This window comes from Schistocerca nitens, chromosome 1 (genome assembly GCF_023898315.1).
Source record: "Schistocerca nitens isolate TAMUIC-IGC-003100 chromosome 1, iqSchNite1.1, whole genome shotgun sequence".
Classification (NCBI taxonomy): domain Eukaryota; kingdom Metazoa; phylum Arthropoda; class Insecta; order Orthoptera; family Acrididae; genus Schistocerca; species Schistocerca nitens.
In genome coordinates this window covers 1,039,538,732-1,039,610,820 of record NC_064614.1, presented here as the reverse complement: position 1 = coordinate 1,039,610,820, position 72,089 = coordinate 1,039,538,732, and positions in this window count along the sequence as shown.

The following is a 72,089-nucleotide window of genomic DNA, read 5'->3' as shown; positions in this document are numbered from 1 at the left end:
GTATTTTTCTTAATTTAATGTATCATAAACTATTTTTATCAACTGGTTGCAATTGTGTCACACATTATTTAATTAAACAGATACTGCACCAGTTTTTTCACGCGTACCGCGAAAGTATTTCAGAATTTATTCGGATTTCAAGTGCTGCAGAGTTAGTATTTGTATTGTATGGTGTGTGTGTGTGTGTGTGTGTGTGTGTGTGTGTGAGCGCGCGCGCGCGTGTGTGTGTGCGCGTGTGTGCGTGCGCGCGTGCACATCTTGCTGGGCTTGAAAATAGGAATGGATTCCTGAAACGTGTCGTGCAACGCGAGAAAAAAAAAACTCAACTAGTGCAGTATTTTATTATTTTAATCACTTTCTCTGCGTGCCACAGGCGATCATTACTAATTCGTTAAGAAAGGTAAATGAATAATTTTTTTCTCATCAGTCCTCCGACTGGTTTGATGCGGCCTCCCACTAATTCCTCTCCTGTGCCAACCTCTTCATCTCAGAGTAGCACTTGAGCAACCAACGTCCTCAATTATTTGCTGGATGTATTCCAATCTCTGTCTTCCTCTTCAGTTTTTGCCCTCTACAGCTCCCTCTAGTACCGCAGAAGTCATTCCTTCATGTCTTAACAGATGTCCTATCATCCTGTCCCTTCTCCGTATCAGTGTTTTCCACATATTCCTTTCACCTCAGATTCTGCGTAGAACCTCCTCATTCTTACCTTATCAGTCCACCTAATCTTCAACATTCGTCTGTAGAACCACATCTCAAATGCTTCGATTCTCTTCTGTTTCACTTTTCCCACCGTCCATGTTTCACACCCATACAATGCTGTACTCCAGACGTACATTCTCAGAAACTTCTTCCTCAAATTAAGGCCGATATTTGATATTAGTAGACTTATCTTGGCCAGGAATACCTCTTTTTGCCATAGCTAGTCTGTTTTTAATGTCCACCTTGCTCCGTCCGTCATTTGTTATTTTACTGCCTAGGTAGCAGAATTCCTTAACTTCATCTACTTCGTGATCATCAATCCTATGTTAAGTTTCTCGCTGTTCTCATTTCTACTACTTCTCATTACCTTCGTCTTTCTTCAATTTACTCTCAATCCATACTGTGTACTCATTAGACTGTTCATTCCGTTCAGCAGATCATTTAATTCTTCTTCACTTTCACTCAGGATAGCAATATCAGCGAATCGTATCATTGGTATCCTTTCACCTTGAATTTTAATTACACTCCTGAACCTTTCTTTTATTTCCATAATTGCTTCCTCAATGTACAGATTTAACAGTAGGGGCGAAAGGCTCCATCCTTGTCTTGCAACCTTTTTAATACGAGCACTTCGTTCTTGGTCGTCCACTCATTGTTTCCTCTTAGCTGTTGCACATCTTGTATATGATCCGTTTCTCCCCATAACTGATCCGTTTCTCCCCATAGCTCACCCCTACGTTTCTCAGAATTTCGAACATCTTGCACCATTTTACATTGTCCAACGCTTTTTCCATGTCGACAAATCCTGTGAACGTGTCTTGATTTTTCTTTAGTCTTGCTTCCATTATTAATCGCAACTTCGGAATTGCCACTCTCGTGCCTTTACCTTTCCTAAAGCCAAACTAATCGTCATCTAGCGCATCCTCAATTTTCTTTTCTATTCTTCTGTATATTATTCTCGTAAGCAGCTTCGATGCATGAGCTGTTAAGCTGATTGTGCGATAATTCTCGCACTTGTCAGCTCTTGCCGTCTTCCGATTTGTGTGGATGATGGTTTTCCGAATATCAGGTGGTATGTCGCCAGACGCATACATTCTACACACCAACGTGAGTAGTCGTTTTGTTGCCAATTCCCCCCATGATTTTAGAAATCCTGATGGAATGTTATCTATCCCTTCTGCCTTATTTGATCTTCAGTCCTCCAAAGCTCTTTTAAATTCTGATTCTAATACTGGATCCCCCGTCTCCTCTAAATCGACTCCTGTTTCTTCTTCTATCACGTCAGACAAATCTTCCCCCTCATAGAGGCTTTCAATGTATTCTTTCCACCTATCCGCTCTCTCCTCTGCATTTAACAGTAGAATTCCCGTTGCACTCTAAATGTTATCACCCCTGCTTTTAATGTCACCGAAGGTTGTTGTGACTTTCCTGTATGCTGTGTCTGTCCTTCCGACAATGATTTCTTTTTCGATGCCTTCACATTCTTCATGCAGCCGTTTCGTCTTAGCTTCCCTGCCCTTCCTGCTTATTTCATTCCTCAGCGACATGTTTTTTTCTTTATTCCTTAGTTTCCCGGAGCATTTTTGTAGTTCCTCCTTTCATCGAGCAACTGAAGTATTTCTTCTGTTACTCACGGTTTCTTCACAGTTACCTTCGTTGTACCTATGGTTTTCTTTCCAGCTTCTGTCACGGCCCTTTTTAGGAATGTCCATTCTTCTTCAACTGTACTGTCAACCGAGCTATTCGTTATTGTTGTATCTATAGCCTTGGAGAACTTCCACCGTATCTCGTCATTCCTTAGTACTTCCGTATCGCACTTCTTTGCGCACTGATTCTTCCTGACTAATCTCTTGGACTCCATCACTAATATGTTGTGATCTTAGTCTATATCTGCTCCTAATTACGCCTTACAATCCAGTATCTGATTTCAGAATCTCTGTCTGACCATGATGTAATGTAACTGAAATCTTCCCGTATCAACCAGCCGTTTCCAAGTATACCTCCTCCTCTTGTCGTTCTTGAACAGTGTATTTGCTATTGCTAGCTGAAATTTATTACAGAACTCAATTAGCCTTTCTCCTCTCTCATTCCTTGTCCTAAGCCCATATTCTCCTGTAACATTTTCTTCTACTCCTTCCCCTACAACTGCATTCCAGTCCCCCCTAACTATTAGATTTTCATAGCCCATTACATACTGTATTACCCTTTCAATATCCTCATACACTTTCTCTATCTCATCTTCAGATTGCGACGTCGGCATGTATAACTGAACTATCGTTGTCGGTGTCGGTTCTGGGAAGAACAACCCTGTCACTGAACTGTTCACAGTAACACACTCTCTGTCCTACCTTTCTATTCACTCGGATGAATTGCTTCTTCCCGTTTCTAATGCCTTTTTAAGGAGTGCTTAAAAGACTACCGAGAAGAATTCTGGAAGAATACTGCCGCGTCCCTTGCACGGCACTAGGTGAGTGGTGAGGCCTGCATTTCAGAAAGTGCCCGAATTTAGAAATGAAACTGTAGTAGTGTGTTTCGTTCTGCATTATCAATCAGGACTGAAAGTTAGCGGTCATTGGGACGAAGCAAGATTTCAATCCATTAAGTAACGAGAGAAATGTTGTTAGTAGTTTGAAGCTGCCGAAATAAACTATGACCAATGAGTACAAACAGGAGTGTCACTTAAATGAACACTTTATTTTTGGTGTACCATGAAACTTAAACATGCAGTTCCAGATAATTTTGTAAATTTTCATTAATGTTCCCCAGATTTAGATAAAGAAGAAAGACTAAGATAGCATAGCGAGTACACATCAAGTAGAGTACGCTATGCTCTCATATAAAACTTTTTTGCTCTTATATAAAACTAAATATTGCGCTCGCTCTGTATTAATACTTACGTCACGAAACGACGAAGCCGAATGTTTCTATGTCGCAGCTGGTGAAATGTTTCTTACCTGCAACAAAACAATCGAAACAGAAAATTAGTTCATTTCATTTAACAAGTGCGATTTATAGTTTCTTACAGTACTACAGGTTCATTTCAAGTGCAACTGGGCGATTAAAACCAAGCTTTCAAATCTGATAGAATCTGTATACAATAAAACTTCATTTGCATTGCGTATTAATATCTGCAGTTACATTCTAACTGCAGTAGAAAAATCTAGTATCTATTCTAAAGAGTTTTGATTCCTAAATATATACCTTACTTCTCTGCTCTGAGTTTCAGAATGAATAACAATTATTACGTACGATTTTCATTCAGACTGGAAGAATAACAAGAGCTCGTGTAAGAGCCACAATTTGTAAGAGACTGTACACGCATTCGCGCAGAGCAGGGCTGAGATCCCTTTGCCATCATTCAGATTTAGTATTTCTGCAGTTTCAGTAATCAAATACAAGCGAATGCAAATTTTGTTCCAGTACCACAGCCAACTACATCACTACTCCAACTCTACTGCTCTCCATGTCGACGAAATATTCAACTCCACACTTGCTCCTTGTTACCGTTCCCTTGAGTCTCTAAACAAGCCTATTGCTTTCTTTTCCTGCAATTTCACATCACCTTAGTTTTTCCCTGTTTCTTCGGAAATCTTATTCTAACATTTCACATTTGTTTCGGATACAATATTACCTACATTAATCTTTCTCAATAATTTCAGTTTTCTCTGCATGATGATGGACGCAGTACGTTGTTAACTTTTACTTTACCTTTTATGCTTTGTCGGATGCGTTCATTCGTCATGAAAGATAACTGACGCAATTTCCTATTAGATCGCAACTGCAATTTCTCTCTCGGTGTAGGGCTACGCAAAATATTACCCTATTACCACATGATGCCAGAACCGCACGGAGCAGTTAGGCGTATTATATTGGATGCAACTACCACTTCACGAAGTCACGCGTTCATCGCTGAAAACTGGTTTTTGAAACTAGTTTTTCGTTTATTTCCCCATCTCACTACTACTTTTTTGTTTTGTTACACTTTTAAGTCTCATCCACAACGAGCGTATTACCAACCGATTAGTGCCTTAATGGACGCACACTGAATTTACTGTTAACAACCGCAGATATGTTCGTCGCATTATTCGATGCTTGCGAAACACAGCTCAAATGAGGAAGAGACATAATTAGCAAATTAGTGTTAACGCGTCTTCAGTGTGCAGCTCCACTGAAAGTAAATCGTATTATCATTTGCTGGAACGTTCTCTATCGTAATCATACATTAATAGTGTTCAGTGCGGAAAGCATTTCACCTGTACAACCTCGTGACTAATAATATCTCACGATGGTATACGGTAAGTACCATTTATGCAGGGAAACTAAGTTTGAGAAGGTGCTTCAAAAAGTAACTTGCCAGATCTACAGGTAGATACTGACATCTGCTCATTGCCTTATAGCAAAATTCAAGAACTTGTTCAACATCTTTATAAGGTCCGAGTTTGTAAGAAGCCTTTGGAGACATGGAGGAACATATCACTTATACACATATAAAAAACAATGGGACAGAGCGAAAAGGCCCAGTGGTAAGGTATTGGGCTTTATTTGGGAGAAGATCGATTCAAATCTCCGAAAGACAATTTAAAATAGGGTTTTCCGTGATTTCCCGAAAATAGCGGAAGGTGAATGCTGTAATGGTTCCTTTGAAAGGGCTCCGATCCATTCTCTTTACTTTCACAATCCGAGACCAACTTATGTCCTCGTAGTAGATGAGACATGACACTCTAAGATTCCTTCCCTTCCTTAAAAAAATGAAAAATGGAAGTTTACAATATCGTCGATGACGTCATAAGAAAGGAAGTACTTGTACAGGAGAAATTCTGATCTTATCTAAAATTATTATTCAGATACTCATGGGCGAGGCAGGAACTATATAAATCAGGTAGCAAAGCAAAAGGAGACGTGCTTCACTCTGTTTTGGAATGTTCCTTTACAAAATAAAACCCCAAAGTGTTGCACTAGTTTAGTTCTCGAAACACTGAAAACATGAGGGAAATATATATTAGTGTCTGTGGTACTGATAATCAGCTGAAATCGTTAAAATTGAACAAAACTACAGAATTTGATGGACTCCCTATCAGATTCTATACCGAATTTGCGGCTGAGTTAGCCCCTTTTTTGTAACCATATACACGGAAGATCCCTCGATCAAAAATTTGTGGCAGACGGGATCCACAAGACTATCCTCCACTTTCCTTGGCATAACCAGTGTGGATTCGGGAAACATCGATCATGTCAAAACAACTCGTGCTTTTCTCGTATGGCGTCCTGAAAGCCATGGATCACGGCAGTCAGGTAGATACAGTGTTCTTGCATTCCGAAAGGCAGTTGACTTAATATGACACATTCTCTTACTATTCAAAGTATGATGATATGGGATATCAAGCGAGATTTGTGACTGGATGGAGGGTCACCGACATACTATAAATTCTGGTGCGCCCCAGTAAAATGTGTTGGGACCAGCCTTGCTCATGTTGTGTATTAACGATATTACAGAGACCCTCAGACTCTCTCCAGATGATAAGCAAAACAAATATTCGGTCAGATCTCGGTAACGTTTGAAAATGGCGCGAAGGTAGGTCGAAAACTCACTTTAAATGCTCAAAAGCGTAAAATTGTTCATTTTTCAAAATGAAAAAACATGCTATGCCATGGCTACAATTCAATGAGTAACAACTGGAATTCATAGAAATACATGGATGTGACGGTTTGAGGATTAAAACTGGGATGAACACATAGGCTCAGTCATAGGTAAAGCAAGTGGCAGATTTCGTTTTATGCAATCATTCTTTAAAAGAGACGACTTACAAAACACTCGTGTCACCCACCCTTGAATATTAATCAAGTACGTGCGACCCACACCGTACGCAACTAACGGGAGATACTCTACGTGTACAGAAGGGCAACAGAGATACTTACAGGTTTGTTTTACGTATGGAAGGCGTCATTAAACAATAATACACCTGAAGATAAACCCAAACGACCCCGCAAAAGCCAGAGACCAGATTAGACCGATTACAGCGCACACACACACACACACACACACACACACACACACACACACAAAGGCAGTCATTCTTTCCGCCTCCATATATGTCCGCCCCTGGTAACTGAGTGGTCAGCGCGACGGAATGTCATACCTAACGGCCCGGGTTCGATTCCCGGCTGGGTCGAAGATTTTCTCCGCTCAGGGTCTAGGTGTTGTCTTGTCCTTATCATCATTTCATCCCCACCGACACGCAAGAGGCCGAAGTGGCGTCAACTCGAAAGACTTGCACCAGGCGAACGGTCTACCCGACGGCAGGCCCTAGCCACACGGCATTTCCATTTTACCTCCATATGTGAACTGAATGGGAAGAAGCCACAATAACTGGTACCCTCTGCCATGTACTTAACAGAGTTTAGCATAGTGTAAATACAGACGTAAGGGCGCTGATGACCTCGATGTTGAGCGCCCATAAACCCCAACACACACACACACACACAATACAGACGTAGAACGAAGGACTGCAGCTGTTTACATCGAATGAGTCATTCCAGGAAGCACACACTACGATCCACTGAAATCGCTGTCTACTTGCGAGCCTGGCTGCACAGAACTTCAAGCACTGATGCTTTTGGTTATCAGTCCTACATACACAGAAAAACTGGAACATTTCCACAATCCAATTAAACTAGAAGCGATCAAGGAAAGAAATTGCATTCATAGTAATTGAAATCTTACAACTTTGCCATTTACGAAACATTGGTGGCATTTTTCAAAAATTACGTCCTTTAGAAGGCCCCCTCCTTTAAGAATTCATCCGTGAAATCTGCTGTTGAGATTCCTCATTGACCGTTGCAACATCTCAGCTGGATTACTGTGAATTGCATCCAGAATTCTCGGTTTTAACACATCCGGAGTTCTTGGTCGAGTAGTATAGACTTTGCTATTGACGTAGCCCCACAAAAAAAGGGATAAATCAGGCTATCTAGCGGGCCAGGGAATGTTTAGCGAATCGTGAGATCACACGATTGCCAAACAATTCTGGCACATATGCCATTGATTGCCGTGCAGTGTGTGATGCCGCTCCGTCCTGTTGGAACCAGGCTTCTTGAACGTTTGGAAAGTTGTTCAATGCAGATGTATCGAAAGTTCGTAACATCTCCAAGTAACGATCGTCACTGACAGTTATTGTATTTTCCTGTTCGTTTGCGAGGGAACAGAGACCGATAATCCCATGCGATGAAACACCACACCATACTATCACGTTACTACGGTATACAGGGCGCCCATGAACTTGATTAGGATTTGTATTTGCCCAGTAACGGTAGTTCAGTTTATTCATATAACCTGTGAGACGAAAATGTGCCTCATCTAACATCCACAACTTGTTTAGAAATTCATCGTCACTGTTTATTTTTATCATCATTTGTTGACAGAATCCTAATCGTAACCTGTAATCGTTGTCCTTCAATTGTCGCACCATTTGTAGTTTGTACGAATGAAATTTTAAATCAAGATGATGAATTCTGCAAACACTCTCCCGGGACATTCCAACCACTGCAGCTTGCTTACGAATTGAACGTCGTGGGCTCCGTAAGACAGACTCGCGTACATCAATGGTCGCTGGAGAACGCACACTTCTTGGTCGTCCTGTTGGATTCTTCTTGAGGGCAGATCCAGTTTCGACGGAACGGCATCACGACGTCCTACCTTATAAAAACGTCCAAACTCCCTCTGCTCCGCTACCAAACTATCATTGTTTTTATAAAACATTTTTATGGCTAACGCACACTGTCGTCCGATGCACTGATCCATGATTACTGAAATGACGGACTGTTTACTCGCTAACTGTCACGAACCCGCAGTCCTGCCACATGCCCATGGCTGCCACTACTCGTTTCAAATATTTCCGTTATTCTAGGTCACCCTGCATCACCGTGTTTTATAAGGAAAATAGAAAACCGACAGAGTTTTGTCTATTGTTCCCCACATGAATCGTTCACGTTCTAACAGTATTTAGACGGTTCTTCACACAAATGGCTTTTAATGATTTGTTATATCTGAGAATCAGTGGTTACAAGATTTTAGTGTTCAGTTCAATACGTTAACTTCCGCATTCAAGTTGATACCTAGGTAGGTGTTGTTTTTTTTTTAAACACAATATGTTTGAAAGTCGTTTTTAAAAATGAAAGACAAAAAGATATCTCACGTTCACTAGCTTGCAGTGAAACAAGGCACGCATTATTATCTTTGTAACGTTAAGTGTATGGAGGCAAAGACGAGCAGCGTCGGCAAAATTGGTGAATCGCAAACCTTTGAATTGGACGGCTGTTGCTCGTGTTACCTTTATGCAGGAGATGTACAAAAAGTGGAGGAGTGTCAAACACGCCGAAAGATAGCTCCTTACAGCTCTTTGAGAATCTATGATAATTCACTATCACTGAAACAAATCCGAATACATTTGGGATTTCAGAAAAAGTAGGCGCATCCAGTGACACAACAGTATTTTCAATATCTTTAAAATTACAGAACTTAATATTTCACAACGACTGAACAGTTTCACAATGAACATCTGAACCAACAACTTTTAACAATCGTGCTATTTCAACAAACGACACCTCAGATGATAGCATTGCAAGATAGCTACCATGCCACAAAACCAATCATCTGTATCTATTTTATTTACTAACTGATGACGTCTTTTATATCTTTCTTATTACACAAACGTTTGTCAGAACATCGTACTTTCCACAATTACAAAGCAAATGAGTACATTATGGATACCTCACATATTGTCATAGTTGTGTAGTTATTTAATGAATAGTTTACTATTTTGGACGTTGTCACTTAACATGAGTGCACTTTTTATTTATGAACAAACCTTTATTAGTAATTATTTGAATGATCTTAGTGTGACCGAATTTTTATAATATTTTTTATTTAGATATGGTTGCAATATTTTAGTTTAGTACAAGAATTGGTCATGTTGAGTCAAATCATGTGTGTAGAACTTAAGAACGATGTATTTTTGGTGGCGACAGCCTTCAGCCAATGCAAAAGCAAACAACAACTTAACACTACGGGAGTCAAGTGGAGACTGGGACTTTGAAGAGCAAAAGGAAGTGATTCTGGACACTGCGACGTTCGTTCTGGAAAGAGGCAGACCTACCGGTGGTATCGTGTGGTTTTGATAAAGTGGGTGATATAATCTGGGTGGTGAACGGTCGTAACAATACTCTCTACTTTTGAAGGGACTTTATACTTTGAGAGCACTGAAAATGCTCTGCAGTAGGACTCGCCTAACTTTTTCCACTTGTATTACGGAACTGAAAACAGTTGAGCATGAGTTACTATTCTTTGTATTGCATGCGTTAACTTGTAAACCATCTTGCTAACTCGAAACTGTTTGAAGCTGGTGGATATTTCGTGTATTGTGATCATGAAATTGACTTAAGTTTTCGCTTATCTTTGCTACAATTCACGTAACGCTCCCAACGTAAGTTTAATGCATTTGGTACTGATATTTTCTGTCTGTACTGTAATTTAATATCGTAGGACCACTTTCTGTTTACATTAGATGTCCTTTCTTGAACAAACAATATTAACATAAGAATCTGTTGTTTACATCAACTGCAGATGTTAGAATAGTGCAGATGTTAGGATAGAACACTTTTTATTAAAGTATTCGATTATCTTTTATATTTATTTCTGTGTTTTATTAACATGCAGTCGCAGCCAATGAATACACTACTTTACTGCAGTCCGCAGCTCGTGGTCTAGTGGCTAGCGTTGCTGCCTCTGGATCACAGGGTCCCGGGTTCGATTCACGGCCAGGTTGGGGATTTCCTCTGCCCGTGGGCTAGGTGTTTGTGTTATCATTATCATCATCATCATTCATCATCATCATTCATCATCATCATCTCATCATCATCTCATCATCTCATCATCATCATCTCATCATCATTATTATTATTTGTGGCAGTGGCTAGACGGGACTGTAACAATCGGGACTTTGTACTGGAGCTGAAGACCGCGCAGTTGAGAGCCCCACAAACCAAACAACAAACATTCTTTATTTATGATCGCAGCTATAGGTTATTACCTGCAGCGAATCAGCTGCAGAGAATTAAAGCAGACATGCGTGGTTTGACGCATGACTACATCGAGTTAGCCGGTTGCGGTGGCCGAGCGGTTGTAGGCGCTTCAGTCCGGAACCGCGCGACTGCAACGGTCGCAGGTTTGAATCCTGCCTCGGGCATCGATGTGTGTGATGTCCTTAGGTTAGTTAGGTTTAAGTAGTTCTAGGTTTTAGGGGACTGATGACCTCAGATGTTAAGTCCCATAGTGCTGTGCTCAGAGCCATTTGATCATCGAGTTATTCTTTTTAAACTGAATCGTGCACAGCCCAAGTACCTAAAGTACGAGTAACTGCAGTATAAAAGCAGCTCATTTGTTTGTATGGGAAGCTGTTTGGAAGACCGAGTAAACTAGCAGTAATTGTTACAAATTGTCGAACTTTAAAAGATAAGTTTTCATGTCTCCCAGTGGTGGATAAAAACAGTTTCGACCACAGCAACACACATCAAATTACCTTGTAAAAGTCGCATCTGGTCGTGGACGGTAAACAAAGCGCACAAAATGTTTGACGGTTATAAGGTGCGAAAGTGTTGGGCGCTGCCTCACACTTGTGAACAACACTGATCAATGTACAAAAGCGTATTCTTACCTCGTGTAACTATACTCCATATCATCTTGTGAATTGGACAATTACATACGTGTAATACTTCGTAGTTACTATTATGAATGGTTTCATTCGTTTTATCAGAGAAATTAAAGAATGTATTGGTATCCTAAACCGGTAAAGAAAAGAAAATCATTTGGACTTGCCTTCTAGCTTGTTTCTTCGTCGCGATAAACTTAATGACGAAGGCATGTGGTCGACGAGCTACTGGCAACCATGAGCTGCCTACTCTGACAAGGGACATCGTACGAAGATGCCAAATTACTGCAAATTAGAATTTCGCGACCTGTGCTACACGTTCGTACGTCCGTTAGCGATACCCCACATGAACTGCAGAACTTTTACAAGTCGCGCACTGACGTTGTCGCACTTCTCGGAAGAGGAGGAGGCTGCACAAATAAGATCCCTAAAAAGAGGGAAAGCTCCAGGACCAGGCGGCATTGTGGCTGAGATGGTGCAATTTCTGGCACCCCAGTTAATCGCGCCGCTGACGCACCTCTTTAACGAGTGCCTCAGACAAAGGAAGTTCCCCAAGAGGTAGAAAACCGCGAACGTGGTCATAATAAAAAAGGGACCAGAAAGAGACCCGGCCGAAATCAAATCATACAGGCCAATCTGCCTACTGGACCTGTTCGGGAAGCTTCTGGAAAAACTGCTGGTTGACAGATTGACGGCTCACCGGGTGCTGTGTGGGATGAGCAACAGGCAGTTTGGCTTCAGGCCGGGGCGGTCGGCATCTGATGCTATCGCTCTGGCGGCTGAGATCTGTGGCTCAACCCCACATAAGTACGTCGTCGGCATCATGGTGGATATCAGTGGCGCCTTCGACAACCTGTGGTGGCCTTCGCTTTTCTCCTGTCTCCGGGAGAAAGAGTGTCCAGGGCCGCTATATGGGTGTCTGGGAAGCTATTGTAAGGACAGGGAGGTTTGGCTATCATCCTCTAGCGGGAGAACTGGGAAAGTAATTACCAAGAGATGTCCCCAAGGCTCTGTTCTGGGGGCCCTTTTCTGGGACATCCATATAGAATCATTGCTAGACGGACTACAACAAAGTGAAGAAGTGTTAGAGGTGATAGCCTACGCAGATGACCACCTCCTGTTGGTCGGCGGTCGCAGCCGAGAGGACATCGAGCCAAAGATCGAAAGGTCAGCTTATCAGGAATCCCACTGTTAGAATCGATGGCTCACCAGTTCTTCGGCGACGGGAGGCGCGATAGCTGGGGGTCATAATTGACGAGAGATGGAACTTCGGAAGACACATAGAAACCGTAACCCAAAGAGCTCTCCAACTACTAAACAATCTCATCTCCATTGGACATAAAAGATTTCATCTCCCATCTCACCTTATCAAACTTTAACATAATAGTATTCTGACCTCAGTAGTGGGTTACGGCTCGGGAGTCTGGGCGCACAGGCTCACGCGGGTCGTGCCCGCCACGATAGTGAGAAGAGTCCAAAGAAGCATGATTTTAGGATCAGTATGGGCCTACAGGACATCACCAGGGGGAGCTCTGTTAGTCATAATGGGACTCTGCCCGCTAGATATTAAGATACGCGAACAAGCGGCATGGTACTGGGCCAAAAAAGGGAACGGGGAGAAAATAATAGAGATCATGGGTGTGAGGGTAGAGGATAAGATGGTGGTGGTGGTGGTGGTTAGTGTTTAACGTCCCGTCGACAACGAGGTCATTAGAGACGGAGCGCAAGCTCAGGTTAGGGAAGGATTGGGAAGGAAATCGGCCGTGCCCTTTCACAGGAACCATCCCGGCATTTGCCTGAAACGAAGAGGATAAGAGAGAAAAAAGAAACAGAGGGGAGGAACTTTGGTAGAGGGTTTGGGAGGAAGATGAAAGGGGGAGAAGAACCTTCCAGTTCTTACCTGACGTAAAAGAGCGTGGGGTCATGAAATACTTCGAACCTACACTAGGACTCATTCACTTTCTCACTGGTCATGGACCCTATCCGACATATCTATGTCGGTTTGGGAAAAGGGCAACCACCGAGTGTGACTGTGGCGCGGCGGAGGGAACTCCCGACCATGCGGTTTTCGAGTGCCCTCTCTTCAATGACGTCGCGACAACACTCCGAGACAGACTTCCGAACAACGACATACATACAATTTACTTAGACATGAAGACACTTTTCATACTCTGAATGCTCTGGCAGGTGAGGTATCACGTAAAGTGTTAACAGATTACCTGAGGGACCAATTCATAGACCAACCGATCAGGACCTGATCCCATTCCTATACCGCCTGTGCGTGGAATGGCCGACTTCCATCACTTGGAAACCGCTACGTACGGGATTAGGGGGGCGGGGGGGGGGGGGGGGGGTCAATTACACCGATTGTGACCAAAGCACCGATGATGACGTAGGTTAAGTTAGTATTGAGTAGTACTTAGTTTAGAACACTAACATAGGAAACTGCAGCGAATACTAACCTTGGCCGGCCCAGTGCCAGGGGCCTGTTCCTCGGGGTTAGCTCGAGGAGCCTGGCTACTGTAAGTAGGTTTGTATTTTACTGGCACACCTGTGACGCTGCAGCTAGTAGTCATTTCTAGGTTAGATAATTGAATAAAGTAGGTTAAACTAAACTGCCCATTGTTGTAGAAAACTAACCATACTGTAGTAACTTTAAACTGTAGTTCACTAACGTAATTGTAATATCAAGCTCCATTATAACTCAATTCTATGTAACAATTAATGGCCCACTAATAACGTAGGAGATGGGTTAAATATGTATAATTAGTATTGTTGTGTTAATAAAGATTTTAAAAACAAGTACTGTCGCACATAGGGCCAATTTAGTGGAAGTGTCGCAAGGTGAACTATCGAAATTACGGACAAAGTTTATATACAATTTCGGAAGTGAACCAACGACATGGCCCGATACAAACATCGTGGTGATGCATTAGATCCTTTCACAGGAATGCGTGAATTTGGCACGAGAAGACTGACCTAGCTTCCAAGAAGGCCTGGACTGGCTGGTCTGGCGGAACGCGTCCGCGTCGTCGGTTGTTGGGTGTGCGCAAGACAAGCAGCGCCGCCGGGCTTGCACAGGTCAGCCAGGCCAGCCAGAGCACACTGGCGGTCCGCGCGGTAATTACCGGCCGTGTACACGGCGCCGCGGCTGCCCCCGGCTCAGCGACCAACCAATGGAAACACCGCGGCCTCGCTGCCCTTCCCCGTTCTCACTGGGTGGATACAGTAGTTCTGAACATCCAGAGTTCACACTGGTCTGTCGCACGTGCCCAAGACGCCGAACGGCAATCGCAGGATTCCTAGTATTAGAGGTAATTCTTAAGACAGCAGTCAATCCTCACGAGATATTCCCGTGTACGTAATCACGGGACAGAACGTTTAATCGCGTACAAAGTGTTCAATTGACGAGCCTGCTCGAAAAGAAACCGAAGACACGTTATGGAGGGAATTAATGTTATGGGAGACGAAATAAATACTTCTGAGATTTGAAGCTGACATTGTAATTTTACCAGAGACGACGTATGATCTGGAAAATTATTTGAAAGGAACGAATGAAGCCGGCCGCGGTGGCCGTGCGGTTCTAGGCGCGTCAGTCCGGAACCGCGTGACTGCTACGGTCGCAGGTTCGAATCCTGCCTCGGGCATGGATGTGTGTGATGTGCTTAGGCTAGTTAGGTTTAAGTAGTTCTAAGTTCTAGGGGACTGATGACCTCAGATGTTAAGTCCCATAGTGCTCAGAGCCATTTGAACCATTTGAACGAATGAAGCCTTGAAAAAAGGTCGTACGATGAACATTAATTAATACAAAACAAAGGCAATGAGTGCGGTCGAATTACATCATGAGATACTGAGGAATTGGATTAGTAACTAAGAAACTAGATGATTTATATCCATTTTGCTATTTGGACAGAAAAAAAACTCATGGTGGCAGAAGCAGAGAGGATATAAAATGCGAACTGCCAGTAGCATGAAACGCGTTTCTGAAAACGACAAATGCGTTATCTAATATAAATCTAAGGAAGTTCTTTTTGAAATTATTTATGTCAAGCGTCGTCTTGTGTGAAAGTGAAGTGCGGACGACAAAAAAACTCTAAGCACTATGGGACTTAACATCTGCGATCATCAGTCCCCTAGACTAAGAACTACTTAAACCTAACCAACCTAAGGACATCACACACATCCACGCCCGAGGCAGGATTGGAACCTGCGACCGCAGCAGCAGCAGCGCGGTTCCGGACTGAAGCGCCGGCCGCGGTGGTCTCGCGGTTCTAGGCGGGCAGTCCGGAACCGCGCGACTGCTACGGTCGCAGGTTCGAATCCTGCCTCGGGCATGGATGTGTGTGATGTCCTTAGGTTAGTTAGGTTTAAGTATTTCTAAGTTCTAGGGGACTGATGACCACAGCTGTTAAGTCCCATAGTGCTCAGAGCCATTTGAACCGGACTGAAGCGCCTAGAACCGCTCGGCCACAACGGCCGGCACCGTGGACGACAAAAAGTGAACATACGAAAAGAAATGACTACAGACGACGGTTTAAGATTAGATGGGCAGAACGGATACCTATTGATGAAATACTGAATATAATACGGGAGCAAACAAATCGATGGCACGAGTTGAGTAAAAGAGATCAATTGAGGCGCTGAGAACCAGAGCAGCATTTATTCATGCTTATGACATTTGTTTATCTTATGGTGAGTCAGGTTTATCTGCGCTGTAGACCCAGAATGTACACAGGTGGACAGAAGTTCTCACACACAGTCTGGTTTGTAGTAGATCTTGCCTTCATAATGAAGGTGATGACCTGTCGATGTCGTAATGTCCATTAATCACGCCACGTGGCCCAAATGTTTGCGTATACACAAATTTATTTAAATCCAAAGCACTTGTTGAAAGCCAGAGATCGAAACCCTGTAAGCGTTGTAGTTGACGCAGTCTTAAGTATTCACACACCGGCGGTACAATGCAAACACATCGCCACAGTTCCAAGCGAGATGTCGCTGAGTGAAGACAGCAGCAAGGTCAGCGTAACCAACACGCAAATACGCCAGTGACAATAACATGGGTAGAAAAGGGTAGGAAACAACTCCAGAAGAGAGGAAGATAATGGTAACGTTGCATGAAGAGGGTAAAGCATATGTCGAAACAGCAACGTTGGTTAAGAGGTGCCGTTATAGTGTGCAGTGTTGTTAACAGGTACAAAAAACACCACATTGATATATGGGCATCGTGTTGGAAGACCACGTCACGTTTCAGAAAGAGAAGGGAGGCACATTGTAAGGATTATGAAGAAAACATCTAAAATAAGTTCATCAGAGATTGCTGCACAAATACACGATCTTTATGGGGAACAAGTTCACCCAAAGACTGTCCGGAGGATGTTTCATTGAGCCAGCTACAAAGCTCCAGTTTCAAGAAAGAATCCCTACATAAGCAAGGCAAATAGGAAGAAAAGGTTGCAATTTGCAAATCAATATGTGACCAAGAACTCAGAGTTCTGAAACAGAGTTATTTTCTCTGACGAGAGCAAGTTCAACCTTTACCATCACGATGGACGTATTTTAGTGTGGAGAAGACGAAATACCGAGTTGGAACCTGCACTGGAGAACATGGTGGTGGCGGTATCATGGCCTGGGGGTGCATGGCTGCATCAGGTGTCGGAAAATTGGCATTTATTGATGGAACTGTGGATCAGTATGTATATCTGGATATTTTAAAGAGAAATTTGAAAGTCAGTGCTGAAAAACTAGGTTTGAATACTGACTACCATTTCCAACAGGACAACGATCCAAAACATACAGCATACGATGTAGATTCTATATAATACTCCCCCACACACACCCTACAAACACCAGAATGGGAAAACATTGACGCAACAAGAAAGCTAGTATAATCAATGCAGGACAGGCTGAAGGCTGTTTTTAGAAACAAGTGAATGAATACACGCTATTAGTTGTATGCAGCTAAATCAAACAGTGCAACATAAGTGACTGTGTGAATTATCACAGCACAGCTAAGACTTTAATTTTCTTTTCGGAATAGTATTAATGATTATTTATGTTTAAGTGTGGTTAAACGGAAATACATGGAGAATAGATTGTTTCAATTTGGTTGCTAGTATTTACAAATGTTATAAGTAGTCTGCACATTAAATGTACTTATGATAAATCATGATGTGTGAATCTTCTGTCCACTAGTGTATGTATGCACTGAACATTCAGAAACAGCTGTCTCGCCGCTTTCTCTGATATTCACTTAAAGAGGAGTCGACGACGGTGTGCTTTAGACCCGTATGGTTCTCAGTGCCTCAACTGATGGGACAGATTGAAGGAATCAAAGAACAGATAGGTTGGTCATAGAGGGGACTGTGGTACGAGAAAGCCATAACTGTATAGCAAAGCTGGACTATAGCACGCAGGTTCAGGCGGATGTGTGCTGCAGTAGTACGAGGTGCATTCAAGTTCTAAGGCCTCCGATTTTTCTTCTCCGGACTGGAAAGAGATAGAAACATGCGCATTGTTTTAAAAATGAGGCCGCGTTCATTGTCAATACGTCCCAGAGATGGCAGCACCGTACGGCAGATGGAATTTTACAGCCAGCGGCGAGAATGAGAACTGTTTTAAATACTTAAAATGGCGACGTTTTCCTTACTTGAACAGCGTGCAATCATTCGTTTTCTGAATTTGCGTCGTGTGAAACCAATTGAAATTCATCGACAGTTGAAGGAGACATGTGGTGATGGAGTTATGGATGTGTCGCAAGTGCGTTCGTGGGTGCGACAGTTTAATGAAGGCAGAACATCGTGTGACAACAAACTAAAACAATCTCGGGCTCGCACAAGCCGGTGTGACGACATGATCGAGAAAGTGGAGAGAGTTGTTTTGGGGGATCGCCGAATGACTGTTGAACAGATCGCCTCCAGAGTTGGCATTTCTGTGGGTTCTGTGCGCACAATTCTGCATGACGACCTGAAAATGCGAAAAGTGTCATCCAGGTGGGTGCCACGAATGCTGGCGGACGACCACATGGCTGCCCGTGTGGCATGTTGCCAAGCAATGTTGACGCGCAACGACAGCATGAATGGGGACTTTCTTTTCGTCGGTTGTGACAATGGATGAGACGTGGATGCAATTTTTCAATCCAGAAACAAAGCGCCAGTCAGCTCAATGGAAGCACACAGATTCACCGCCACCAAAAAAATTTCGGGTAACTGCCAGTGCTGAAAAAATGATGGTGTCCATGTTCTGGGACAGCGAGGGCGTAATCCTTGCCCACTGCGATCCAAAGGGCACTACGGTAACAGGTGCATCCTACGAAAATGTTTTGAAGAACAAATTCCTTCCTGCACTGCAACAAAAACGTCCGGGAAGGGCTGCGCGTGTGCTGTTTCACCAAGACAACGCACCCGCACATCGAGCTAACGTTACGCAACAGTTTCTTCGTGAAAACAACTTTGAAGTGATTCCTCATGCTCCCTACTCACCTGGCCTGGCTCCTAGTGACTTTTGGCTTTTTCCAACAATGAAAGACACTCTCCGTGGCCGCACATTCACCAGCCGTGCTGCTATTGCCTCAGCGATTTTCCAGTGGTCAAAACAGACTCCTAAAGAAGCCTTCGCCGCTGCCATGGAATCATGGCGTCAGCGTTGTGAATAATGTGTACGTCTGCAGGGCGATTACGTCTAGAAGTAACGCCAGTTTCATCGATTTCGGGTGAGTAGTTAATTAGAAAAAAAATCGGAGGCCTTAGAACTTTAATGCACCTCGTCGTCGTCGTCGTCGTCGTCGTCGTCGTCGTCGTCACTGTCATCAACCTCAAAAGCTGCCACAAAGTTATGTGATTAGTGAAGGTAAATTATTTTTTAAAATTATATGGCACCTAAATAGCGACTCATATAGCCAGCAACTTCAGTCAATACACATTAATACATTAACTGCGCTTCAATAAAAAATGAATGTAGTAGGTGGCATGCTCTAAAGTCTTTCATGCACTGTAAGACGGTAACAGGGGTTGCCAGAAAAGATCGCTTGTTTATCAGATGATGCAGTGGTTGACTCTGATCATTGTTCGGACAGACAAAGCAGATGTCGTTTGACTACCCCTACTGCAATCAGCTTATGGAAATGTCACCTAGCCAAAGAGATGTACGAGTTTCTTGTATTAGGCCTGGTCATACTAGAGGTGTATTATAGTGCTTCTGAATGTTCTGCAACATTTATAAGTCTAGGACTAGAACCTGGTCACCAGTATTGGATTAATTTTGACATATTATATGCCTTTGTATTTGGATGAGTGTAGCCATTCTGTATTTAACTTTTGATTACTAGTTCGAGGAAGTTAAAAAGATCCGCAGTTAGTATTCCTGCATTCTCCCCCTCGCCATCCTATGTGGTTGCTTCGGGCAGCTTGTCTTTTTGCTATTTCAATGCTTTGAATGCCACAGTGAGCTTTTAACCAGCACATGCTAACACCATGATTCCTAGCTGTTGCTTTTAATAACTGCTTTATGATTTTCTACACCACTGGATTACTGTTTCATCTGTTCTATAGATACATTGGTGATTCACGACCTGATCTGGAATCACAGAGGTTCAAATGAGCAAACTGCTATCTTTCAGTTTCTGTGTGTTGATTTCCGTTCATTTCCATTTGGGATTTCCGTTTATTTCCTTTTGGTTTTTCTACATCTACATTCGCAGCCTGCTAGCCGCTGCACAGTGCACGACTGGGGGTATTCAGTTCCAATATGAGTGATTTCCTACGAAATTCTCTTCGAGCATTGAACGAGGAAAGAGAAATGCTTGCACCCCTGTGTACCCCACCCGGCCTCTCATCACCCTATTCAGGGTATGTGACGGAGACAGCAGTGCTGTCGTACAATCATCCTCGAACACCGGTTCTTTACATTTACCCAACGGGCTTTCGCGACAGCAACGTCGCCTTTCTTCCAAAGAGTCTAAGTTCTCGGATCATCTCTGATACACTTTCATATGTACTGTCCTACCATTTACGATCCCAGTAGTGCGTCTGTGAATTCGTTTGCTGTTCTCTGCCAAGCTTATCCGATGAGACGTCCAATTGGTTACACTAGCGACTTGTAAGGGACTGCCGTTTACGGATTCACTGTCCTTTCCTAGAACCATTCCACCGAAAAAGTCTTCCATTTGCCTTCCCTCTTAAACGAGGGGACTTCAGACAATAAGCTACACATTATTGTGGCATGCTAGTAACTTTTCTTGAAGACTCGACTACATGGCAATATTTTTCAACATAGTCTGTGTAAATAATGATCAGAGCATTCTACCGAGTGTTGACGATGCAAATCATTTCCTCGTCACAGAAAAACTCGAGAACCGCTGTATGAACGTCGTGATCGTAAGAAAACCTTTTCCCCCATGAAGTTCTTTCAGCTCGTTAAAAATAAATCGCATGGTGCAACACTTGGACTGTATGGCGGCTTTAGTCAAATTGTTGGCATCATTTAAGTGAGGTCGGACGCGTCATTGAATTTGGTCCGCATACCGCCACAATTTCATGTTGAATCTGTGTGCAGTTTAGACGTTTCGCCCAGAGGAATCTTACTCTCTTGCGTACTTCAACTTTGGGGTATTTTTCCAGTTGTCACGCCTTTTCACTAGCACATGAAAGAACCGTACCGTAGGAGAACTGTCTGCAGGAGCCCTCGAATATGTACTTTTTTTTTTCCTGATAATGCACCACTGCTGTTGCGCTATGGTCCTAGCGTTGGACGACATGCGAAGTTCATTTTCTGAAATCCCTTGATATCTCATTTCATATAGTTTCTCAGTACAATGATGGAAAAAATATCGCATCGCCAAATACGAGTTGTGGGACATAAAAGGAAGTTGGTAGGTCTGAAAGATAACGTCTATTCAAATTTCGCGCCAGTCGCATAAGAGTGGCGCTAGTAGCGCACTATAAGGATGCAAATCAGGTTTGCTTTAAATACACGCTGTAACGATCGTGATCATTAGTTTCCTCTGAGAGTGGACGCGGTGAGTTCATGTTGTCAAGAATGCCTTTAAGGCGACAAAGATGTCATTATCAACAGCTCACTGAGTTAGAACGACGTCGGGTAACGGGGCTACGAGACGCTGGGTGTCCCTTCTGCCATATTATAGAAAGACCTGGCAGATATGTAGCGACAGTGCATGACTGCTGGTAGTGATGTTCACGAGACTGTACGGTCGCAAGAAGACAGGGCGTCGGACGGCCACGTGGAACTAAAGAGAGCGACTATCGTGTTCGCCGTATGGCTCTGGCACATCGTACTGCATCTGCAGCAGCAATTTGAGCTCTAGTTGGCATCACAGTGGCACAACGAAACGTTACAAATAGGTTACTTCAAGGACAGCTCCGAGCCAGGTGCCCTGTAGAGTGCTTTCCACTAAATCATAACTGCCATTTGCTACTTCATGTGGGTCAAGCGAGAGCTCATTGGAGCGTAATATGGTGGTCTGTTGTGCTTTTCTGATTAAAGCTCATTCTGCCTCGGTGTCAGTGGTGGCTATGTGTTGGTTAGGAGGAGGCCGGTTGAGGGCCTCCATCCAACCTGTATGCGTGCTACACACACTCGACCTACACCTGGACTTACGGTCTGGGGTGCGATTTCGTATGACCGCAGCAGTAATCTCGTGGTTATCCCACGCAGCATGACTGCTGAACTGTACACCAATCTGGTAAGCAAACCTGCTGTGTTGCCGTTCGTGAACGGCATTCCAGAGAGTGTTATGCGACAGGAAACGCTCGCCCGCATACGTTTGTTATAACACAACATGCTCCACTAGGTGTCGACATGTTGCCTTGGTCTGGTCGATCATCAGACCTGACTCGAAAAATGGTTCAAATGGCTCTGAGCACTATGGGACGTAACATCTGAGGTCATCAGTCCCTTAACTAACCTAAGGACATCACACACATCCATGCCCGAGGCAGGATTCGAACCTGCGACCGTAGCGGTCGCGCGGTTCCAGACTGAAGCGCCTAGAACCGCTCGGCCACACCAGCCAGTAGATCGGACTCGAATGAAGCACGTATGGGACATAGTTGGACTACAAATCCGGCGTCAACCACAACCAGCATTAACCGTCCCTGTACTGACATACCATGTGCAACAGGCATGGAACTTCATTCCACGAACTGACATCCGGAGCCTGTACAACACAATGCACGCCCGTTTGCAGGCTTGCATTCAATATTCTGGTGGTTGCATCGGTTATTAATGTACCAGCATTTCACATTTGCAATGGCTTCTCTCGCGCTTACATTAAGCCGCGATATTACGGTGTTAATCACTTACATACGTCACCTAGATAAATGTATTCCCGAAATTTCAATACTCCATATTGATTACTTTTTGCCGTTGCGATTTTTCTTCCGTCACCGTATACTATCATTAAAATTCAAACGATTGACATACTGCTAATGTTCATCACAAACCTCGTAATCAGATGCCAATACGTTGTTTACATTGTTAAAGAGTTTACATTGTATTTATCGTAGTCTTTCTGCATTTCGTCACAATCGTCGAACAACGATGTTTTCTGTATAACGCAGCATAGTCAGCGAATAATCTGTCACTGTTGCTACCCTTATTTCATAAATCGTTCATGTATACTGAGAACATTACAGGTCCTAACACGCTTTCTAGGGGCACGATCGATGTTTTTTTCTGCTGAACATTCACCATCCAGTATGACGCACTGGATTCTCGTCTTCAAAAATTCAGCTTGCCAACTGCGTACCTGTACGATCGTATCTTCGTTATTATTCGGCGCTGTCATTAAGTATCAAATGGCTTCAGAAATCCGGGAGAACTGACACTCTTCCTACTGACCTGTATGTACCAGCTGTTTGCCAGATATCGCGTGTCAACAGGACAAGCTTTTACACGAGTTGTGTTTTCCACAACCTGTGCCGCCGATTCTCTGAGAGAAGCTTCTTATATTCCGGGAACGTCGTACTGTTTGATCTTACGAGGAGAACACGGCGATTGGCGTAAACCGATTATCCAGAAACTTCGCGCAGTGGAAGACGGGTCGAAATAAGCGAACACGTGTCTCACCTAATCCGTAGATACTCGAGCGTTTCTGAGAAAACGACGGTCAAAGTTTTCCACGTACAATATGTGCCTTTCAAAGAGTTAACACTTCAACCGAAGTGGTGGTGCAGTGGCTAGCATCGCAGCTTCATACTTTTCCGCCTCGTGTTCGAAACTGGATTATTATTTTTGATTTCTCTATCCTTGTTCATAGAAGATTACTACGCGCATGTTTTCCACCGTATGCAAATTGAATGTCTGCTGAATGAATTAAAAACAATGAATAAGAAAATTATTTCGAACTGTCTTCAATGAAATTCCTACAGTCTACCTCGACTCATAATTACCTGGAAACGACGTTTTTCGATAATTGATGCTTTATGCGTTGTTTGCCAAGAAATTGTTACCAACGCATGCAATCTTCAGCAGTTTTAACGACGTTTCTTTCCCCAGTGAGATTCATACGAAGAAAATGTCACCGTGGCAAACACGCCTTCGCACGAAGATTGTGGTGTTCGGAATTTCTAAGTTTCGGACGTTTCTACGATCGGTATCATCCAAGGGAAAGCACCACTTCCTCCTGAGGAATGCACATAAGAATAAAATATAAGAATTAACGCAAAAATTGATGTAAGAATGAAACATATCAAGAGAATTTAAGAAGTATGTAACCCCTGAAAATACCATACACGCATCATACATGGTGGGGCAAATAAAAGTGGCGCGGGACACGATTTGGCTTGAATTATACATCCACACCACATGTACGGTCGCCACGTGATCAATAACGGTTCAGTGCGTAGTGCGGCGTGTGCCAATTAAAGGAAGCATGTGTACAGAAGAATGTATTGTAGTTGATTATTAGTGAATCTGTTACTACTGAAGATTTATAATTTAGCAACTATCACACAACCACTGTCATTTTTAATGAAACGTCTTCCAAGCACGCTGGACTTGATGGCTCTAAGAAAGTAACATACTTCACCAGCTCTTCCATTTTCTTGTATACTGTTTTTCACACGTTTGGAGATCAAAGCAAGTAAGTGCTAGCCATTGGTAGGAGAAAGGTTGAGAGACGTGGCTGAAATGCTGTTGAAATGTTAACTGTTACGACTTCTCACAAACACGGAAATCGCTGTCCGCAAAATTCACAAATCGCGAAAGTTGACTACACTTAACTGTTAATAGCAATCGTAATTGGAAGCCCACTGTATGGCAACAGCTGGCCTTTCGAAATGAATCACGTTCTACGCTCCAATGGAGTGAAACGTCTGAAAGCAAACACCGTGGAACAACAGAAGCTTCCTGGCAGATTAAAACTGTGTGCCGGATCGAGACTCGAACTCGGGACCTCTGCCTTTCGCGGGCAAGTGCTCTACCATCTGAACTACCCAAGCACGACTTACACCCCGTCCTCACAGCTTTACTTCTGCCAGTATCTTGTAACAAATGACCGAAGGGTCCCTCCAGGCCGGAGTTTTAAGGTCTGGGTGAGCTCGTCATTCTGGAAGGCACAATGGATAACACTGTCCATCTGTCCTTGGGAACCATATTCAGGCTTTTGATAACTGGTGACACTAATGTGACTGGACAGTGTTTTTATTGTTCTAAAATCAAGTACAGCGCTCATAATTTCATAGCCGTGACCAGAGAGCATTATTTGTTTGTTAGCCTTTAAAGGCCCATCTACCTTAGGTCGTTACGGAGGACCACATGGCTGTATCCTTGGCAGTGGGTTTCCACCATTGCTTTGTATAAAAAGAATGACGCAGTACCGCCGACAGAGGCGTCGAACTGTCCCAGAATGGTCCGACCACATGTCCCGCCCCAATCACGAGTACATCACTTTGACCCTCTACGAGTACTTTTTTTTTATTTTTTTTTTACGCAGCATCGTTATTTACGTAACACACAATAGGGCTACCAAGGCAACTACCTTTTACACTCGATTTTTGTTTCTTTTCTGCTTTACACGTTAAGTACCAAGTACGAGGGTCATTGAATACGCAATGCCCCACATTGAGATTTTCACTCTGCACCGGAGTGTGCGCTGATATGAAACTTCCTGGAAGATTAAAACTGTGTGCCGGACCGAGACTCGAACTCGGGGCCTTTGCCTTTCGCGCCTTTCTGCGAGGTTCGCAGAAGAGCTTCTGTGAGGTTTCGGAGGTATGAGACGAGAGATTGGCAGAATTGAAGCTGTGACGGGGGCCGTGAGTCGTGCTTGGGTACCTCAGATTGTAGAGCACTTGCCCGCGAAAGGCAAAGGTCCTGAGTTCGAGTCTCGGTCCGCCACACAGTTTTAACCTGCCAGGAAGTTTCAATGCCCCACTTTTTAAGAAAGGGGTTAATATACAAAGAAAAACGGCCTTGTCGGTCTTCACATTTGATGTTTGTTTTGTGCGCCGGTGAAGTTCCGAACCGTTCTGGCAGATGGCATAGCCGTAGTACAGCGTCAAAATGGCGTCTACATACGACTCGCATTACAAGCAGCGTGCTGTTATTGCATTCTTGTGTGCAGAAAAAGAAACCGTAGTGAACATCCATAAACATTTGTGTGCAGTGCATGGCGATGCTGCAGCTGATATAGCACAGCTGGGCGACGGATGAAGAAAGTCACAGCCTCAAGAAATTCAGAAACAGAGCTCCGTGATCAGCCACGCTCGGGACTTCCTGTCACAGCCACTGTTCCAGACATGCTGAACTGAGCGGATGCCATTACTCGTGCCGACCGGCGCTTAAAGATTCTCTACGGGGAACACAATTTGAAGAGTCATGCAGTGAAAACATGGCTACGCCTACAGGACAAGAGCTTTTACCAGCAGGTAATACATGCTCTGCCACAACGTTGGCGTATGGCCTTAGAACGTCATGGAGACTACGTAAATAGGACATGGGCAAGACATGTTGACCTATATTATCATCAGATTCCGACTCTTACCAATAAACATGTTCTGAGAAAATAAGTGGGGCGTTACGACCCTCGTACAATCAATTCCTGACATTGGGTCAGCACAATAATGGCATTGCCAATTACACTATTAATTGTTTGCTGCATGTGTGTTCCATTCTGATCTAACGTTACGACCAAAAACTGCGTGTGTTGATAGTATATTTGTTTCTAACATTTGGTTTCCTACGCATTCGTCTCTCTTGTAGACGCTAGTCAGTTGTTTCGCGACGATGGCCCAATAAACCGGTTCAAAATAAAGAAACAAATATAAATAGAGCAAACCGCAGTTTGTTCGCTTTTCAACCTTAGAGAGAATATTAGATTGAACGTCCACGTTGTAATTCGCCAAACGCTTTCAGCTCGAAAAAGCGCATTACTTGTTAATACCGCCTTAACTTACTATCAAATGGTTCAAATGGCTCTGAGCACTATGGGACTTAACTTCTGAGGTCATCAGTCCCCTAGAACTTAGAACTACTTAAACCTAACTAACGTAAGGACAGTACACACACCCATGCCCGAGGCAGGATTCGAACCTGCGACCGTAGCAGCAGCGCGGTTCCGGACAAAGATTCTTAACAAGTTCTCAACACGTCACCTCGCAACAGATTACCGAAATCTGACGTAACGTGATAACGCTTCACAGCCCCAACTGCGAAACGGATGTTTTATGTTGATAAAGGTTATGTTTCAGTGTGGCTCCCAATTGTGGTGGTGGGGCGGCGCGGGGAGGGAGAAGGAATACGGACACAAAGGAGAGAGACATGCAGAGTGCACACTGCTGAGTCAACGCGTAGCAGCAAAGCAAAGAGCTTTTTGCTTGTCTGCCTGCGGTGGGAAAATACAGGGAAATCCCATCACAAAACCAATCAGCATTGCCCGCCGGTTTCACGGTTCTCAGTGCATCAACGGCGGTATCCATCCGCAGTGTAACGCTGCGACGGACCGTGGCCAACACCCGTGGCATTTTTGACGCTTTGATGAAACACTATTGCTATGTCAGGTTTCGTCGAATGTACTGTGTACTCTGTAATATTTTATTGTACAGCGTTCCCTCGTTCCTCATGCCAGTATGTATCAATATAGGCTTCTTGTCCAACTGGCAGTTTACAACGCAACACAAATGATGACTATAAAACCTTTGAAAATGAAACAGACTACGCAGGAAAAGCACAAATTACAATTAAATTTTATCTTTTCCGCGACACTGTTTTGCCTTCCCCTAGTCGTGTCAAAACACTTTGAATTTTTGTTCGTGAGTGTTAACAGTAAAAATATATCTGTATTATCTGCTTTATATGAATAGCTACAAAGTGTTTTAAAGCGAAGTCACATAAACACATGTTTATAAATTTCATCGTGCGCAAGGTAAAACACTGGGTTTTCTTAATGGAAATGTAGTGTATTATATATGCACATTCCTTACAACCTCTGTGGGTTTAAGGAATAGCAGACATATCGTTCTCTCATTGTTGCTTCACAGAATACAATACTTCTTTTTTACCTTCGTAGTTGTATCTCTGAGTCTAATGGCGACATCATAAGCTGTTAGTAGGTAGATGCACAAAGTGTTGTTCGTCTTCTGTCGTGTTCCAAGCAAACCTTTTCATCTTATTAACAACGCTCTCATTGTTAATGGACGGATGTCTCGGTGGCTAAGTGGTTATGTGCAAATCCTCAGTCTGTCCTACAAGTTTTCTGTCTCTTATCGCTTCTTTCGCCCCTGTCATTGATTTGTAAGTGTGAAGAAACTCCCCTTTGCATCGTAGTTCGTAGTCCACCTTATCACTAGCTGGGTAAGTCAGTTGAGTGGTCGCAAGAAGGCACGGGCACACCACTTCAATACAACTACATAGAGAACTTTAGTGTCAAACGAATCACAGAATTTTAGCTTTTTACTGCATGAAAACAATGTGGCATTAAAATACTGCAATATAAATGCAGATTTCACAAAGCGTCTGGAAGATACGGATACAAATACTGTGGAAACGCCGCTCTAGGAATAGCACAAGGTAATGCTAATAAATTGTTTTGAGATTCCCAAGTATAAAGGGAAGATTTTACTTGCGAGAGTGCCGCAATTATGTTATAATTGTTGTTCACTGGTGTGTATGAAAGAGCTTATCCTTCCTTTGCATCAGCCATCTGGATTCCGTACCTGAAGTTGGACATTTCTATCAGTGTCTACGAACAACCGAAGAACCAACATTATACCATCTGGCCGCCTTCAAGTTCGGTTTGCTCTCCTGTTAATCACTCAGCGGTACTGTTACTCAGCAAGTGATGCTCGGGAACCATTCGACCAACATGGCTATTCCAGCTGCGTACACTCATTGTAAGAGCACAGAAAGTAATGGCTAAGAAATCACTGTTTATCTAAGGCTGTTATTTAATTAAAATGCTTCATTCGGCATTGTGGGCAATTGAAACCGAATGGTTATCGTAAGTTACCTTAAGTATTGCAGAAACACAAGTAGGACACTTGATAACGAAATTTCTGTTGAAAATGGCCAACAGTTATTAATAAAACGTTATGTTCAAATAAGTCAGTTTCAGCGGAACCGTGACATCTATTAAGCGGTGTGTGATGACTGTGGACAGAAGCGTGGAGAAAAAAAAAACTGTTAATTCATAAATGAGAGAAAGGCGGTAGATATCCATTAAGGTCCCGTTGCCGAGATTAATTAGTGTTGCAGGTCAAATAAAAGAAAGGTAATCTACCTGTAATATATGAAACAATGTTGTCACAGTCACCACTTCTACGTCTGCTAAGTTCTATGCTCTCAGACATAGGTTTGTTATAAATAGCAGGATCAGTTTGGCCTGACGATTTTTTTCTTTGGAAGGCGAGGTTTTAAGTAGCAACCATAGTGAGCAATGGCTCTCACTTCCTGGACCGCCCTGAAGTAGTCACACGCCTATCTGCGATACTAATATTCAGGCTCCAGATGAGGAGCACGAACAGTTTAGGTCATGTAGCAGTTTATCTCAATGCTGAAGCCTCAGCAGTTTATAGGGAAGGCTGCTGATTTTCAACGGGCAAATTGTTTACGTATGTTGTGGCGCTCTCGTTGCAATAATTTGATACATGTTGCGATGCTGACTCGAAAGCACGATCGCAATATACAACTTCACAGTCATCCACGTTGCCGCTCTGGGTAGGATTAAAAATCTACTGCTGCCATAGCAACAAATGGCTCGAGTATCTCTCTTGTTCGCTTTTATTTTTTCGCGTATTTCAGCATTGAATGTGTGTGATTTTCTCCGGTTCACAGAGCAGCGACGGTCAATCCAATAACCCATAGAAGATGAACTGTTTAAGCACTCATTTCAGTGCTACCACAATGTGAGCTTCTTGTATCTGTATCTGACGATTTTATCCAATAACTTATATCTGTTTCATGGAGTCAACAAGCGACTCTTAAGTATGTAATTTTATAATCTCCACCTGTCCTCAGTTGCTGTTAGTTTAAGAGCTAGTACATAACTACGATGCTTAAGCAAAAGGCAAAGTTTAATTACGCCTGCAGTTACGAGAGGAAGCTGACTCCTGGGGCACGGTCAGGAAAGATAGCTGAGTAACACGGGCCGATTCCAGCAAGAGCAGGCGGCATATGGAAAGCTTTTACAAGTGACATGAATTCTAACGATCTCTTGTATAAGGACTGTTCAAATGGGAAAATACGAACTGTTGTGACAGCCAAACTAGTTCAAATTTGCTTATGCCGCTTTTGACAACGTGGTGAGACATCTACAGACGCGAATGTAGTGTCGTCACCTCCCCCTAAGAAGTACCTCAGCAGATAAGGTGATGTCCGATGCCCATCGCAGTCCTCGAGCACGGGGCAACCATTAACCGTGGCGTATACTGTGAGACACTCTGTAGCCTGAGCAAGTCCGTCGAGACCAAACGGCCGGACTGTCCCGGATGGATTGATACTGCGACAAGGTAATTCGCGTCCATACGTCTCCATGGTCACACACGACCAAGTCCAAGTGGGAGCAGCTTGAGCATCCGTCTTACAGCCCGGGCTTGTCGCCCTGTGTCTCCCAAGTATTTGGTCCGCTAAAATAAAAAAATTATAAAAAATGAAAATAAAAACCAATAAAAACATCTCAAAGGGAGGTGCTTCAAGTCGGACGACAACCTGAAAGGCACGTTGGACACTGGAGGATTGCCTCATGACACAGCTACAGGATTTCTGGGAACAGAAAGTCCTTCGGCTCAAGAAACAGTGGGATAGTTGTGATCAGGTCTCTGGTCATTACTTTTGAATAGAGACTTCAATCCTACCAGCACCGTTGTTTCGTACTTTTTCTTTTGAACCCCCCCCCCCCCCCAGTTTTGTACAGCACTATGGTCTTGAGAACGTGGCGGATTTGTGTGCTGTTTACTTTAAGGGCTGCCTGATTGTGACTTTATAGTGGAAACGACAAACGTCACCGGGCCACTTTTTATGTTTATGTGGATAACCGATTTCAACTCTATCAAATCATCCTCAGTTTCAGATCTAATGAAAAGAGGAGAAAGCGATACTGTAGTGCAACGCTCACAGTGGTGTTATATAAAAATACGAGTACCTACAACTAGAAATGCAACATCAAAGCAGTTCATACCGGATTACTGCTAATGGTAGTTCGCCTGAGGCTTTAGTCAGAACTAAAGAAGTTGTGCTAACTGAATTCAGTTAGCACAACTGAGTCAGTAAGTTATACACACTGTCGCATGGCTAGTAACATACTTCTGCACCCTCATATAATAAAAGCCATAATCGTAAAAGTTAAAATTTTAAAGTACAAGTCTAAGAAAACAAAGATTAAAAATACAGGAATTAAATATCACACAAAAATTTAAAAATGAATATTTTACTGAAAAATAAATGAAGATAATGACTAGACGACCCGATACACTCTACACTCGACACTGAACGTCGAGCGTAGTTACTGGTATGTGTTTATAGCGAGCATAACAAATGCACATACTGGCGACTACGGAATCAGGAAGACACCACGTAGTCTAGATATATCAAACCATGTCATCGTATATGTTGAAAAAGGCGATGCGTGAAAACTAGTTCTGGCAGTCCAAAATAATGTCCGGTTCTGTTCTTTTCGCGCAATATATTTCAAGATCTTCCGCCACATCTAGATAACGCCCCTTGTTGGCTTTGTGAAAAATATTCCTGCTTGTGTCCATATTCAAAACTGAATGGTTAATGTCGCCATATGGGTGGTGCCTAGTGCGGTTCTAAACTAATGTACAAAAACTTTATGAGCACCTGCTTATTAGCAAGTGGCTGCATCATCGGATCGCAATAAAGAAAGGATTCAGCGTGTGCTGGATTTCACATGTTTACGGACAGACCACGCAGTTCCTGTGAATTATGGGTAGGTGGTTTACGGGCACGGAGCTGATGCCCAATAGCACCCCTTTTGTGTTCCATCTAGTTGAGATCACATGTATTTAATGGCCAGAAAATTAACTCATGTTCATTATAATATTAAAGCACCGCAGGTTCATTCTGACCTTGTGACACAGTGAGTGGAAGATCCCTTCGTCGCTGGGCAAGACCGCAAGCATGAAATGATGCAGATGGTAGCCAATAACGTTCACGCAGTCCTCACCTGACTTCCATTATTGTCATTGGTCCCATGGAAGAGCAGGAGTGTCCCTCATAGCATAACACCGCTCCCACCGTCTCCGTCCATGGCGCAGTGCGTGTTTTGAGCAACCGTTCGCCGCGATGACGGCGTATTCGGACGCGACCATCAATCTGGTGCAACAACAATCCATATCAGGGGACACGTTTCCATTAATGCGTTGTCCATTCTCGATGATCTCGTGCCCACTGCAGTCTTAATTCACAATCTTCGGTCAACATGAGAATACGTAGAGGTCGTGTGCTGCGAAGTCCCATGCTCGACCATGTGCACAGTACGACGTGCTCCGAAACAACCTCGTCTCCACCACATTGTCATGTGCCACAGATGGCTGCCAATCCTGCATTGCAGAGCGGGTAAGCTTCTGACTGCTACTTTCTGTTATGAGACGATGAAGCCGAAAAAAAAATGTAACCTACTCGTAGTTCCAGAGTTCAACCACTTTCCAGAGGCGTTCCCGACAGTTGCTCGGGAAACGCCGATCGTTTACGTCATTTCCAAGTTGCTCGTTTCCAGACGGCGGACCATAACATGATCTCCGAAGTCGTGTATGTCAGTATTTTTCCCCATTTCCGGCCCGTATCGTCGCCAGATTAACATCCCCCTCCCCTTCCAAATTCTCTACTCCGTTATACAGGAAGTTCCGGAACTATTCGTTCAAATTAATACAAGAGATAGAGAATATCACAACATATTTATAGTATATAATTATGGTCCCTGAGGCAAATTTCTGATGCTATGGACGCGTTACACAGACGGTAGTTTAGGACGCTAACTGCAACAATGGCATTCACATGAACTGCTCGCGACTATTGGCCGGCTTGCACGCTGTACATCGTCGTATCAATGGCTGTCGTGTCTGTTCGATTATTCCTGCAATGTCCGTAATGGTACCAGCAGCTATGGAAATTCTAGCGACGAGGTCGTCTTTTAATGTCATAACCGTTTCATACACCAGCTGCTTCATATGTCCCCAGAGGAAGAAACCCAGACACGTGACGCGAGGTGACCTGGATGGCCAAGTCACAGGGCCATCCCGGCCGATCTATCGACTACCCTCGGTAGCTCTCAGATGATTCAGCAGTGCTGAAATGGTCTGCCGTCACATTGTATTCCGGGTATATTCTTTGTCTACCACAGTACGAGTCGAGGTTGCAGACCCATGGTTGACGACAAATGGAAGTTTGGGTCTGGCCGTGAATCGTGCTCAGATAGCCAAATGACAAGGCGACCGGTAGCTATTAGCGGGAAATCCGGGTTCGAGTCCCTGTAAGACACAAATTTTCACTGTCTTCATTCCATTATTCATATTCGCAACAGCGTATACATGTCATGTAATGTCATGACATTACATGTCATGTAATGTACATGTCATGTAATGTACATGTCATGTAATGTACATGTCATGTAATGGCTGTGATCACCGCGGCGCCTGTTAGTTCCGGCAGGTATGACGCATGTACGAAGGAACACTGCATCGTAATTCGGAATAACACAGGCAGCGCATTATGATAACACCCAGAGGTACATCCCCCAGCAGTTCTGGCACCATATGTTCCACGAAGATGCAACATCTCCCTCGGTTGAGACGAGAGTGGAAGAACGTATCGACCAGTCACCCCTTCACCGAGAAAGCTGGTACAGATCGAGCACCTCGTGGATTCAAGTGTTCCGTAACATTAGTGAAACATCCTTCACGAGTAAACAAAATCTCGTCGATGTACACCTTGGGAGGAAATGCGGGATGCAGGGGTGTCTGCTGTAGAAACCATTGTGCGAACTGCACGCATTGGGGAAAATCTTCAGGTTCCAGTACTGCCACGCGCTGAAGATGGAAAGGATCATGCTCCTGTTCATGTAATACACTTCACACAAGGCTAGCCGCGCGGTTTGAGGCGCCGTGTCACGTATTGCGCGGCGCCTCCCGCAGGAGGCTTGAGTCCTCCCTTGGGGATGGGTGTGTGTGGTGTTCCTAGCGTAAGTTAGTTTAAGTAGTGTGTAAGTCTAGGAACCGATGACCTCAGCAGTTTGATCCCTAATAAGTTGACACACATCTGACCACAAGGCTATGCGTAACGCCAAGGAAGTGTGCAATAGATCATGTACTAGCAGACATAGTGCTTTCAACATGTGTGACAGAAACTCGTCTTCCATTTCGCGAGCTCGCACACTTCGATTCCAGCCTGTATCATGCATACTTTCACTGAAAGATCCTGTTTCACGTAGAAGGCGATGCGCACGTTCAAATGTTTGGTGTTGTGGAACCCGTCAGTTGGGAAAACGCGGTCGATAATCTCACACTGCAGCTCGTCCATTTCCATTCGCAAACCCGTACACTAGAAGCATGTCAGCCAATTTAGCACACGTAAACCGCCCCATCCCCGCTGTTTTTGTGACAAGGCGGTAATGATAGACTTGAATCAGTGTGTTCACAAGGAAGTGGCTCTGAGCACTATGGGACTTAACAGCAATGGTCATCAGTCCCCTAGAACTTAGAACTACTTAAACCTAACTAACCTAAGGACATCACACAACACCCAGTCATCACGAGGCAGAGAATCACAAGGAAGTCACCACTGTTGTCACAAGTCTTTGATGCTAACGAATGAATCGCTTTGTTTCCAACCAGACCTCAGAGCCAACCATCCATACCCACAGTTTTGAATGTTGGTACATATTCCGTTAACAACACCGATAACAGCTTACGTCAGCACTACTAACAAAATGTTCTCTGACATTAAAAGTTGACTTCAGAGGAAGTATGTTCCTTAATATAAATACAGGGTGATTCAAAAAGAATACCACAACTTTAGGAATTTAAAACTCTGCAACGACAAAAGGCAGAGCTAAGCACTATCTGTCGGCGAATTAAGGGAGCTATAAAGTTTCATTTAGTTGTACATTTGTTCGCTTTAGGCGCTGTTGACTAGGCGTCAGCGTCAGTTGATGCTAAGATGGCGACCGCTCAACAGAAAGCATTGTGTGTTATTGAGTACGGCAGAAGTGAATCGACGACAGTTGTTCAGCGTGCATTTCGAACGAAGTATGGTGTTAAACCTCCTGATAGGTGGTGTATTAAACGTTGGTATAAACAGTTTACAGAGAATGGGTGTTTGTGCAAAGGGAAAAGTTGGACGGCCGAGAACGAGTGATGAAAATGGAGCAAGCATCCAGCAAGCATTTGTTCGCAGCCAAGGAAAATCGACTCGCAGAGCTAGCAGAGAGCTGCAAATTCCACAATCAACTGTATGGAGAGTCCTACGAAAAAGGTTAGTTATGAAACCTTATCGTCTGAAATTGGTTCAAGCACTGTCTGCAGCTGATAAGATTAAAAGAATTTATCTGGAGATGTTAGAGAATTGGCTGTTCCCTCAGCTCGAACAAGAAGCACAACAATTCATATTTCAGAAGGATGGAGCGCCACCACATTGGCACTTATCTGTCCGTAACTACCTGAACGTCAACTACCCGAGGCGATGGATCGGCCGCCAGGCAGCCCGTGACAGAGCACTTCATCACTGGCCTCCAAGAAGCCCTGATCTTACCCCTTGCGATTTTTTCTTATGGGGGTATGTTAAGGATATGGTGTTTCGGCCACCTCTCCCAGCCACCATTGATGATTTGAAACGAGAAATAACAGCAGCTATCCAAACTGTTACGCCTGATATGCTACAGAGAGTGTGGAACGAGTTGGAGTATCGGGTTGATATTGCTCGAGTGTCTGGAGGGAGCCATATTGAACATCTCTGAACTTGTTTTTGAGTGAAAAAAAAAACTTTTTAAATACTCTTTGTAATGATGTATAACAGAAGGTTATATTATGTTTCTTTCATTAAATACACATTTTTAAAGTTGTGGTATTCTTTTTGAATCACCCTGTATATTTGTTTCGGTAGCCTGTACCTCCTCTATTAATCTGAACGAATATAGTTTCGGAATACCCTGTATAGGTCCCTTGTCGTAGCATGTTCCTCCAAGGCCAACAGGGAGCATTCTGTCTCGCGGTGGACAGTGGTCATAATGCTTTGTCTCAGCAGGGTAGACTATTTGTGCACGTGTGTTCTTTGAAATGCGTTTTAAACATTCTACCTGTCTGCCGTTTTGGCAGTGGTAACGGGTGACGCTATAGGTACTTGGGCGTGGACAGGATTTCTCTATATTAAAGGTGGTCACAGCGCTCTCAGACTTCAAGTCTTCAATTATGAATTCTGTGACTTAACTTCTAATTTCTGACTACCAGTCTACATCATTTCAGTTGGGTTCAGCGCGAGGTGTGGCGACAGAGACCACACACATGTGTGTTTGCCTCTGGGAGCAGGCCTCGAGCGGCATCTGTATGCAAAGCGGCCCCCTCGCCAGCAGGTGTAGGTGTGTGTCCGCCTCCTGACAAGTCGAAATTGCCACCGGCGCAGGGCGCAGCGTGTCTGGAGGTGTAATTTATTTAGAGCGCGGGCGTCGCGTTTGTCATAGGTCGCGTCGCGACGCGAGGGGTGGGGAGCTCTCGAGCAGAGCCAGCAGTCGCGAAAATGCACTCGCTCGCAGGCATACGCGCCGACACAACGGCGAGCTGGGATGGTGGAGAAGTATCAGAAGTACACTACTAAAACTTCGGAGTTTGTGCAGGAACAGATTTTGGTATAGGGAATCCGAGGTCTACGGTGGCCCGTAGCAGAGTAATCATCATGTAAACATGATTAATTCTTTCTTACCCAATTGACGTTTGTTTCTTTGAAAATACATTCACAACACTTAAACAGCCTGTAATATTTAATCAAAAAATACACAGTAGCGCAAAACCCTTGAATCCAAAATATCGTGACGTCGCTGCGGGAACAGCTCAGCATAGCGTCGTGTGTCACTCTTCCTTTGCTTTCAGTGAACACATACACGAGGCGCATGCCGGACACCGATCTTCCTTGAGCTTATCCACGATACTGTGATAACGTACACCTAACATAGCTGGAAAAATAAACACGAGACAAACCGAGCAGTACTGAATGAGCATATAAGGGCAACGAGATAAGGAGGGCAGTAGGTTGTCAACGCCCCAAGTGTCGTGAGTGAATGGAACAAGTTTGGTTCTAAACAACACACACACACACACACACACACACACACACACACACTGGGTACCTTCAACAGCTCCACAATTGGCTGAGTTTTTGAGTGCAGTATAGATGCAAATATAAATAGGGGTAAGTATTCAAACGAAATGCAACTACACAACAGGAGACTACAGGACACTTTACACCAAAACATGCAGAAAATATTTCCATACAGCCTCTGAAATTGTAACGACGGAGATTGGGCTCTCGCCGGCCGGAGTGGCCGTGCGGTTCTAGGCGCTACAGTCTGGAGCCGAGCGACCGCAAGTTCGAATCCTGCCTCGGGTATGGATGTGTGTGATGTCCTTAGGTTAGTTAAGTTTAATTAGTTCTAAGTTCTAGGCGACTGAAGACCTCAGAAGTTAAGTCGCATAGTGCTGAGAGCCATTTGAACCATTTGAAGATTGGACTCTCACTGCACAGAAGTTAAGTCCCATGGTGCTCAGAGCCATTTGAACTATTTTTGAACCAGTGCCAGACTGGCGCTGCTGTGTGCATGGGTACACACTGTGTACAGAGTGGTTCAAAAAGCTCTGAGCACCATGGGACTTATCTTCTGAGGTCATTAGTCTCGTAGAACTTAGAACTACTTAAACCTAACTAACCTAAGGACAACACACACATCCATGCCCGAGGTAGGATTCGAACCTGCGACCGTAGCGGTCACGCGGTACCAGACTGTAGCGCCTAGAACCGCTCGGCCACTCCGGCTGGCGTACAGAGTGGAATTTGCGTTGGACTCTGATGAGTTAGGCGCAACGAAAAAAATTGTAACTACAATTTACAAGCTGAAGCTCTTGCACGGCAGCGAAGTGAGTCCTGTTTCGAAACTTCCTGCCAGATTATGTTGTTGTTGTTGTGGTCTTCAGTCCTGAGACTGGTTTGATGCAGCTCTCCATCATACTCTATCCTGTGCAAGCTTCTTCATCTCCCAGTACCTACTGCAACCTACATCCTTCTCAATCTGCTTAGTGTATTCATCTCTTGGTCTCCCCCTGCGATTTTTACCCTCCACGCTGCCCTCCAATACTAAATTGGTGATCCCTTGATGCCTCAGAACATGTCCTACCAACCGATTCCTTCTTCTGGTCAAGTTGTGCCACAAACTCCTCTTCTCCCCAATCCTATTCAGTACCTCCTCATTAGTTATGTGATCTACCCATCTAATCTTCAGCATTCTTCTGTAGCACCACATTTCGAAAGTTTCTATTCTCTTCTTGTCCAAACTATTTATTGTCCATGTTTCACTTCCATACAGGGCTACACTCCATACAAATACTTCCAGAAACGACTACCTGACACTTAAATCTATACTCGATGATAACAAATTTCTCTTCTTCAGAAACGCTTTCCTTGCCATTGCCAGTCTACATTTTATATCCTCTCTACTTCGACCATCATCAGTTATTTTGCTCCCCAAATAGCAAAACTCATTTACTACTTTAAGTGGCTCATTTCCTAATCTAATACCCTCAACATCACCCGACTTAATTCGACTACATTCCATTATTCTCGTTTTGCTTTTGTTGATGTTCATCTTATATCCTCCCTTCAAGACACCATCCATTCCGTTCAACTGCTCTTCCAAGTCCTTTGCTGTCTCTGACAGAATTACAATGTCATCGGCGAACCTTAAAGTTCTTATTTCTTCTCCATGGATTTTAATACCTACTCCGAATTTTTCTTTCGTTTCCTTCACTGTTTCCTCAATATACAGATTGAATAACATCGGGGAGAGGCTACAACCCTGTCTTACTCACTTCCCAACCACTGCTTCCCCTTCATGTCCCTCGACTCTTATAACTGCCATCTGGTTTCTGTACAAATTGTAAATAGCCTTTCGCTCCCTGTATTTTACCCCTGCCACCTTCAGAATTTGAAAGAGAGTATTCCAGTCAACACTGTCAAAAGCTTTCTCTAAGTCTACAAATGCTAGAAACGTAGGTTTGCCTTTCCTTAATCTTTCTTCTAAGATAAGACGTAAGGTCAGTATTGCCTCACGTGTTCCAATATTTCTACGGAATCCAAACTGATCTTCCCCGAGGTCGGCTTCTGCTAGTGTTTCCATTCGTCTGTAAAGAATTTGTGTTAGTATTTTGCAGCTGTGGCTTATTAAACTGATTGTTCGGTAATTCTCACATCTGTCAACACCTGCTTTCTTTTGGATTGGAATTATTATATTCTTCTTGAAGTCTGAGGGTATTTCGCCTGTTTCATACATCTTGCTCACCAGATGGTAGAGTTTTGTCAGGACTGGCTCTCCCAAGGCCGTCAGTAGTTCCAATGGAATGTTGTCTACTCCGGAGGCCTTGTTTCGACTCAGGTCTTTCAGTGCTCTGTCAAACTCTTCACGCAGTATCGTATCTCCCATTTCATCTTCATCTACATCCTCTTCCATTTCCATAATATTGTCCTCAAGTACATCGCCCTTGTATAGATCCTCTACATACTCCTTCCACCTTTCTGCTTTCCCTTCTTTGCTTAGAACTGGGTTGCCATCTGAGCTCTTGATATTCATACAAGTGGTTCTCTTCTCTCCAAAGGTCTCTTTAATTTTCCTGTAGGCAGTATCTATCTTACCCCTAGTGAGACAAGCCTCTACATCCTTACATTTGTTCTCTAGCCATCCCTGCTTAGCCATTTTGCACTTCCTGTCGATCTCATTTTTGAGACGTTTGTATTCCTTTTTGCCCGCTTCATTTACTGCATTTTTATATTTTCTCCTTTCATCAATTAAATTCAATATTTCTTCTGTTACCCAAGGATTTCTACTAGCCCTCGTCTCTTTACCTACTTGATCCTCTGCTGCCTTCACTACTTCATCCCTCAAAGCTACCCATTCTTCTTCTACTGTATTTCTTTCCGCCATTCCTGTCAATTGTTCCATTATGCTCCCCCTGAAACTCTCTACAACCTCTGGTTCTTTCAGTTTATCCAGATCCCATCTCCTTAAATTCCCACCTTTTCGCAGTTTCTTCAGTTTCAATTTGCAGTTCATAACCAATAGATTGTGGTCAGAGTCCACATCTGCCCAGCGAAACGAAAGGTTCCCGGTTCGAGCACCGGCTCAGCATATAGCCTTAATTGATAACCCGAGTATTTATCCTTTTTTATTTAGTAGTAATACCGAAGGAGAGAATGATATTGCAGGTTTCGTCCGTTGGTTCCGTTACAGGTAGGACCAGAAGGTGACATCAGGCGTGACATTGTTGGAATAATAGTATTAGCAACTACGACGCCCGTGCACTACACACCTCTAATTGAGGAGAGAACTAGTGGAGTATCAATGAACTCCCATCATAAACATGTGTCAGTAATGGAGCCAAATGATTTTTAACTCTGCGCTAGTTACATTAATAAATCAGATTGTAATACATGCACTTCATTGGTGGCCGTCATTGTTGGTATCAGTTTAAGTTCGCTCTAAGGTAAGCTTTTCTAGGTCTGTATTAAAATATTCATTTGGAGGCTTCCTTATCTCAAAGTACTCAGGCTCTGTATAATTTTTACCTTAAGGTTTGTAACACCCTGTACAAGCACATCAGCATCGTTTCGTAAAGACTCTCGTCCCCATTGTTGCCGTTGAGCGCATCATCAGCCTCTCTCTGCTGCCGCAACAAGCGCAGCCACAACAATGATCGCAGTGCTTTGAGTTCATGTTGTTCTCCACGTCGTTCAAATGTCCGTGAGGGTGCTTGCTTTTTTATGCAACCAGTCTCATTTCCTGAACAGATGTACAGGGTTACCCCTCAGTACTTCCACGGGTTCAGAAGTTGAACCCAAGAAAACTACTACAAAGGTTCTGCTAAGTAATGTCCACGAATTTTTTACTGAAAACGTTGTGACTAAAAAACGTTATTAACATTCTAAATCTTTATTCTTCATGTCTGCATACACTTTAGGACAAAACAATAGATGCACTACGAAGGAATTATCCGATTGGGACGAAAAACGGTAATACTTCCAATATCTGGATTGGGAACACAGTATTTGTGGGTCTCAAAAGCCTATAAACTGGTGTCACGCACGCAGTCTTGTGTTTCAATTATGGGTGAGCCAGAAGGCTCAAAGCTTTCAGGGACACGGGCATAGAACAAGGGGTGAACGTGAAGAATGCGTTTCTGTCAATGGACCAGCTGAGGGTGCGGGAGGCTGAGAAAAGTCTCCCAGGAATGACAAAAGAGGTCAGTATTCAGAAGCTGGCCTCCAAATCGTCAGCTGGAGGATACATAAAACCTCGACGTCAACAGATACTGACCTTCCAAGTTCAAGTTGGCACGTACGCTGAAAAACTTTACATGCACTTTCCCCAAAGTATGAAATTTTTAGCTTCAGGAACAATCCTCTCTGAAACTAATACATCTATGTCAATGAAACTTGTTACAGACGTTAATAACATCACTATCATTAAAATGTACTACAATTATCGTAATTAAAAGGTCTGACAAAAATTGGATTTTTTAATCCTTACCTTTTAGGCCACACACATTTTTCAGTATTTCCACAGAGATAAAAATGCTACTGTCCTATTAGTGACACACTTTGAAGAAAACACGACAACTTATGCATATTTCAAGTTTGGTTTGATATGAACAAATTGTTTTTGAGAAAAGTGTACCAACGTTACTATGGTCAACCGTAAGAAATTCGCTAACTTTCGGGTCTCCCTAATACTACACTACTGGCCATTAAAACTGCTACACCACGAAGATGACGTGCTACAGACGCGAAATTTAACCGACAGGAAGACGACGCTGTGATACGCAAATGATTAGCTTTTCAGAGCATTCACACATGGTTGGCGCCGGTGGCGACACGTACAACGTGCTGACACGAGGAAAGTTACCAACCGATTTCTCATACACGAACAGCAGCTGAGGCTGCGTTGCCTGGTGAAACGTTGTTGTGATGCCTCGTGTAAGGAGGAGAAATCCGTACCATCACGTTTCCGACTTTGATAAAGGTCGCATTGTAGCCTATACCGATTGCGGTTTATCGTATCGCTACATTGCTGCTCGCGTCGGTCGAGATCCAATGACTGTTACCAGAATATGGAATCGGCGGGTTCAGGAGGGTAATACGGAACGCCGTACTGGATCCCAACGACCTCGTATCACTAGCAGTCGAGATGACAGGCATCTTATCCGCATGGCTGTAACGGATCGTGCAGCCACGTCTCGATCCCTGAGTCAACAAAAAAAAAACAAAAAAAAAATGGTTCAAATGGCTCTGAGCACTATGGGACTCAACTTCTGAGGTCATCAGTCCCCTAGAACTTAGAACTACTCAAACCTAACTAACCTAAGGACATCACACACATCCATACCTGAGGCAGGATTCGAACCTGCGACCGTAGCGGTCTCGCGGTTCCAGACTGCAGCGCCTAGAAACGCACGGCCACTCCGGCCGGCCCCTGAGTCAACAGATGGGGACGTTTGCAAGACAACTATCTGCTTGAACAGTTCGATGACGTTTGCAGCAGCATGGACTGTCAGCTCGGAGATCATGGCTGCGGTTACCCTTAACGCTGCGTCACAGAAAGGAGCGCCTGCGATGGTGTACTCAACGACAAACCTGGGTGCACGAATGCAAAAACGTCATTTTTTCGGATGAATCCAGGTTCTGTTTACAGCATGATGATGGTCGCATCCGAGTTTGGCGACAACGCGGTGAACGCACATTGGAAGCGTGTATTCGTCATCGTCATACTGGCGTATCACCCGGCGCGATGGTATGGGATGCCACTGGTTACACGTCTCCGTCACCTGTTGTTCGCACTGACGGCACTTTGAACAGTGGACGTTACATTTCAGATGTGTTACGACCCGTGGCTCTACCCTTCATTCGATCCCTGCGAAACCCTACATTTCTGCAGGATAATGCACGACCGCATGTTGCAGGTCCAGTACGGGTCTTTCTGGATACAGAAAATGTTCGACTCCTGCCCTGGCCAGCAAATTCTCCACATCTCTCACCAACTGAAAACGTCTGGTCGAGGGTGGCCGAGCAACTGGCTCGTCACAATACGCCAGTCACTACTCTTGATGAACTGTGGTATCGTGTTGAAGCTGCATGGGCAGCTGTACCTGTACACGCCATCCAGGTTCTGTTTGACTCAATGCCAAGGCGTATCAAGGCCGTTATTACGGCCAGAGGTGGTTGTTCTGGGTACTGATTTCTCAGGATCTATGCACCCAAATTGCGTGAAAATGTAATCACACATCAGTTCTACCATAATATATTTGTCCAATGAATACCCGTTTATCATGTGCGTATCTTCTTGGTGTAGCAATTTTAATGACCAGTATTGTAGTTTCGTTAGCGAATGTCAAAATCTGGTGTGTCGTATTTTTAGAGCAGGGAGATGTAATTCGGCGCCACGAGCAGCAAGACCACTGTGCGCTGCAGCTCGGTGCGCAGTCAGGCATCCAGCAATCCGGAACTATGCAGAGCCCGGGCATACGTGACGCAGATGCCGATGGCGGCGGCGCGCACGTGCGGGCGCTGCAGCGCGAACACGTGGCCGCATTGACCCAGTTGGTGGCGCGAGGATGCCTGGCGCGCTCCGCGTTGCCGCCCCCAACCTCCCTCCCGTCGGCTGCAGACACAGACACGACACGGACATTTATTTCCCGTGGCTGGTGTAAAAACGGAACGACCTAACACGCACGTCCCACCAGCGCCGCGAAACAATGAAACACTGGCGAACTGCGTCCACCGGTGGCGCGTTGCGGAACCGTCTCTTATAAACCGGGTCGCAGCTCGGCGTTCCCGCGATCACTGTGACGTCCTATTAGGTCTCTGTACAAGAAATACGGGAGACGCGGAGCGTGCTTCCGCTCTCACAGCTTCCTTTATACAACTATTTGAAGCTTGGGTTGCACAGATCATCACTAAAACTGTGCATTCTGTATCCCAAGGAAACTTTTTTTCGGACGTGAAAGTATTGCGAGTAGTAGCCGTATCACTGGTTGTTGTTTCCTCCTTCTTCCTCTTTTTCCTCTCCTTCTTGTTACTGCTCCGTTCGAACACTGATTTGCTGCAGCTCTCCGTGCTAGCCGATTCTGTGCAACTCCCAGTAACTACTGCAACCTACATCGTTTTGAACTTGCTGACTGCATTCATCCCTTGGTCTGCCTTTACGGTTGGTAAACCTACACTACATCTACATCTACATGATTACTCTGCAATTCACATTTAAGTGCTTGGCAGAGGTTTCATCGAACCACAATCATACTATCTCTCTACCATTCCACTCCCGAACAGTGTGCGGGAAAAACGAACACCTAAACCTTTCTGTTCGAGCTCTGATTTCTCTTATTTTATTTTGATGATCATTCCTACCTATGTAGGTTGGGCTCAACAAAATACTTTCGCATTCGGAAGAGAAAGTTGGTGACTGAAATTTCGTAAATAGATCTCGCCGCGACGAAAAACGTCTTTGCTTTAATGACTTCCATCCCAATTCGCGTATCATATCTGCCACACTCTCTCCCCTACTACGTGATAATACAAAACGAGCTGCCCTTTTTTGCACCCTTTCGATGTCCTCCGTCAATCCCGCCTGGTAAGGATCCCACACCGTGCAGCAATATTCTAACAGAGGACGAACGAGTGTAGTGTAAGCTGTCTCTTTAGTGGACTTGTTGCATCTTCTAAGTGTCCTGCCAATGAAACGCAACCTTTGGCTCGCCTTCCCCACAATATTATCTATGTGGTCTTTCCAACTGAAGTTGTTCGTAATTTTTACACCCAGGTGCTTAGTTGACTTGACAGCCTTGAGAATTGTACTATTTATGGAGTAATCGAATTCCAACGGATTTCTTTTGGAACTCATGTGGATCACCTCACATTTTTAGTTATTTAGCGTCAACTGCCACCTGCCACACCATACAGCAATCTTCATACACTTCCTTCTGTTACCATCTATGACCAAGCATGATGATTCCTTTATGCTTCACCACGTCTCCTGCCAACCCATTCCTTCTTTTAGTCAACTTATGCCAAGAATTTCTTTTCTCCTCAATTATATTCAGTGCGTCATCATATTTACGCAATCTCCCCATATAATCTTCAGCATTCTTATTTAGCAGCACATTTCAAAAGACTTGTTTCTACTCTGGAATGCTTATCGCCCCCATCCCACCTTCGTACACGGCTACACTCTACACGAATGTCTTCGACAAAGATTTCCACGCACTTAAATTTACATTAGACGTTAAGAAATTCCTCTACTTCAGAAACCCTTATCCTGTCGTTGTCAGTCTTCATTTTATGTCCTCCGTACTGCGCCCAAGAACAGTTATTTTGGTGCCCAATTAGCAAAGCTAATCTAGTATTTTTACTGTCATGTCTTACATACTAATTTCCTCAGCATCGTCTGATTTCCTTCGGTTAAATTCCTTTACCCTTGTTTTACGTTTATTAATGTTCAGCTTATCTTTTTACACGACACTATCCATTTCGTTCAGCTGCTCTCCCAAGTCTGACACAATTACACTGTCATCGACAAACGCTATGTTTTTCTTTCTTCTCCCTAAACTTAAATTCCCTTTCCGTATTACAAAAATGGTTCAAATGGCTCTAAGCACTATGGGACTTAATTTCTGAGGCCATCAGTCCCCTAGAACTTAGAACTACTTAAACCCAACTAACCTCAGGACATCACACATATCCATGCCCGAGGCAGGATTCGAAACTGCGACCGGAGCAGGCGCGCGGTTCCGGACTGAAGCGCCTAGAACGGCTCTGCCACCACGGCCGGCTCCAGGTTACGTCCTAGTTTCCTTTACAGCGTACTCAACGTACAGACTGAGCAACACCCAAAATAGGCTACAACCCTGTCTCACTCCCTTTAACTATGGCTTCTCTTTCAGGTTCTTCGGCTCTTGCAAGTGCCGCCTGGTTTCTGTATAAGTTGTAGACAAATGTTTGCTTCTTGCATTTTATCCCTGCATCCCTGCTACCTTCGGTATCTGGAAGACTGTAGTCCAATCAACATGTTCAAAAGATTTCTCTAAATCAACAAATACTATACATATATGCTGAATCTTCAGCAAGTCGTCAGGGTAAGTTGAATCATTAGTATTGCTCCACATGGCCCTACATTACTCCGTAACTGTCTAAGAGGTGACAGGTTGCATAGAACATCCGAAGAAGAATGGAGGCATACGTGATATCCCGTGCACCTCTGTATGACCGGTGTCATCGTTTAGCCAATCTTGACTCTACTATCTAACACAAAAATTTCAGCAATTTTATTTAATTAGATATCTCGAGGGAATCTATTCAGAGATACCATTATTTACACCCACGCCACTGAATAGTTCGCCCAATACTACTTCGTGATTTCTTCACACATCACTCAAAATTTGCGCCGGTGCGTCACGATCTGGGCTGAATTTACGCATAACCAAAGAAGACCCAAGTCTAGGGCGCCGAGAGGAAAGGCGGTTAGAGTTTGTATTTTATAAAGCCTTTGTAAAAAAAAGTATGTATGTAATGAGAAAATATGTAAGGCATAACTGCTGTTCTGGCGCTGGCGTGTTTGTTGAGTTCAGATGGATAGCGATTGGTAATTTCGCTGGTCGCAAATGCAGTGAAGCTGTTTCGCATACGTTCGGGAACAAGTTCACACTGCTTGGGCTGTCAGTTGTCATCGCGCATGTTAGCGTTATTTATTTCTTTAATAGGAAGGCGAGTGGCGAGAAGTTGTGAAGTGGTCCAAAATATGAAGAAAAGAAGATGCACTTCAAGCTAAAAGATTTGAAGAATATTTTTCTAAGCCTGATCGGAAGGAGTGCCACTGATAGTCAGTGGGAAATTTTAGCTAGCATCGCATAATGGAAGTGTTGAGGGTGATGAGTTGCGCGGCTACAGATGTGGTAGAGTTAAGAGCGGACGTGACGGTGTTGTTGGTGTTGGTACTGAAGAGACGTTACAGAAAGGGGCCTTTGGTGGCTGCATGGAACTTCCAGCACGTAGAAACTAGGAAACGGAGAAGCACACGGCTGGTGACAAAAAAGTCGCTTAGAAAGTCACTAAAGTCGAAAACAAACGAGGAGAAGGTAAAGGGGAACGGCATACGGTGTGGCAGTTGCAAAATCTGGCCTTGACTGTGGCCGTCTACAAACCTAGGCACCATCCAACTGTAATTATTGAAACTACATTATGTCATAGTTACGTATAGGCATTCCGGGATTCCGTATCAAACCACTCAGAAGACTGATGACTAAAAAAAAGCAAACCCAACAACAAACTGTATTAGTGCTACGAGTTTCGATTAACACTAATCACAGTACTTTGTATCAAGACGAGTACTGTGACTGTACCTGGGCATCATTTGTGAAAATCGAAACTTCTTGTAATAATACACGATTTTCATAGCAGTTGATGCTATCTATACACTGAACAAACTTTTAAGGAAACAAAGATGATATATGGAGGGAGAATTAAAGTTCCGAGCGAAGGAATAAAAGCTTTGACGTTTGCCGATGACATCGCAATTCTGTCAGAAATGTCAAAAGACATGGAAGAGCAGTTCAACAGAATTGACAATGTCTAAAAAAAAGAGGTAATAATATAAATATCAACGAAAGTAAAACAAGGTTAAAGGAATGGGTTTGAATTAAATCAGGCGACGACGTAGGAATTAGATTAGGAAAGACACTAACAAGTAGTCGAAGAAATTTGTAATTTGGGAAGCAAAATAACTGACGACTTTTAAAGTACAGAGGACCCAAAATGCTGAACGGAAATGAAGAGATAGAGAATGGAACTAAAGAAGAAAAATTTATGTACAACTTATTAAAGGAAGGGATAGGTTGATAGCACATATTCTGAGGTAACAAAAGGAAGTGTGAGGGGTAAAAATTGTAGAGGGGGTGCGGTGGCGCGGTTCTTTCCGTCCCTTTACGACGGACCTGCACCTACCTGTGAACATTGTCTCAGCAGATCATCAGTAGGGAAGCCGAGTGAAACCTACTGTACTTAGACGTGAACCAGGCTGCAATTAAAGTCACTAATCTACGTTTCGGGAGGAACACGAAATGAAAAATGGTTCAAATGGCTCTGAGCACTATGCGACTTAACTTCTGAGGTCATCAGTCGCCTACAACTTAGAACTAATTAAACCTAACTAACCTAAGGACATAACACACATCCATGCCCGAGGCAGGATTCGAACCTGCGACCGTAGCGGTCGCTCGGCTCCAGACTGTAGGGCCTAGAACCGTACGGCCACTCCGGCCGGCTCACGAAATGAAAGGTTGGAAATTTTGTCCTCAATTAATATATTCTGAAACTTAGGTGAACAAGTATCACTGCCAAGCCCGTGCTGGTCTTAACACAGTCACTCACAATCCCTTTCACTCACGTTAGCAAGTTTATGGTGTTGCAATTCCCGGAAACGTAATAGCTACAAAAATACTGATTGTTTTACATCGATAATGCTCGCCAAATATTAAGTCTGTCGGCACCAAATGCAGTCACAGTTTTTAGCCGCCGACCTGCTCAATACGCCACGCGGAATATACGTCTTTTCTCGTCACAAAATTCACTTAAAAATTCCGAAATTTCTACACGCCCATCGGAATAATTATGCCGTCACTTTACCACACTTTTGATGTATGAAACACTGCTAGATCTGGCAACTTATCGTTTCCATCGGAACTACTACTACACACGTCCGAACTGTTTCATTGCTAGGCTCCCACTCCTCTCTAGAATACTCTAAGACTTCTCTACCAGCAGAGAAAGGAGCGCGAAGAATATTGCTTTACCATTGGTCAGTTTACTCAACAGCCAATAGCAAAACAACATTCTCCCGCGTCAATCCGCGCTTTTCATTAATAAGCAATCGCAAAATAGTAAACCTAACGACTGCACTTTTTACCGACGTAATTATCTAATATGCTGAAGTTTTGTTTGTGCATAAAGTTATTTACTATTGTTATTTATACCTGAATTAACTTTCCCTTTACCATAAACTTACTTTAGAAATCTATTCTACAAAAATCCCCTGTGTTCACATCCATACTTCTTCGAAATGTTCCACACTAAATCCCACTACATAACTCGTTAAACAATTATCCTCATATTAACCTTAAACCACACTCACGCATCATTCATACTGTTAAAACACATTTATAACATTTTACATACACAAAAAGACATAATAATACTTTATGAAAATACTAGAACAGTTTATGGTTCAAATGGCTCTGAGCACTATGGGACTCAACTTCTGAGGTCATTAGTCCCCTAGAACTTAGAACTAGTTAAACCTAACTAACCTACGGACATCACAAACATCCATGCCCGAGGCAGGATTCGAACCTGCGACCGTAGCGGTCTTGCGGTTCCAGGCTGCAGCGCCTTTAACCGCACGGCCATTACTTTAGTGCACTCTAGTGGGCACAATCGAAACTAAAATCAGTCCCCAATCCAATATTGTCCTCTTTCGGCTGACACAATAAACTTCGTGCGCGTCCAGTCTCGCGTCACCATCTGTCACTATCCAGCTCTGAGACACATCTCCCACTTAACCGCCTCCAAGGCAGGATCGTTATACGGCGCTACGCCTCAGGGGACAAAAAGATGAATACGGTACGCGGATTCAAGTGGATGTAGGCTGGAGTAGATACTGAAACATTACTAGAGCTGCACTGGATAGACCAGTGTGGAGACCTACATCAAACCGATCTTCGGATTGAAAACAACAACAACGACGACGATGATGATGACGATGATGACAACGATGACGATGACGACGACAACGACAACTGATGCTGTAATATGATATTTCATAATACATGTTGTACACCAACAAGTGACGACGTTTAAAAACCAATCGTACTACTTTGCAATGGTTGTTCAGGGTACTCGAATGGATTTTCTAACGCACAATGACATGTGTTCTGTTGATCCATATATCGGGACAAGATGATCCATCCTTCATCTGAACTTGCAAAGGCAACTGTTCCTATACCACATCACGTAAAAACCGCAAGAAGAACATTTCACGCGCATGTTTTAAAACGTGCAATGATAGAGATGCATGTGATTTTTCATCTTTTTTTAAATTTCCACTTGCATAGCTAACCGGCGTTGCTACTTTTTTGGACTTTTCTAAAGTTTATTATTCCAAATCACACATTGTTTTCTCATGATGGACTCGTCCAAGATAGTTTTTTAAGGATCTCTGTTGGGTTTGTATTAAGTTTTCACGCAATGCCGAAAACAGTCGGAGTTTATTTTTAGCCGCCCTGTCGAAGTTTATCTACCTGTTACAAAATATTACTGACACTAATGTTTTTCATATGTCACAAAATTATAAGCGGAAAAAATCGTGTTTCACGCTAACAGATATGATAATTAATGGCAGCAGGTGGCCGCATGGAGTTTAATATTCTGTTCCACGTTGATCGATTATACACCGAGCAATAGTTCAACTGAGCAAGCGTAGCCAATGATTTAGACCCTGGCTTCACAGAATAAATCATCGCAGCGCGCTCACCAAGTGGTTTAGGGAACCATAGAAAATTCAAATCTGGATGGCTGGATGGACATTTGAATCGGAATGGCTGGATCCTGGTACTAGGATGAACGTATGTCCATGTTAGAGTAAAAAAAAATATTTTCAGTAGGGAGCACTGAATTTTGATCTGCGGCGTTTCTTTCGCTAATTTCTGGCATCCCTCTTTTCGTTTGTTACGCCACACCTGATTTCAAAACCGCTTTTATCGTTTTATCATAGGTTGCCATTAATGCTGATCACTACAGTCATTACTTAATGAAATCTTTCATAAGAACACACATCTCTCTTTTTGCATCTACATCTACACTCCCCAAGACATCTTACGGTGTGTGTAGCGGACACTACCACCCAACTGCAAAAATCTCATTTTCAAGCTTCTCTTTCCCATTCGCAAATGACGTGAGGAAGAATACTGTTGATAAATATCCGCATTAGCTCTCTGATTTGCTACTGATGGTCATTCCACGGGACTTTAGCAGGAGGACTACGACGTTTCACGACTCTTCACGGAACGCATTGTTTCGGAATTTCAACAGTCATGTTCTCCGTGATGCACAACGCCGCTTGCAGGACACTGTTGGACATCTCCGTAACGCTACTTCACCGACTAAACGATACCGTGAGGAAACGCTCCGCTCTTCGTCAGATCTCCTCTCGTCTCCTCTATCGGTCCTGTCTTGTGGTGGTCCCGGATATACGGACATCGCTTAAGAATTGGTCGAACAAGCGCCTTGTAAGCCACTTCTTTAGAGGATAAAGTAAGTTTTCTTGACACTCTTTCAACAAATCTGTCTGGCATCGGCTTTTCCAACTATTAGTTTTATATGGTCGCTCCTATATATTTTACGGTAGTAGCCGTTCTTCATCAATAGCGTGCTCAAACAGTAAAGTATTTCTTCGCCTTTTTATGCGCAGTAGATTAGAATTAGATCCGTACCGCGATGTCACCAACGGTTCAACAGTAACTTGAAAAAAAAAATGCCCGGGTACGTTTTTCTTTCCCCAACCTCCTATTAACCCATCTCTTCCTCCCATACTCCCTATCTCCTACACCCCTCTCTCTTTGTCGTTCCATTTCCTCCTCCCCCTCTCTCTCTTCCTTTCTTTCTTTCCTTAATTTCTGATCATTTTCTCGTTCCCCCTATACCAGTCCATCTCCTCCTCGCGCCTTCTCGCTCGACGTTATCAATCCCCCACCACCACTACAGGATACTGGTGGTCCTGACCCTCCCCCCCCCCCCAGCCCCCCCTCCCCCGCATTTCTTTCCAAATCTTAACTAATGTGTGCACCAAATTTGGTTGAAGCCGTTCCGGGAGTTTAGGATGAGATTTTTACTCGCGGTTATGGTCGCGTACGCACCTGTAAAATGTATTTAACAGATTTCACACGTTTTTGTACACGTATTTCCCTGTATCTCAGGCGAATTACGCCCTTAAATTTCATTTTTAACAGCTCAATGTTTATGATGTCTTGTTTTCTTGTGTCGTACAATGGTATACGTTTGCTGGTACACGATGACACTTTTAAACTATATGAAAAAAAAAAAAACGCAAATTAGTCACAAACTAAGGCGTGCACACACTTTATTCAACATGCAAACGTCACTATAGATATTCAGAGTTAGGTTATGACATGTTCGATATGCCTGCCATTATTGGCAAAGATGTGACGCAAACGAATAGCGACATTCACCATGACTCGCTGATGTGTCGGAACATCGATGTTGTCAATGATCTACTGAATGGCTGTTTTCAGCTCAACAATGGTTTTGGCGTTATTTCTTTACACCTTGTCTTTAATATAGTCCCACAAAAAGGAGCCGCAAGTGTACAGATCCTGAGAATACGGCGACCAATCGAGGCCCATGCCAGTGGCCTCTGGGTATCTGCAGTCCCCAAAGTGCTCCTGCTTCGACGGGGTCGAGCTCCACCTTGCATGACCCACATCTTGTCAAAATCAGGGTCACTTTGGATAATGGGGATGAAATCATCTTCCAAAACCTTCACGTCTCGTTCGGTAGTCACCATGCCATCAAGGAATATTGCACTGATTATTCTGTGACTGTAAATTGCACACAACGTAGTCACCCGTTGAGGGTAAAGAGACTTCTCAATCGCGAAATGTGAATTCTCAGTCCCCCAAATGCGCCAATTTTGCTTATTGACGAAACCATCGTAATGAAAGTAGGCTTCGTCGCTAAACTAAACCATGCTAATTCCCATCATGCCCCGTGGCCAACCGTGCAGTTTGAACGACCTAACGCAAACCTTTCAGAAGTTATGACGATTTTATTTCATATAGCTCAATAATTGTCAGGCTGTACATTCAATGGCATACGTGAATATTGTCTGCAAAATGTGTCTCGAATACAGTTAATAGTAAATAAGTAATTAACTGAAACATGATGCTTCATGCGGCAGTTTTATTGCATGGGCAGCAAAAACGTAGTAGGCGCTAAACTTTTTTCCTTTCATCGTTTTGTGGGTGTTATTAGCGAGAAAGTTTTATGAAGGTTTGATACTATGTGTAAAGACTGTCGTAAGTCGCTAAGTGCATTCTTCCTCAAATATTGGATGAGTAAAGTATGGGCATTCGCGTGTGTGGTGGGCTGCACTTTTTTTTTCCCATCCCCATCCGCAACCTTTTTGATGGGTATTTAAGTATGTATATATGTATAAGGTAGCCTGTGTGTTAATTCATGCCGGCCAGGGTGGCCGAGCGGTTATAGGCGCTAAAGTCTGCGACCTCTACGGTCGCAGGTTCGAATCCTGCCTCGGGCATGGGTGTGTGTGATGCCCTTAGGTTAGTCAGGTTTAACTAGTTCTAAGTTCTAGGGGACTCATGACCTCAGATGTTAAGTCCCATAGTGCTCAGAGCCATTTGAACCATTTTTTGTTAATTCATGGTATAATCTATCTTGAATCCAAATTTTGTCAAATCCGTCGAGCCATTTCAGCGTGAAGGAGTAACAAATGTAGTAACTCCCTATCCTCCACAGATCTTCCTGCTTTTCGCTACAGTCTTCTAGCGTGGCATCATCGCTAGAGGTAACAGCGTGGGTAACATATAGCCTCACGAAGCTTTCGATGTTATCTACTAGATTATTCATATTCTCCGGAAATTACCTTCACATCTGTGATTTAGTTTCAAATCAATAGCTTAATTTATAGTATAATTAATAAATTCATAAAGTCAGTTACTATGGGCAAGAATGGATGATTTTCAATAGCAAACAAAGTTTGGCTATTAAATGGTTCAAATGGCTCTGAGCACTATGGGACTTAACATCTGAGGTCATCAGTCCCCTAGAACTTAGAACCATTGAAACCCAACCAACCGAAGGACACCACACCCATCCACACCCGAGGCAGGACTCGAACCCGCGACCGCAGCAGCCGCGCGGTTCCGGACAGAAGCACCCAGAACCGCTCGGCCACCTCGTCGGCGTTTGGCTATTAATGAAGTAAATTTAACACGAATCTAAAGGAGTCATTTCCTGGCCAACTCCTACTCCACTGCTGAATTTTTTTGCTTATATGAATGCTTACAGACTTTGGCACAGCACCCTTGCTTGCAGTAAAGCAGTCATTGCAGTTAATTCCCGAACAGTTTTCGTTTCAGATTATGCTGGGCTAGGATAGCCTTGGAACGATATTTTGCACATTAGTATGAATACATTTGAATCTTTGTAGTAAGGTTTTTGATTAGTAAAGTCAGGATGTGAATTTTTACCTTCGGAGCTGTGGAGGGAATTCTAGTACATTAGCTCTTTTGTAGACACGCGTAACGCATTTGACTATTCAGATAACTTTCACTTTCACTGTGATTCTACAAAACAACAGTAATGTAATCTAATCCAGCGAGGTAATTAAATATGAAAACACGGAAGCGAAGAGAATATGAAGTGGAATGAATTCGTCGTAGTTCAGATTAAGGACCATCTCGTCTCACATTAGCATCTCGTGTGGGCTTGTTTCTGTATTATTTACCGACTCTCACCACGCTTTCCACGAGTATGACGCAAACAAAACAGTGCCTGCTAATTCTCTAGTCGTTATAATGGAAACTTATTATCTGGTGAGAGTCTTGTGTTAAAAGCCTGTGCCATTCCATTCTATAACACTTTCACTTCCCATACAAGGAGGAGCGGCATTCTTAAGAGAACTAGGTGCCATTTCATCATTACTATACAAAAAAATGGTTCAAATGGCTATGAACACTATGGGACTTAGAACTGCTTAAACCTAACTAACCAAAGGACAGCACACACATCCATGCCCGAGGCAGGATTCGAACCTGCGACCGTAGCGGTCGCGCGGCTCCAGACTGTAGCGCCCAGAACCGCTCGGCCACTCAGGCCGGCCATTACTGTACACGAAGTTGGCAGTAGTATGTCAATGATTATTATTATTTTCTGCGAACAGTTCTGTTCAGCTTAATCTTATTTAAAGAAAGGGATGAAATCAATAAAACCTGCTGTACTGTACATTTTTTATTGACAGCCAATTTCGGTGAGCTGACAATTTTCGAGTCACGGAAGACTAGTAAATCAAGTTTTCTTGGCGGCAAATATACACATTGATCAGCCAGAAAATTATGACCACCGACCTACTACCAATATAACCCCGTCCAGGCGATAGCAGCGTCACCTGGCGAGGAATGACTGCTAGTCAGACACACGCACGGTGCATGTAACATTACTGAGCGTCCTGTCCGTGTGTAGAATGGGAAGGCGTACGATCTATCTGACTTAGACCGAGGGCAAATTGTGATGGCCCGGAGGCTCGGCAGGAGCATTTCGGGAACAGCACGACTTGCCGGGTTTCGAGAAGAGCTGTCGTGGGTGTTTTCAACGTGGCGAAACCAAGTTGAAACACGCCCAGATGTCGGTGGATCGGGCGGCCACCCCTCATTACGGATGTCGGACTTCGTAGGCTGGGCAGACTGGTAAAACAGAATAGGCGGCGAACTGTGGTGGAACTAACATCAGACTTCATTGCTGGGCAGAGTACAAATGTGTCTGAACACAAAGTGCACCGAACACTCCTGACGATGGGCCTCTGCAACCGACGACTCATGCATGTGTCAATATTAACACCACGTCATCGGCAACTACAACTGAAATGGGCACGTGACCATTGGCACTGGACATTGGCGCAGTGGCAGATTGTTGCATGGTTTGATGAATCCCAATATCTTCGTCGTCATGCCGATGGAAGGGCGCGAATCCGTCGTCTCCCAGGGGAACAACTCCTTGACATCTGCACTGCGGAACAGATACAAGCTGGCGGCGGCTCCGTTACGCTATTGGGAACATTCAGGTGCGCATCCTGGAGTTGGGTTGGTTGGGTTGGGTTGTTTTGGGGAAGGAGACCAGACAGCGAGGTCATCGGTTGGGTTGTTTGGGGAAGGAGACCAGACAGCGAGGTCATCGGTCTCATCGGATTAGGGAAGGATGTGGAAGGAAGTCGGCCGTGCCCTTTCAAATGAACCAACCCGGCATTTTCCTGGAGCGGTTTAGGGAAATCACGGAAAACCTAAATCAGGATGGCCGGACGCGGAATTGAACCTTCGTCCTCCCGAATGCGAGTCCAGTGTGCTAACCACTGCGCCACCTCGCTCGGTCATCCTTGAGTCCTCTGGAGCTCGTGCGAGACTCCATGACGGCCAAGAAGTATCTTACACCGGTTGCAGACCACGTACACCCCTCCGTGAGATCATGTTTCCCGACGGCAGCGGCATTTTTCAACAAGATACTGCGCCATCTCAAAAGGTCAGGAGTATGATGGAGTGGTTCGAGGTAAACAGTGGCGAGTTCCAACTGATGTGCTGCCCCCCCCCCCCTCCCACCCAACTCGCCAGACCTGAACCTAATCAACCTTAGCGTCAGAGCTCGTCGCCTCCATCCCTGGAATTTAGGTGACGTGTGTGTGTGTGTGTGTGTGTGTGTGTGTGTGTGTGTGTGTGTAGTGCCAATTCCCTCCAGCAACCTACCAAGGCCTCATTGCTCCCATGCCACGACGCGTGGCCGCCCTTATCCGTGTCAAAGGTGGACATACAGGCTATTACTTAGGTGGTCATAATGTTCTGGCTGATCAGTGTACGTGTTTACAGTTGCAGGTATAAAATAATTAGTGTTGTATGTGTGACAGATGGTCCAATGGAAAGCATTTTACATATCTGACACTCTGAACTAGACGTGCTGTTAATAGATAACTTGAAGATGATCGCTTGAACGAAAGTGCTTGTCAATAAGTAAATATACGTCATAGCATTTGTTCCATGATGCTCCCTTTGGCCGGCCGCTGTGGCCGAGCGGTTCCAGGCGCTTCAGTCTGGAATCGCGCGACCGCTAGGGTCGCAGGTTCGAATCCTGTCTCGGTTATGGCTGTGTGTGATGTCCTTAGGTTGGTTAGGTTTAAGTAGCACTAACTTCTAGGGGAGTGATGACCCCAGATGTTGAGTCCCATAGTGCTCAGAGCCATTTGAACCATTTGAGCTGCCCTTTAAATCATCATCATTGTTATTTACACACATCTTCTCTAACAAGAGAACTGACCGAACCGTTTTATAGCTCTCGACTATTTTGGGAAAAAACTGTGCAGCGCGTGGGGAATGTTTGCAGAGGATTTTAATTCCGCACTGTTTGTTGTTGTATTAAATGATGTTGGAGGAGGAGGAGGAGGAGGAGTTAGACGGCAAATAGGCCATCGATCCCCTATCTGTTTCACGTGTGGATCAAAGTAACATTGCTAGTAACGCATTTTCTGCTACATCACGCACGGTACGATATTTCTTCCTCGTTCTTTTCGTCTCCCGGACGCGTGGGTTTTGCCGCTGTCGCCGTTTCTTCGTGGACTGGTCCACTTCTCCCTGAGTATACTTAGTGGACAGTTTCTCCTTTTCTCTCTCTGAAACCCGAGCAGCAATTCTGTCCCTAGCTGTCGAGCGGCAACCGGTTCAATATATTTAATTATAGCTCGTCCCGAAAGTTTCGCAGGAACTACCAGTCTCGTCCGAACCTAACACGCAACTTCTTCTAGCAACTGGCCGCCTCCGCACTCCCCCCCCCCCCCTCCCCCTACTCTAGTTCCGTGACTCTGCTCTCACCTTTGCTGCTGCCAGAAACTGATCAAACCACACCAGCCAATATACGACCCACCTACTGGTATGCACGCCGAACTTGAAATGTTTATATGGTTGTCACAAGAAACATGAATGATTTGGTTGGTTTGTGGGATTAAAGGGACCAGACTGCGACGGTCATCGGTCCCATGAATGATTTCCCTGCGCTATCTTTTCTTACACACTTGTTTTAATTACGAGTCCGAAGACTAGATTGATATAGCTGTCCATGCTAATAAATAATGTGTACGGCTCTTCATCTCTGCGTAACTACTACAGCCTACATCCCGTTACAACTGCTCGTTGTATTCAAGCCTTAGACTAGCTCTCCTGTTCTTACTGTCCACACTACCTTTCATCGTCAGATTAAGTATCCCTTCATGTGTCTGGATGTTTTCTATCAACCTACCCTTCTTTCCCATAAGGGCCATAAAGCTTTTTTTCCCGGTTATTCTTAAGATCTTGATCTGCAACATTGTTTTGTAGCACCATGTTTTAAACGCTTCTAGATAATTCTTGTCTGTTGTCTTTATAGTTCCCATTTCGTTTATACATATGGCTTCGCTCGTAAGGAATTATTTCGGGAACGACTTCCTGACACTAAAATTTGCAGTAGACGTCAACTAACTCCTCTTTTGAGGATCAATTTTTTACAATTGCCGGTCTACGTTTTACATCTTCTCCACTTTGGCTGCCGAAATGATAAAACTTATCTCCTATTTTGAGCATCTCTTTTATTAATTTAATTTTCTCAAAGTCATCCGATTTAATATGACTACCTACAATTATTCTTCTTCGACTTGTGCTGCTGTGTTCATCTTACTCAAACACTATCCATTCTGTTCAACTGATATTTCATCTTCTCTGTCGTCTCTGACAGTAGTGAAAAGGTGGCAACTTGCTTTAGATTTACTGAAATGTAAAAATGCGCACTTCACAAAACGGAGAAACCTAGTTATCTGTGACTACATTTAAAATAATCCACACTTAGAATCAGACTACTCTTTGAAATATGTGCTTATATGTAAATTGACAGGGAGATGAAATGGTTGTCACACAGGCTCAGTCGTAGGTCAGGCTCACGGGAGACTTCGATTCACTGACAGGATACTGGGAAAATGCAGTCAGTCTAAAATTAGACTGCTTATGTACGTGAATCAGTACTGCGTCCCACGTTAGAATATTGCTGGAGCTTGTAGGACCCACACGAAGAATGACTAACATGGGATACTGAAAGTATACAAAGAAGGAAGACAGGACTGGCGACAGGTTTGTTTCCATCACAAGAGACCGACACAGATACGCTGAAAAACTTTAGTTAGCAGATCAGTCCACGAAAGCCTTCTTACAAAATGTCAAGAACCAGTGCTACGTGAAGAATCTAGAGATATTCTGCACTACTTATCGCTACCGTAAGACAAAATCACAGCACTCACTGAAACATTTCATTCGTCATTCTTCCTACGCTCCCATATGCGATTGCAATGGGAAGAAGCCGAAACTTATGGCATCGTGCTGAGTACCCTCTGCTACGCACTTGAGAGTCGTTTGCAGTGTTTGTAGATGTACAATTACTAAACCCCAAATATTTTATGTCTTTCTCCCTGAACTGTAATTCATCTCCAAATTTAGCCGTTGTTTTCTTCACTGTTTGCTCAATACACAGGCTTAACAGCGTCGGGGATAGACTTCAACCCTGTCTCACCCCTTCTTAACTGCTACTTCCATTTCATGTCCTTCGACTCGTAACTGCAGTCTGGTTTCTACGGAAGTTGCAAGGAATCTTGCGCTTCATATATTTGTCCCTGATGCTCTGAGTCTTTCAAAGATTGTATTCCTTGTGAACCCTGCCAAATTCTTTCGCCGTATCTACAAACGCTATAAATGTGGCTCTGCCCTTCAGCTTTTTTGCTCAGGTAGGTCGTGGTTGGTTGGTTTTGGGGTTTGATGGGGGCTGAACATCGAGGTCATCAGTCCCCAGTTCCAAACAGACATACTTGTAAAAGGCCTATACAGTAAAAGCGTAACCTCTGCACCCAGAGGGAGGGAACACCAAGGGGTACAGAGCTAAAATGAACCCGCAGTGACACAAACTAGAGGACACTTAAAAAGAGCAGATCAAATATTTCACTAGAGTAAAACAGACGACAGTAGTTGATGGATCAGGTAAAAGGTCAACCACTCAACTACAAAAGAAGAACCATTTGGGATTCGTGCCAAGCATTTGCTAGAGTCCCTTGGTGTGGAGCGTGTGGCACCCCAACTCCAGGGTTTTACCCGCCTGCCTCCCTGGTTGCTACAGAGGCCCGGCGTCCGTTTAGACTTGTCAGAGTACAGGAGGAGATGCACTCCTGCGTTTGTTTTTACCTCCTTATTTTACGATATTTTAAACCAGCATCCCGACCATGTACCAGTATTTACGGATGGCTCTAAACAGGGGGACTCTGTTGGTTGTGCTGTTGTTTTCCCTGATCGAGTCGTCAAGTTACGGCTTCCTGCGGCGTTTACCATCTTTGATGCCGAATTGATTGCGATCTTGCGGGCATTGGAGCAGATGAGATGTGTTCCCAGTCTTAAGTTTCTGATCTGTTCTAACTCCCTGAGTGCCCTTCAGACCATGCAACACTTGTACCCAGCGGATACGGTCGTCCAGAATATCCACGATGCCCTATTCCACCTGCAACGGCGGGGGAAGGAGGTTTCTTTCTGCTGGGTGCCGGGGCATGTGGGTATTACGGGAAACGAACTGGCGGATGTGGCTGCCAAAGATGCATGTCCCCTCCATCACGTTGTTGAATGTGCCATCCCCCTCCATGGTACCTCCCTTTTGCGTTTTCGTGTTTTGCGTCAATGGGAAGAGTGGCTAGCAGTCGGTGAAAATAAGGTGCGTTTGGTCAAGGCCACCACGCGGCCATGGCGTACGTCCTACCAGTCATGCAGGCGGGATGAGGTTCTCCTCACTCGCCTCCGCATCGGGCACAGTCCCTTAACGCATGGTTTTTTACTCCGGCGGGAGGACCCCCCAATCTGCAGTGCTTGTGGCGTCCAGATTACTGTCCGCCACATTTTACTTGAATGTCTTTTGTTCTCTGACCAGAAGGCGGTGGTTTCCTTGCCACCGGATTTGCCCTCTATTTTGCAAGACGACGCAACGACTGTGGTTAAGGTCTTACGGTTTTGTGTCCTGTCCAATTTGTTGCCTCGGATTTTAGGGAGAGGATTGTGATGTGCTGCTCGGTGACTAGCTCACCCAGGTTTTAGGTAAGAGGTCCGCCAGTCACGATTACCTACTTGTTTCACTTCGATTTCTGTCCTCTCTTCCTTGTGTTTCCTTTCCTTTTTTAGTGTGTTTCTTCTCCTCTTGTTTTGCCCCTGTATGTGAGGATTTGGAACTGCGTCAGGTCTGTGTCTTTTAGCCGTTCTCCTTGTTCGCTGTCCGTCTTCGTCCCTTCACCGCATGTGTTCCTGTTTCTATGCGTTTGGGCGCTGATGACCATGCTGTTTAGCGCCCGAAAACCTCAACCCCCCCCCCCCCCCCCACACACACACACACAGAACCTCCAGCTGGAAAGCGCTGATAGAGGTACCAACACAACCTGTTACTATAAAAGACACTATTTTGGTATCCACGTCACAATTAAAAGTCGCTGGAGTGGGTGTAGCCTGAAAAATCATGCGAGAGCCCCCACACTAGTGAGTGATAAAACCCAGCTGCACGGATAAAACGGAAAACTGAGTCAGCTATAGAGGCATCGTCACCCAGAATTAAAGGAAGTGCAGCTGGTAAATTAAAGGACTGCCCCAAGGGGGCTAAAAGGGGGCAGTCCATCAGAAGATGGACCACTGTCAGCCCTGCATCACAGCGACAATTGGCCGGGTTCTCACGACGAAGGAGATAGCTGTGGGTCAACCGCGTGTGTCCAATTCTTCGGAGACGGCAGAGAACAACTGAGTCCCTACGCGTGCCCCTCACGGATGAGTTCCATACGGCCGTGGACGACTTGACGATGCGGAGCTTATTTGGCGTGTTCAAGACAGACCATTCAGAGCTCCAGACATCGCAGACCTTGCGATGTAGGGCTGACCGGAGGTCTCTTTCCACGAGAGCAAGCTCCAGGGGTGGCGAAGTGGTGGCCTGCTTGGCCAACCGATCGACACGTTCGTTTCCTGGAATGCCCATGTGGCCCGGGGTCCACACAAACGTCGCTGAACGGGTAGATCGTGAGACTAGTATTGTTTCGTTTGTTCCCATTTTTCTACGATACGTAAAATGACCTTCCCCACGTCAGCTTTTACATGTTTTCCGTCGCTCTGTAGATGATTCAGGTTAGTGTTTTACCGTCATGACTTACTGAACTTAAATATACGCAGAAATGTATTGCATGTTACATGTTAACCACATTGGGTTTCTTATAGTCGCTTTTCTGAGCACGTGATGCTCATTCAGCAATATTTGCAATTGTGAATTCATTTCAAGTTCCACTTTCTGGAAACGTTCCAGGAAGCATCGCCTTCGAAAACTTTAGTGCAAGACCTAAAATGTACTAATCTATGATCTACGGCCACTATGTTACTCTTGGGAATGTTCCTTCTTGAACAACAACTAGAACGAAATCCGCATTGCTGTGTCCGACTGCCTTCCAAGTGCCTGTGCTAGGGGATTTCCCAGTCACCGCATGATGACGCAAGCGGGACTGCAAACCGTGAAAGCGATAGGAAAAGACGTTCCTCCCTGCCCGAGTCCACTGCGAATAGTACACCACTAACAAAGTATTTTCCATACTACAGTTCATCCGGATAAGCCAACACTTCGTACTCTTGTCAGCCACTGCCTTTATACTCATGACTGCCATAATTCAAAATGATGGCTGGCGACGACGTCGTTTCACTGGCTGCAGATATGGAAAACATTTATCTGAAGGGACTGAACCGACAACCGAGATATTAGATGGGTGAAAAGCACATGAATCTTGAAATTAGCTCACAAATGTCGGAGACAAGTCCAGCTAAAGCGATGGTCATGACACTGAGTGACATTCTAGGAGAAATTGGCAAAGCTAATTACTCTGCATATAACAATTATGCATAATTAGATTTTAATAAGTTTATTTCACACGTAGTTTAATGCAAAGAAGAGGTCAGTTGTAATTTTAAACTGGTATCCTCGTGCGGGAAACCCTTTTACTGTGCAAAATGGAGATTTTAAGTCATTTATTAGGTGAGCAGTTTCTTAAAACAGTCTGACAGGTTACGCCGAGGGAACAGAGGGACAACATGAGGTGTTGAGCGTTGTGGAGGCGCTTTCCCGGAAAGGAAGACGCCACTCTTTCACGAAATAATACAGCTACGCTGAGGAGGCAAAACATTATGACGACTACCCTCCGTGACACTGATTACCGTTTGGAGGCGTTGCAGGCGCTTGACTCAGTAGGAAGAGATTATAAACGGGGTTTGAACGAATCGGAAATCATACTAGCGACGATACGGGCCGCAAATCGAGGAGTCCACAGACTTAAGCGGGTTCGAAAAAGGGCAACTAGTTATGGCCCGGCGCCCGAGAAAGAGCATTTAACACAGGGAGAAGCTTGTCAGCTGTTCGTGCGCTACTGTCGTATCTACGAAAAGTGGCTGTAGGACGGCGAAACCACAAGCAAGCGACGAGCTGTTGGACGTCCAAGTGTCATCACAGAATGTGCTTGCTCTAGTCCAAATTAGGCTCTGATCCTTGTAGATCTGATGACAGATCACAATGCTGGTGCAGGCACAAGTGTTTCGGAGCATACTTTCAGCGTATATAGTTGAACATGGGGCTTTGCAGCAGACGGCTGCTGTGTGTGCCCAAGATAACCCAACAAGCCGTAAATTACGATTGCAGTGGGTACGGTATCATCGAGATTGGACCCCGCATGAAGGGAAAGGTGTCGCCCAGCCAGGTAATCAGGGTTGTCGTTAGGCCAGGTCGATGGTCGTGTGCAGATGCAGCGTCATGTAAGCGAGGAGCTGCTTGATACACCGCGCCACGGGCGTAGTTCTGTGGGAGCAGTACTATACACTATGCGATCAAAAGTATCCGGACACCTGGCTGAAAATGACTCACAAGTTCGTGGTGTCCTCCATCGGTAATACTGGAATTCAGTATGGTGTTGGTCCACACTTATCCCTGATGACACCTTCCACTCTCGAAGGCATAGGTTCAATGCTGGGACGTTTCTTGGGGAATCGCAGCCCATTCTTCACGGTGTGCTGCATTGAGGAGAAGTATCGACGTCGGTCGGTGAGGCCTGGCACGACGTCGGCGTTCCAAGGCATCCCAGAGGTGTTTCTATAGGATTCAGGTCAGGACTGTGCAGGTCAGTCAATTACAGCGATGTTACTGTCGTGTAACCATTCCGCCACAGGCCGTGCGGTATGAATAGGTGCTCGATCGTGTTGAAAGATGCAGGCGCCATCCCCAAATTTCTCTTCAACAGTGGAAAGCAAGAAGGTGCTTAAAACATCAATGTAGGCCTGTGCTGTGATAGTGCCATGCAAAACAACAAGGGGTGCTAGCTCCCTACATGAAAAACACGACCTCACCATAACACCACCGCCTCCGAATTTTATTGTTGGCACTACACAGGCTGGCGCATGACGTTCACCGGGCGTTCGCCATACCCACACCATCCCTCCGGATAGTCACACTGTGTACCGTGATTCGTCACTTAACACAACGTTCTTCCTCTGTTTACACTACGCGATGTGTCGTTCGGAATTTACCGGCGTGATGTGTGGTTAATGAGCAGCCGCTCTAGCATGAAATCCAAGTTTTCTCACCTCCCGCCTAACTGTCTTACGTAGTACTTGCAGGGGATCCTGATGCAATTTGGAATTCCTGTGTGATGGTCTGGATAGACGTCTGCCTATTACACATTACGACCCTCTTCAATTGCCGGCGGTCTCTGTCAGTCAACAGACGAGGTCGGCCTGTACGCTTTTGTCTGTACGTGTCCCTTCACGTTTCCACTTCACTATCACATCGGAAACGGTGGACCTAGGGATTTTTTGGACTGTGGAAATCTTGCGTACAGATTTATGACACACGTTACACCCAATCACTTGATCACGTTCGAAGTCCGGGAGTTCCGCGGAACGCCCCATTCTGCTCTCACGATGTCTGATGACTACTGAGGTCGCTGAAATGGAGTACCTGGCAGTAGGTGACAGCACAATGCACCTAAAATGAAAAACGTATTTATTTTTTTTTTTTTTGGGGGGGGGGTGTCCGGATGGTTCTGATCACACTGTGTATACTAAGTGGGATTTCCCCTGGACCTTCTCGGGTCCTGTGGTGGTAATCGAAGGGTCATGACAGTCATGGATTACGTGAACATTATTACGGACCACGTGTATCCCGTCATGCTTGATATCTTCCCTGACTGAGATGATTTCTGGCAGTATGATCACTATCCGTGTCACAAGGCCAGAATGCACAGCAGTGGTCTGAAGAATATGATAGTGAACTCACGTTCATGTCTTCACCACCAAATTTGTTTAGTTTGAACCCGATGTAAGACGTCTGAGAATATTGGGATCCAGTTTCAAGTACATAAACAACCGTCTCATAATGCATGGGAGTTTCGTAACCTGTGCGTACACATCTGGTGCCACGTAGCTGCGGGAAAGTACCAAGGATGTGTCGACTCCATGACACGCTAAATCAGTGCTGTATTGCGTGGACCAACATGATGCAAAGCAGAAGGACATAATGATTTGGGTCGTCAGCGTATTTCTTCTCATTAAGAACAGCATTGATGACATGTTGCTCGGGATCTAAAAGATCCCCCCCCCCCAATGTAGCACATTTTGGACACAGTACCAGGAGTACAAGAACACGAAACAAAAAGAATGTGAATGCGAAAAGGGTCAGTGAGGTTATGTAAGTCGCCTCCGCTAAATACGTCGCCTGTTTTGCAGTGACTGTCAGCAAATATCCTTAACCTGAGTATCTCTACTTACCTGTTGGGCACATTAAAATTCACTTCCAACTTATTCTTTGTAGAAAGGAAAAAAACATGAGTTTCTTCGTTGACACTCGACGTCGTATTTAACATCCGATGAGCCACCTTTGTCTGCTCTGTGGCTCCACCTAAACTAACTTTGCAAAAACGAAATAGAAAATTTCTTGATGGCAGAATTAAAAGCCCCTAACGCGTATCACTAGAGACACTCACCCGATTTGCCCGAACTGATGGTCATTCTATTCATCGTCATTCTAGATGGACTAAAATCTTCTCCAGTTCTGTCATTGTCAATTATTTTGGTGCCTGAATAGCACAACTCACTCACTACCTTTAGTGTCTCACTTCCTAATACAATGAGGTGATTAAGTCATGGGATAGCAATATGCACCTATATAAATGGCAGTAGTTTCGCATATATCAGGTATAAATTCATTTGTGTCGTTGCTTTACAATTCCTGTGGGTATTTTCGTTCTGCCGTTGCAACAACAAGAAAATGCGCGTTTTTTGGTTCAAATGGCTCTGAGCACTATACGACTTAACTTCTGAGGTCATCAGTTGCCTAGAACTTAGAACTAATTACACCTAACTAATCTAAGGACATCACACACATCCATGCCCAAGGCAGGATTCGAACCTGCAACCGTAGCGGTCTCTCGGTCCCAGACTGCAGCGCCTAGAAGCGCGCGTTTTTGTGTTTTTTTTTTTTCTCCGCCAGTTGCGTCCCGTTTTATTTTGGAAAAGTATCATCCGTGGTCAGTAATTAAGGATATTTATAATTTGATTTGTTTTAAAAATCGCAGAACAGTTCATTAATAATACCTTACTTTTTACTTACGGCGATTTTCTCTTGGTTTCTCGCCTACATCGGGCAATGCCATCTGCTAGTACATCTTTAGGGTCTTTCTTCATTAGACACTGATACTTGAAGTGTAATTTTTAGTTGCTCTGCAGATCTAGGCATTTCTTATGTTTTACACAGCACATTCTGGCACACTACTGTTTTATATTTATTTTTGTTTTTCTAACTGTATATTGTGGTTTCTGTTTTGTAGCGTTGCCATGTCTTTATTTTCTTGTTTAGTTTGTGTACCATTGTTTCTTTGTATAGATTTTTTAATGCTATTTGCTCTATAACGGCTCTCTGTTTCTGGTAATAAGAAGTCTTTAGAAGAATCCTGTTCAGCCTGTTTAACATGTATCTGTCCGCCTGCTTAGCTGAGTGGTAACGTGCTTGCCTTCCATGCAGCGGGTCCCGGTTCGATTCCCGGACGGGATGGAGATTTTCTCCGCTCGTGGACTGGTTGTTGTCCTCGTCACCGGCATGCAGGTCGTCCAGTGTGGCATCGACTGAAATAAGACTTGCACTTGGCGGCAGAACTTCCCCGAATGGGGCCTCCCGGCCAACAATGCCATACGATCATTTCATTTCAGCATATATCTGACAGCCGCATGTTTCTGAATCTGCGGGTGGTTTATGGATGCATTTAAGACAGTGCCACTCGTTGTGGGTTTTCTGTGCAAGTCAAATGTATGTTTGTCATTTTCTTTTCATATCGGTATATGCAGGGCGTATATAAAGTCCGAAAACAATTTCAATTATTTATTGCACAAGAAATAAACATTGTACAAATGTCATACATATTGCATTTTTAAGAGAAACTGTGAATGGTTTTTTTTTTTTACAAACATTTGATACTCTAACCATGAGTGACCAGCAGACGTCAATACGGTACTCCAATTCTTGCCATACCCGTCCCAGCATGGAATCGTCGACTGTGGCAGTCGCTTCCCGTATTCTCTCCCGGAGCTCTGCTGCATAACGTAGCAAAGGCAGTACATACACCAGATCTTTAATGTGCCCCACAAAATCACACGGATTGAGATCTGGTGATCGGAGAGGCCATTTCATGAAACAGCTGCCCTTCTGCAGCACAGCCGATCCATCGATGCGGCAGCTCCGTGTTCAGGCACCCACGAACTACACGATGAAAATGGGGTGGAGCCCCATCCTGCTCGGCAGAGTCCGATTGCATTTTAGTTTGCCATTTCGAGTTTACGGGATGCACGACGCACCGATTTCTTTGGAATCCTTATGGATGTCTCCACATTCACTTCACTCACACATAAGCAACGCGTCGTAACTAACTTTCATCGTGTCTCTTCAAAATGACATATGTATGATATCTGTACAATGTTTGGTTCTTTGTTACTTGGGTGACAGACGAGAACTAAATACAGCGTCACAGTGCCCGTCTAAAATACAATTAAATTACAGTAATCACTGCAAAAGTCACGAAAAGTACATTTAAGTTCACTTGCTGGAAGTTGACAACAAAAACCGCAGACACGCAGGGGGAGACGACCAGACAGGCGTGTATAACCTCTGAACGCTTTTTTGTAGTTGTGCCGTCTGTCGCGTGGAGCGCTGTAGTAGATGACTTTCTTGTTCGTGTCGCACGCCCCATGTAAAACGGGCTTGTATTAGATGCGCGGCAGCGGCAGCGGCAGATCCCCCGCGGCGAAATGGGCTTCCTGCTCGCTCAGGTATACGGCGACGCGACACAATTTCTTCCTCAGTCGCCGCAGTTTCCAACGGCGCGGCCCAGGCGCAGCTGCGGCACCAGCAGCAACGGGATGGAGAGAAGCGCGGCAAAATTGAACCTGAGTTTGAATTAATTAGATATTTTACCACAAGACGAAAATTACGCGGTAATATTATCGTGGCTCCTCAACTTGATGATGAAGAAGAAGATAAATGGTATTTTTGCGGAACATGACAATGGAGTTTGTTATAACGTTTTGATTAACAGGCACCTTTCAAATGACGACGCCAAATTCCGATTTTATTTTAGGTTAGTTTGCCCATATTGTACACTCTACAGAAAAAATTACAATCTGTTCAAGAAACCCCTCAGTTCGGATGAAAAACTACCAGTGATGCTTATTTTCTTCAGTAATACGCAATTTTTTGGCTAAAATTATTAACGCAATTTTTCTCTTTGTCAGACATAATAGTTTAACAAGTCGTAATGTTTTAATACATCATGGACCGCTAAGCAATTCCCCATTTATTATTAAGAACGAATGTTTTCGGATGGTAGTTGAACCCTTTCCTGTTACATGTTGTCATATTTCTCCTTTAAGGTGAACGTTTGGAAAACAGCTATTTATGAGCACTCTTGCATATCGTTCACAGGTAATAACTTCTGCATAGTGCTGAATCACTGTGAAAGTCCTTATTCACTTTACCACCATCGACGTGTTTACAGCAACGAAGAGAGACAGGAATTAATATAAAATATATTCATTAAAATGGCAAACTACTTTTAACAAACTTCCAAAAGGTAGTACAAAATTAAACAACACTTTAACTTTATTTTAAAAGAAAATACATCACGCCCCAAAGATAACCATTCTTAAATAATATCAGTCACACAATAATATCAGTCAGTCGAGTTTTATACCCATCACTTAATTCCTACGTTTTATATGCTTTTTTCACTCAACTAAAATAGTGACCTGCGGTGTTCTCTTAGCCGTACCCACGCTCAGCAGAAATAAATCCCTACATACCCTCGTAGGTGCCTCTAGGTATTTTATTTTCAATTCTGTGGACGCTTTCTCTGTTTCAGTCTTCTCTTTTTTTCCGAGCAGGAAATATATCCTGTCCTCAACATTCGTTTTTTCCTCTTATGTAATCTGGTGCCTCTGAGGTAAGACCTCTGTTTATCTGCACTGAAGTTGTACGTCCATAGTGATTGAACTCTCATCTCAGGTTCTCCCGGGTTTAGTAATATGAATACAGCTTCTGTATTGTCTCTGGAATCAGTCTCAATGTTTGCATCGTCAAACAGTGTCGGTCTTTTCTTCCGACTGAAAGAGTCAAATGTTGGAGAAAGATCCGCAACAAACAGTGATTGCAGGAAGTTTAGGGACACATCTAAATTTCGTTGAATCCACTTGTGTCACCGAAGTAACAATATTTCAGTCAATGTTTTAAATGACGTTATTAGAGATCTGAGTTACGAGTTTATAGTTAAAATTTCTAATACTGTGAGATTTAACGTTTTCCTGTTTTGTAAACAGAGCTAAAAAATCTTGTTTTGTGACTAAAATGTTTGCGATCTATAAAAACACTGGCTCTACTGCTATTAAACTTTTTAATGCCGCTTCATTACACCATAGCAATCACAAGAATAATAATGTAACGCGGAAAAAATTTCTGCTGATTTGGTTACCTCTCAAACAATATTATTTTTATGTTACACTGTAGGAAATACCGCAAGCGGTCGAAAGTTTTCTTGAAATGCTTTTATTATACTATTACTAGTTTCGGGCCAGAGCCCATCGTAGGACAGTAGCGTTGACTTTTTTTTACATTTGTGCCATCCTAAAAAGTCCACCTATAATATGTAAAGGTGAACTTTTCAGGATGACACAAATGTAAAAGAAGTCAACGCTGCCATCTGACGATGGGCTCACGCCCGAAAATGATAATGGTATAATAATAATATTTCAAGAAAACTTGTGATTGGTTGCAGTATTACCTACAGTGTAATTTACGAAAAGAAGCTGCGGTGTTCTCCAACCAAAACTGATAAAAAAATAAAATGAATTCTGTGCCAAAATTGGTCAGTTCTTTTCCACGATAACTCAACACAGACGAATACTGACTACGCATTTGATTTCTCTAATGTCTTGTCTGTAATGAATCAGCAGTCAAATGGTTGTAACTGTTGGAAATCTGAAATTATCGCGGAATGAAACTGACTGTCCCACCGAACTTACTGTGGAAAAATTTTGTTTGAGAGGCACCGAAATGAGTAGTTAGTATTTGTATGATTTCTATGCTGTGATAAAACAGCAGTAAAAATTTCGTAGCTGTAGTGGTATTCCAGAAAAGTAACATTTTAGCCCGAAAAAAAAGGATTTTCTTAGATATCTTTTCAAAACATTATTAGAGCTACAACACTGAAATTTAATTGAAAACCCGTAATTAGGATGTCTGATAATATGGATACGTGCAGATTCAACGAAATTTAGGCCTGTCCTTAAATTTCCTGCAAGCGCTTCAACAGCACAAATTTATTTTTTCCGAAGGCAAAGAAGCGGAAAGCACTGGCAGAGGAAAGTAGTATGCCTAAAACCAAGAAATTTACTTTTTGTCTTCCGTGTGTACGTGCATCCACGAAAACTTACCGACCACATAGGACACATTTCTTTGGTTTTATCGAGACATTTGATCCTGTTCCCAACATTCTTTCTGTTCTGTCTCTCCAAAACGAGTCCCTAATGTTTCTCCACGCGTTCGTGAAAATATCACTTAAATACCATGGAGTACAGACTCATTTACTAACAATAAAAGCGTACTAGTTCAATTATCCCCTTTTCAAGTTTTTAGAAACAGGAGAATCTTCCCCATCTCTAGTATTTTCCTTTCGAATCTCTACAGAATACGTCAGCAGAATTGTGGACGAAGTACTTTCCGCATTTGTCTACTAACTTTCTCTAATTTCAGTTCCTTGAACAGAAAACATTTGCAACAAGCAAAGGAATTTCCGACCAAATGGCAGTTTTCCAACTGTGACAGTGTTGGATCAAAGCGCTCCTGTACTTCTGATGATTTGAATCTAAAGATATTGATGCTGAGTATTACTTTCTGTGAGGGTCTCGTAGTTTGCTTTGGGTAGATATCTTGCGGCACCACTAGGTCACCCGCACGGCTTCCGTCTCAGCACTGGTCATTGGTACAGTGCTACGGTGGCGTCCTTGGCAGCCGCGGGTCGCGACACAAAATCAAACTACGCATGTTCGAGCAGGCAGCCCCTTTCGTCGCGGGGGTTCCTGTCGATGACCCAACTCACTGTCGCGCCTTGGGCAATGCACCTTTAGAAGTATAAAAATAAACAGAAAATAGTGGTATGCGAAAAAGGACGCTCCGTAAAACATGGGAAACGCGTAGTTCAAGTTAGACTACAAAAAAATGGTTCAAATGGTTCTGAGCACTATGGGACTTAACATCTGAGGTCATCAGTCCCCTAGAACTTAGAACTACTTAAACCTAACTAACCTAAGGACATCACACACATCCATGCCCGAGGCAGGATTCGAACCTGCGACCGTAGGGGTCGCGCGATTCCAGACTGTAGCGCCTAGAACCGCTCGGCCACTCCGGCCGGCTTAGACTGCAAGTACCAGTGTCTAAAGGAGAAAAACACCAAAGATGTGCTAGCACACGGCA